General features: G+C 44.4%; 1 protein-coding gene across 1 annotated transcript; it reads right to left on the bottom strand.

Annotated features, from left to right (window-relative positions):
• Positions 1-50,812: 50,812 nt before the first annotated feature.
• On the bottom strand, positions 50,813-55,320 carry LOC109746696 (fatty acyl-CoA reductase 1). Its single transcript, XM_020305804.4, has 10 exons — positions 55,025-55,320; positions 54,803-54,906; positions 54,446-54,648; positions 53,405-53,505; positions 53,069-53,270; positions 52,148-52,309; positions 51,918-51,999; positions 51,537-51,803; positions 51,310-51,437; positions 50,813-51,153 (listed from the first exon to the last, which is right to left on the bottom strand). The coding sequence occupies exons 1-10, from the start codon at positions 55,101-55,103 to the stop codon at positions 50,985-50,987; spliced, it is 1,497 nt and encodes a 498-aa protein (XP_020161393.1). The 5' UTR covers positions 55,104-55,320; the 3' UTR covers positions 50,813-50,984.
• Positions 55,321-72,089: the final 16,769 nt, after the last annotated feature.

Here is a 72,089-nt window from a genome sequence, read left to right as displayed (position 1 = left end):
CGGGACTCCGAACAATCTTCGGTCACCAAAACACATAACTCATAATACAAATCATCATCGAACGTTAAGCGTGCGGACCTTACGGGTTCGAGAACTATGTATACATGACCGAGACACATCTCCGGTCAATAACAAACATCGGAACCTGGATGCTCATATTGGTTCCTACATATTCTACGAAGATCTTTATCGATCAAACCGCAATGACAGCATACGTTATTCCCTTTGTCATCGGTATGTTACTTGCCCGAGATTCGATCGTCGGTATCTTCATACCTAGTTCAATCTCGTTACCGGCAAGTCTCTTTACTCGTTCCGTAATGCATCATCTCGTAACTAACTCATTAGTCACATTGCTTGCAAGGCTTATCATGATGTGCATTACCGAGAGGGCCCAGAGATACCTCTCCGATACTCGGAGTGACAAATCCTAATCTCGATCTATGCCAACCCAACAAACACCTTCGGAGACACCTGTAGAGCATCTTTATAATCACCCAGTTACGTTGTGAAGTTTGATAGCACACAAGGTGTTCCTCCGGTATTCGGGAGTTGCATAATCTCATAGTCAAAGGAATATGTATAAGTCATGAAGAAAGCAATAGCAATAAAACTTAACGATCATTATGCTAAGCTAACGGATGGGTCTTGCTCATCACATCATTCTCCTAATGATGTGATCCCGTTCATCAAATGACAACACATGTCTATGGTCAGAAAACTTAGCCATCTTTGATTAACGAGCTAGTCAAGTAGAGGCATACTTGCTAGGGACACTTTGTTTTGTCTATGTATTCGCACATGTATCATGTTTCCGGTTAATACAATTCTAGCATGAATAATAAACATTTATCATGATATAAGGAAATATAAATAACAACTTTATTATTGCCTCTAGGGCATATTTCCTTCACTATTAATGTCAACCATGTTGGGGAACGTAGTAATTTAAAAAAAATTCCTACGCACACGGAAGATCATGGTGATGCATAACAATGAGAGGGGAGAGTGTTGTCCACGTACCCTCGTAGACCAAAAGCGGAAGCGTTATGACAACGCGGTTGCTGTAGTCGTACGTCTTCACAATTCGACCGATCCAAGTACCGAACACACGGCACCTCCGAGTTCAGCACACGTTCAGCTCGATGATGTTCCACGAACTCCGATCTAGCAGAGCTTTGCGGGAGAGTTCCGTCAGTACGACAGCATGATGACAGTGTTGATGATGCTACCGACGCAGGGCTTCGCCTAAGCACCGCTACGATATTACCGAGGTGGAATATGGTGGAGGGGGCACCGCACACGGCTAAGAGATCAATGATCAATTGTTGTGTCTAGAGGTGCCCCCTGCCCCCGTATATAAAGGATGGAGGAGAGGAGGCCGGTCAGCCCCTAGGGCGCGCCAGAAGTGTGGAGTCCTACTAGGACTCCCAAGTCCTAGTAGGATTCCTCCTCCCACATGGAATAGGAAAAAGGGAAGGGAAAAAGAGAAGGAAGGAAAGGGGCGCCCCCCTTCCCTAGTCCAATTCAGACCAGACCATGGGGAGGGGTGCGGCCACCTTTTGAGGCCTTTCTGTCCTTTCCCGTATGGCCCATTAAGGCCCAATACGAATTCCCGTAACTTTTCGGTACTCCGAAAAATACCCGAATCACTCGGAACCTTTCCGATGTCCGAATATAGTCGTCCAATATATCAATCTTTACGTCTCGACCATTTTGAGACTCCCCGTCATGTCCCCGATCTCATCCGGGACTCCGAACTAACTTCGGTACATCAAATCACATCACTCATAATACAAATCGTCACTGAACGTTAACCGTGCGGACCCTACTGGTTCGAGAACTATGTAGACCTGACCGAGACATGTCTCCGGTCAATAACCAATAGCGGAACCTGGATGCTCATATTGTCTCCCACATATTCTACGAAGATCTTTATTGGTCAAACCGCATAACAACATACGTTGTTCCCTTTGTCATCGGTATGTTACTTGCCCGAGATTCGATCCTCGGTATCTCAATACCTAGTTCTATCTCGTTACCGGCAAGTCTCTTTACTCGTTACGTAATGCATCATCCCGCAACTAAATCATTAGTCACATTGCTTGCAAGGCTTATAGTGATGTGCATTACTGAGAGGGCCCAGAGATACCTCTCTGGCAATTGGAGTGACAAATCCTAATCTCGAAATACGCAAACTCAACAAGTACCTTCGGAGACACCTGTAGAGCACCTTTATAATCACCCAGTTATGTTGTGACGTTTGGTAGCACACAAAGTGTTCCTCCGGTAAACGGGAGTTGCATAATCTCATAGTCATAGGAACATGTATAAGTCATGAAGAAAGCAATAGAAACATACTAAACGATCAAGTGCTAAGCTAACGGAATGGGTCAAGTCAATCACATCATTCTCCTAATGATGTGATCCCGTTAATCAAATTACAACTCATGTCCATGGCTAGGAAACTCAACCATCTTTGATCAACGAGCTAGTCAAGTAGAGGCATACTAGTGACACTATGTTTGTCTATGTATTCACACATGTATTATGTTTCCGGTTAATACAATTCTAGCATGAATAATAAACATTTATCATGATATAAGGAAATAAATAATAACTTTATTATTGCCTCTAGGGCATATTTCGTTCAGTCTCCCACTTACACTAGAGCCAATAATCTAGATCACATCGCCATGTGATTTAACATCAATAGTTCACATCACCATGTGATTAACACCCATAGTTCACATCGTCATGTGACCAACACTCAAAGGATTTACTAGAGTCAGTAATCTAGTTCACATCGCCATGTGATTAACACCCAAAGATTACTAAGGTGTGATCATGTTTTTCTTGTGAGAGAAGTTTAGTCAACGGGTCTGCAACATTCAGATCCGTATGTATTTTGCAAATTTCTATGTCAACAATGCCCTGCACGGAGCTACTCTAGATAATTGCTCCCACTTTCAATACGTATCCAGATTGAGACTTAGAGTCATCTGGATCAGTGTCAAAACTTGCATCGACGTAACCCTTTACGACGAACCTTTTGTCACCTCCATAATCGAGAAACATATCCTTATTCCACTAAGGATAGTTTTGACCGATGTCCAGTGATCTACTCCTAGATCACTTTTGTACTCCCTTGCCATATTCAGTGTAGGGTAAACAATAGATCTGGTACACAGCATGGCATACTTTATAGAACCTATGGCTGAGGCATAGGGAATGACTTTCATTCCCTCTCTATCTTCTGCCGTGGTCGGGCTTTGAGTCTTACTCAATTTCACACCTTGTAACACAGGTAAGAACTCTTTCTTTGACTGTTCCATTTTGAACTACTTCAAAATCTTGTCAAGGTATGTACTCATTGAAAAAACTTATCAAGCGTCTTGATCTATCTCTATAGATCTTGATGCTCAATATGTAAGCAGCTTCACCGAGGTCTTTCTTTGAAAAACTCCTTTCAAATACTCCTTTATGCTTTCCAGAAAATTCTACATTATTTCCGATCAACAATATGTCATTCACATATACTTATCAGAAATGATGTAGTGCTCCCACTCACTTTATTGTAAATACAGGCTTCACCGCAAGTCTGTATAAAACTATCTGCTTTGATCAACTCATCAAAGCGTATATTCCAACTCCGAGATGCTTGCACCAGTCCATAGATGGATCGCTGGAGCTTGCACATTTTGTTAGCACCTTTAGGATCGACAAAACCTTCTGGTTGCATCAGATACAACTCTTCTTTAAGAAATCCATTAAGGAATGTAGTTTTGACATCCATTTGCCAGATTTCATAAAATGTGGCAATTCGCTAACATGATTCGGACAGACTTTAAGCATCGCTACGAGTGAGAAAATCTCATCGTAGTCAACACCTTGAACTTTGTCAAAAACCGTTTTCGACAAGTCTAGCTTTGTAGATCGTAACACTACTATCAGCGTCCGTCATCCTCTTGAAAATCCGTTTATTTTCTATGGCTTGCCGATCATCGGGCAAGTCAACCAAAGTACACACTTTGTTCTCATACATGGATCCCATCTCAGATTTCATGGCCTCAAGCCATTTCGGAATCTGGGCTCATCATTGCTTCCTCATAGTTCGCAGGTTCGTCATGGTCTAGTAATATGACTTCCAGAACAGGATTACCGTACCACTCTGGTGCGGATCTTACTCTGGTTGACTTACGTGGTTTGGTAGAAATTTGATCTGAAGTTTCATGATCATCATCATTAACTTCCTCACTAATTCGTGTAGGCATCACTGGAACTGATTTCAGTGATGAGCTACTTTTCAATTCGAGAGAAGGTGCAATTACCTCATAAAGTTCTACTTTCCTCCCACTCACTTCTTTCGAGAGAAACTCCTTCTCTAGAAAGGATCCAAATTTAGCAACAAAAGTCTTGCCTTCGGATCTGTGATAGAAGGTGTACCCAACAGTCTCCTTTGGGTATCCTATGAAGACACATTTCTCCGATTTGGGTTTGAGCTTATCAGGTTGAAGCTTTTTCATATAAGCATCGCAGCCCCAAACTTTAAGAAACGACAACTTTGGTTTCCTGCGAAACCATAGTTCATAAGGCGTCGTCTCAACGGATTTAGATGGTGCCCTATTTAACGTGAATGCAGCCGTCTCTAATGCATAATCCCAAAACGATAACGGTTAATCAGTAAGAGACATCTGTGACAGCCTGGTTTTTGCCATCTCTCATTTGCTTGATTTTCATTTGGAGTCATTTGAAATTTGGAGTTTTTGAATCTTTTCATATGGACTTAAACACTTGGGTACCCTTGGCTTTCACCCAAGTGCTTCATTTCCCTCTGTAATCATCATTCCCCTTCTGATCCACCCCAAAATAATCTTTGGAATATTTTTCTCATTCTTCTCCCAAAAACACTAGCTAGATCAGTATGCTCCAAAGCAACCCCAATTTTTATGGCCCAAAAAAATCTGAGATAATTCACAAATATTCTTTGAACCCTAGGGCACCTTCCTGAGCAAAAATATTTCATCACTTTTTGGAATATTTTTGCTACAGAAAATATTTTCTGTTCTGGACAGAAATGGTGGTTTCTACAACAACTACCATTTTACTTGCTCCATTGTGCCTGGGTTTTCTTGTGCATTTTCACCTTAGTAGATCACGGCTAACCTCCAAAGCACAGCCTGCATCTCCCAGCCGTTTGACCTCAGTAACTGCTTAAAGTTACTGACCAGAAACTTACTTGGCATGTAAAAACTCCTCTACTGCACCTGGATCCAAACCAAAGCGTGGTAACTTCAAAACCACCACGAACAACATGCCAGACATGAATTTTGGACGTAGGCTGGCATGAGGGAAGAGTTCGCACGGTGACCACGCATTTCCACCATGTCATGCCTGCGTGTCGACGCGCCCTGAGTGCCGCCGAGCGCTCTGTTCGCGCGTGCTCGCTTCCCCCGTCTGCCCGAGCGTGCCAAACCTCGCCACCATCCTCGTCTCAACGCCATTAACTCCCCTCTGGCGCTCGCCGACGCCGGAGCTCGCCGCAGCGAGCACGGTCCGGCCAACCCAACAGTGCGGTGCGCACTGTGCTCATCGCCATCTCCTCGTTCCTGTGCTCATCCCCGTTCGCCAACAGTTGCCGCGTGAGCTGCGTCGCCTTCTCCCCCTCTCACTGACGCCGCTCGTCGCCGGGCACCGTGGACAGGTGTCCACCGGCGGAGCCCGAACCCCCTCTCCACTCGCCTATAAATGGAGCCGCCCTAGCCTCCTCGAGCACCATCCACCACTCCCACACACCCCACAAGCGAGTAGGAAACCGTAGCCCGGCCGGGCAGGCCGCGGGCCGCTGCCCTCGAGCTCGAGCTCGCCGGCGATCCCCTCTGGTCGCCGTGGTAGCTCCAGGCCCTCCCAGGCCAGGACGATCCTTCCAAGGCCTCCGCCTCTCTCCGGTGAAGCCATCCCGTCCCTCTGGAGCCCCTGGAGTTGCCTCTGCCCGCCGTCTACCTCATCTCCGGTGACCACCGCGTTCTGCCTCCGCTTGCAAGGTCGATTCCGACGCCGTCCGACCACCCCTAGCTTGGGTACGGGCAGGTGTGCCTCCGTCCCCTCTTGCCATCCCTCAGTCTCGTTTTGGCCAAGGAGCCCTCGTCCCCGGCAAGAGCTCCGGCGAAGCCGTGGCTCCCTCTGTTTCCTTCTCCCCTCCTCCTCACCTGACTAGCGGGGCCCGCTAGTCAGCCACTCTGTACGCGCGTGAAGCGGTACGAGTGGTGGCGCCCCTAGGCTTTACGCCTTCAACGTCACCCCCAGTCTGTTTATTTTTATTGAAATTCATTTGAATTTACAGAACACTTCAAACAGCCATAACTCTTCAACCATAAGTCCAAATGAATTGATTCTTTTTGCATTTTGTTCTTTGCAAAGAAATCTAGCAGCTCACCACAGATGAGATTTTTCTGAGCTGTTTAGAATTTCTGGTGATTTTTAGAAGTGTTCTTGATATTTTCTTTTTGTGCTTAAAATTATTTTCAGAGGGTGAGGCTTGTCTTGAGGATCACCAGAAGGCTTGTGAACCTCATCTGCACTAAGGCAAGCCACAACAACATTTTCATGGTGTCATTTCAATATTTATGATTTTCTTACTTGAATGAAATGATTAATCCATGCATTTAAATAACTATTATGTTATTTATATTCTGTTAAGTGCTTGTTAGTTATTATGTTTGATTTACAGAATGTTGAAACTAGCTTAGTTGGTAAAGCAAAGCTAAGATCTATTTGTGGCGATGATAAAAATAATTTTGTTATGCATGTTAGTAATTACTTAAAGTTATTTTCTTACATAAATAAAATGGTAAAAATTTGCTAGAAAATATTCTGTTAAGTACTTGTTTAGTCAGTTTATTTGACTTACAGAATGTTTGAACCTAACTTGGTTGGTAAAGAAATTAGGATTTGTTTGTGGTATAATCTTTGCTATGCATGTGAGAAATTAATCGGAGTTACGTTCTTGCATGAGAAAATAATAAAACTTGCTGCAAAATATTTTGGTTAAAATGTGAGTTACCTTGACCAGCAAAGTAATTTATGTTGTTGATGTTTATGCTTAGTGTGAATATGGATGACATCAGTCTTTTTCGTTAATAAGTGATGCATGTGTAGTTTTGCATTTCATGGCATGCTATGACACAGGTCATTTTCATTTTAAGTTGAACCTGAATATAACTCAACTTGAATATATCGTTGACTGGGTCATGGCGCCGCTGAATCGAGTTTTTCGCAGTGCTATCACATTTGCCTTTATGGGAAGGCCTTGATTCGGTCCATTGACATTGCCTCTGGTCGGTGCCTCCAACTAGGGAAGGTTATGGCATGATTACCCTGGCCCGGTAAGCAGGCATAACCTTGTGTGCCCATTGTTGAGATTATGGTACCGGGTCCCCGAGTGGGATCGTTTTGGCCACGACGGTGGTCGTTGTGTCTTTGGTAGACACGGGGCCACCCAGGACTAGCCCGTTGGGGATTGGGTCGGAGTGGCCGGGAGAGTGTCATGGCAATGGAAGGGTTTCGTCGGAATGTCGTTGGTCCACCCGAATGGGAGTGCGAGGCCATGGGTTCTATGGTGTGGGTACAGTGTGCTACCTCTGCAGAGTGTATAATCTATCGATAGCCGTGTCCACGGTCACGGACACCTCGTAGTAGGTCCCACCATGAGTCAACGTTTAATAAAATTTGCACACTAAGTTATGAACTTTGCACTGTTGATGATGGCGGAAAGGCCATCGAGATGTTCGGGACCAAATATTGGTCGTGGTTGTGATCGCCGTAAGGATCATGAGTTACCCTTGTCAAGACCATGATGGTGGTTTGTTTGTGATCCGAGAATGATCACAGTTGGTAAGTCCGTCCCGAGGGGCGTTCGAGCATGATCACAGCATGTTGGACATATAGTGTTGCATTATTATTAATTGGTTAATTATCATGATATTGTTTGCCATTATGATTATGCCTGTTGTGAGCTTGCAAGTACATTCAATGTACTGACCTGGCGTGTCATGCCAGATTTCAGGAAAGTCTCGTTGGAGAGGAGCGCTGCTCGAGTCTAGATCGTGTCCACATCGGTGTCCTTGCGATATGGAGTTTCCGCTACGATGTTGTTCCGCTGCCGCGTAGTTGTTATGACCGAGGCCCATTTATGTTCACTAAATAATGTACATATTGTTCAGCCGCACCGGGCGTGTCGCTTGGTCTCGACAAGTGTTGTAATATAAACTCTGATCCGCTAGCATCAATAAAGCGGTTGCTTTTTGTACCAAGATGTTGTGTGTTGCCAGAAGACATGGTCTCTGGGCTGGCAATGCATGGTAAACCGGTCGCTCTGAGCCGGGGCGCCACAATGCTTAGTATCAAAGCCGAGCTGACTGTAGGCCACGCTAGACTACGACGTGTTAACTAGACGTTAGATACGAGTTTAAGTTGAGTGCCGGTAGAATTTTAGCTGGTTGTTGCATTGCGTGCACTTGGTTTATATTTTTATGCTAACCTGCTAATGGTTGTGAGTGTAGATGGCTCCGGTGCCATATCCGTGCCAGTTGCAGCTAATGCCGTACACGTCACCGCACCTCCTTCGCAACGTGTGGCGTCGGCTGTACCCTCTCGGAGACGACCCAGTCTATCGTGTGTACCGGGAGCGTCTAGCTGATTCAGTGTATGAGTATCACGCAGTGGTCACTCTGCGCACTAGTTCCGATTCCAGCTCTTACACTCGTACTTCTCGGAGAGGTTACGCCTCCACCGCTTCTCAGGCTGTCCAGTTTGCTGCATTCGAGGTCCTTGTCGAGCTTTGATACAACGAGGTCCGAATGTAGAACCACCCAGGTTTCTATTACTACCCTTCTCTACATGACAATGGTCGTGTCCGTTTCCCTATCATTGATCCGGAGTGTGATAGTGTTGCTAGCCACCTTGCTCGTTATGTCAGTGCTAGCTATCTTATGATCCACGAGCTGGCTCGAGAGCTGACTCGTGCCCGTACTTCTTTAGCCGCTGCTTTAGTCACTACTAGATCTTCCACTACTCCATCTTCTCTGGGATTTACCCCTTATATTCCAGCCAGTTCTAGTTCCCCTATTTCACCGGTTACTCCTCCGAGTAGCACGGGCGTCTCGGCCGTGAATCCTCTCAGTACTCCTGCCGAGTGGGTTTCACTTCTCGCTACTCCTGTAGCCCCGATGCTTCATCCTACCCCTGCCCCTGAGGGAGAGCCCTCGAGGCAGCGCCGTCATGTTACCTTTAACCCGGAGGTTTCCGTTAACCTCGTCAGTTCAGAATCCAAGACCGCTTTAGGGGAGGACACCGCAGCACCAGCAGAGCAGTAGTATCTTTGAGTATTCGTAATTGTCCGGATGATGTACGGATGTAGTCGTACGAGTCATGATGTTTCGTTGCATGTATGAGAGTAGTTGAACCTGGCGTGTTGTTTATCTTTCATGTATGAGTCTATGTATAATTATGTTGGGACTTTATTCGCCGTATTTTCTTCGCTCTTTTGTTTTCTTCCGGGATTTGTCGCTGGCTTTTCCCTAAATTTATTCTTGGATGTTTCTCATCTCGATTCGTTGTCTTGGGAAAAATCCACAATAGGATGACGCGGGGAGGCAGCAGTAGCAACGTTCGTGAGGGAACTCTTGTTCGTCGTTCCGCGCGACAGGCAGGACATTCTCCTGAGCCGTACGTTCCGCCACCACCTCCACCACCAAATCCTCCCTCGACCGAGCAAATTCTGCGTATGTTTGAGGAAAGAAGGAACAATGATCTGATCGAAATATTAAGAAGTGTGCAAGCTATGGTTGGACAGAATGGAAATCAGAACGGTCATCACTCAAAGCTGTCAGATTTTCAAAGGACCAAGCCACCCAGTTTTAGTCAGATTGTTGACCCATGGGATGCAGACGATTGGCTGCGTACCATTGAGAAAAAGCTTGAGGTTGCTCGTACTGAAGAAAATGATAAAGTTCCATTTGCAACTCATTACCTTGAAGGCGCAACTGCCATATGGTGGGAAAATGCAAAAGCCATGTGGCCTGTTGATGAAGAAATCACCTGGGAAAAATTTAAGGATCAGTTCCAAAAATATCATATCCCTACTGGAGTTATGAAGACTAAGCAGCATGAATTTCTCGCACTCGTCCAAGGAAATCAGTCTGTGGGTGAATATTCGCAAAAATTCAATCATCTGGCCCATTACTCTCTTTATGACGTGGCCACCGAAGAAAGGAAGATTGACAGATTTCTTGGAGGCTTAAATCCGCAACTCCGGTGTACTCTCAGTATGCTTGATTTCCCAGATTTCCAAACTCTGGTGAACAAGGATTTCATTGCTGAACGGGAGCACAAGCTTATAACAGATAATAGGCGTGTTAACAACGACAACAAGCGTAAGTTTGAGCCAAAGAAGGATGGACAACCAGTGCAAAAGGCTCGTACCTGGCAGCAGACTCAGGTGGAATACAAGCCAAATTGGCAACAGAATGTTAACAAGACCACCAATCAAGTCAAGAATGTCGTGACCAACACAATGCATGAGGAGCGTCAGCGCAATAATTCTTGCTTTAGTTGTGGGCAGAACGGTCATTATGCCAGTCAGTGCCCCAAGAACAACAAGGCGAATGCCCTAATCAGGCCACAAGTCAACTTTATGGAGTCATGGCCGACCCAGCAAAACTTCACTGGGCACATGCATCATATCTCTGCCGATGAAGCCCAAAAGAAGCCGGAAGTCGTCATCGGTATGTTTTCTGTTAATGACATACCTGCCGTAATTTTATTTGACTCTGGGGCTTCCCATTCTTTTATTTCTCGGAGTTTTGCTGCCCAAAACAAATTTCCTTGCACGCTTTTGGGCAAAAATATGCTGGTACAAACCCCGGGATCCATAATCAAGAGCAATCTGGTCTGCCGTGATCTGGAAATCAATATCAACGGAGTCTACTTTCCAACCTCTCTGATAATCATTGAGTCTGAAAAGTTGGATGTTATATTGGGTATGATTTGGTTGACCAAATATCAAGTTTGCATAAACTGCGCAACACGAGAAGTCACTTTGACCAGTCTGAATGGGCAGACAACCAAATTCTATGCTCGCAAGAATATACCCAAGCAAGAATTGGTTTGCACCGCTGTGGCTGAGTTGGAATTAATTCCTGTGGTCAGCGAGTACCCTGATGTATTTCCAGAAGAACTGCCAGGCATGCCACCAGATCGGGAGCTGGAATTTGCAATAGATCTTGTGCCCGGGACTGCACCGTTATACAAGAAGTACTACTGAATGCCCTCATCAAAATTAGTGGAGCTAAAGAAACAGCTTGATGAACTACTCCAGAAAGGATATATTCGTCCCAGCTCCTCACCATGGGGACCACCTGCTATTTTCGTGGACAAAAAGGATGGAAGTCTCCACATGTGCGTAGATTACCGCCAGCTGAATGAGGTCACCATCAAAAATAAATATCCACTGCCAAGGATTGATGATCTGTTTGATCAGCTCAGTGGGGCTAAAGTATTCTCTAAGATCGATTTACGGACCGGGTATCATCAGCTCAAGATTAAAAAGGAGGATATTCCTAAGACCGCATTCTACTCGGTACGGTCTTTATGAATATACCGTGATGTCCTTTGGTCTCACCAATGCCCCTGCTTTCTTCATGCATATGATGAACAAAGTATTCATGGACTTCCTCGACAAATTCGTGGTAGTCTTCATCGATGACATCCTCATTTACTCCAAGGGTGAAGAAGAGCACAAGTATCACCTCCGAGCAGTGCTACAACGACTCCGCGACCATCAACTATACGCCAAATTCAGTAAATGTGAATTTTGGCTCAAGCAATTTGGGTTTCTCGGACATGTACTATCTGCCGAAGGTATAGCCGTGGACCCGAGCAAAGTAAAGGATGTACTCGATTGGGTGCCGCCCACGACCGTGACGCATATCCGGAGTTTTCTCGAATTAGCTGGATATTACTGTCGTTTCATTGAAGGGTTTTCCAAGATTACAAAACCCATGACGGAGCTGCTCAAAAAGGATAAGAAGTTTGAATGGACGGAGGACTGTGAGAAAAGTTTTAATGAGCTAAAGATACGGCCGACAACCGCACCTGTATTGACTCTTCCAGACATTTATCGCTGTGTATTGTGACGCCTCCAGGCAAGGCATTGGTTGCGTACTTATGCAAGACAACAAGGTAGTAGCATATGCATCACCACAGCTACGACCCCACGAGGGAAATTATCCTACTCATGATTTGGAATTGGCTGCGGTGGTTCATGCGCTAAAAATTTGGAGACACTACCTCATTGGAAAAAGGTGCCAAATTTTTACCGACCACAAAAGTCTCAAATACATCTTTACTCAGCCAGAGTTAAACCTCCGTCAACGAAGATGGCTAGAGTTGGTCAAGGATTATGACCTTGGAATAAATTACCACCCGGGTAAGGCCAACGTGGTTGCCGATGCACTCAGTCGAAAACGCGTCAGCTTAAATGTCATATTGAAATCCTTGCCTCCCGAACTCCAAGAGGAGATCGCTCAGCTCAACCTGGTCATAGTGGATGCTGGCCTCGCCAATATTTTGGAAGTTACCCCCACACTTGAGGTACATATCCGCAAGGCCCAGCCAGCTGACGCCGAGCTACAAAGATGTGCCAAGGGCCAAATGGCAGAACAGACCCCAGATTTCTCCAAGGACAAATTCGGTACCCTCCGATTCCGTGGACGGATTTGTGTACCCAATCAACCGGACTTAAGGAAGAAAATCATGTCAGAAGCACACGAATCCTCATATTCCATTCACTCGGGAGGTACGAAAATGTATGAGGACCTTAGACAAATATTCTGGTGGGATGGAATGAAGAAAGACATTGCCTATTTTGTGGTCTGTTGCGACATATGTAACAAGGTGAAGGCAGAATATCAGAAGCCAGCCGGACTCCTCCAACCGCTTCCGGTTTCACAATGGAAATGGGATGACGTTTGTATGGATTTCATTACGGGATTGCCTAAGACTCTGCGAGGCAATGATGCAATCTAGGTCATAGTGGACACCCTAACCAAGGTTGCTCACTTCATTCCGATCAGCACCAGATACAGAGCAGATCAACTTGCACAGCTGTATGTATCCAGGATAGTCAGTATGCATGGAGTACCCCGAACTATCACTTCCGACCGAGGTTCCCTGTTCACCTCCGCTTTTTGGTCACGCCTCCATCAAGCCTTGGGGACAGCACTGAAATATAGTACTGCTTATCATCCTCAGACGGATGGACAGACAGAACGGGTAAATCAAATACTTGAAGATATGTTGCGACCCTGTGCTTTAGCCCAAGGACCTAAATGGGAAGACTGCTTGCCATATGCCGAGTTTTCCTACAACAACAGCTTCCAGACCAGTCTAAAAATGTCACCATATGAAGCTCTGTATGGCCGTAAGTGCCGCACTCCTTTAAATTGGTCTCAAACTGGAGATAGCCGTATCTTTGGAACAAATCTCATGATGGAAGCTGAGAAACAAGTTAAGGAAATCATAGACCGATTGCAATTGGCCAAATCTCGACAGAAAAGTTATTATGATGCAAAGCACCGACAGATCAATTTTGAACCCGGAGAACACGTATACCTCCAAGTCACTCCTATGAAAGGAGTCAAGAGATTTCAGACTCGTGGAAAGTTGGCACCCGAATTTATCGGTCCATTCCCGATTATGTCTCGAGTGGGTACCATTGCATATCAATTGGAACTACCCGCTGAATTGTCAAACGTGCACAACGTGTTTCATGTTTCACAATTGAGACGATGCATATCCCCGCCTGAGAAAAGGACTGCTGTGGCTGAGGTAGAGTTGGCAAATGATTTAACTTATGAAGAGAGACCGTTTAGAATTTTGGATCAGATGGAAAGGGTCACTCGCAGTAAAGTAAGGAAATTTTACAAAGTTCAGTGGGAGCATCACACAGAGTCAGAATCAACTTGGGAGCGGGAAGAATTTCTACAGTCACATTATCCAGAGTGGTTTTCCCAAGCAACCGAATCTCGAGGACGAGATTCATTCTAAGTGGGGGAGGTTTGTGATAGCCTGGTTTTTGCCCTCTCTCATTTGCTTGATTTTCATTTGGAGTCATTTGAAATTTGGAGTTTTTGAATCTTTTCATATGGACTTAAACACTTGGGTACCCTTGGCTTTCACCCAAGTGCTTCATTTCCCTCCCTAATCATCATCCCCTTTCTGATCCACCCCAAAATAATCTTTAGAATATTTTTCTTAAATGAAAAAATATTCATTCTTCTCCCAAAAACCCTAGCTAGATCAGTATGCTCCAAAGCAACCCCAATTTTTATGGCCCAGAAAAATCTGAGATAATTCACAAATATTCTTTGAACCCTAGGGCACCTTCCTGAGCAAAAATATTTCATCATTTTTTGGAATATTTTTGCTACAGAAAATATTTTCTGTTCTGGACAGAAATGGTGGTTTCTACAGCAACTACCATTTTACTTGCTCCATTGTGCCTGGGTTTTCTTGTGCATTTTCACCTTAGTAGATCATGGCTAACCTCCAAAGCACAGCCTCCAACTCCCAGCCGTTTGACCTCAGTAACTTCTCAAAGTTACTGACCAGAAACTTACTTGGCATGAAAAAACTTCTCTACTGCACCTGGATCCAAACCAAAGCGTGGTAAACTTCAAAACCACCACGAACAACATGCCAAACATGAATTTTGGACGTAGGCTGGCCTAAGGGAAGAGTTTGCGCGGTGACCACGCGTGTCCACCATGTCATGCCTGCATGTCGACGTGCCCTGAGTGCCGCCGAGCGCTCTGTTCGCGCGTGCTCGCTTCCCCCGTCTGCCCGAGTGTGCCAAACCTCGCCACCATCCTCGTCTCAACGCCATTAACTCCCCTCTGGCGCCCGCCGACGCTGGAGCTCGCCGCAGTGAGCACGGGCACGATCCGGCCAACCCAACAGTGCGGTGCGCACTGTGCTCATCGCCATCTCCTAGTTCCTGTGCTCGTCCCCGTTCGCCAACAGTCGCCGCGTGAGCTGCGTCGCCTTCTTCCCCTCTCACTGACGCTACTCGTCGCCGGGCATCGTGGACAGGTGTCCACCGGCGGAGCCCGAACCCCCTCTCCGCTCGCCTATAAATGGAGCCGCCCCCAGCCTCTTCGAGCACCATCCACCACTCCCACACACCCCATGAGTAGGAAACCGTAGCCCGGCCGGGCAGGCCGCGGGCCGCCGCCCTCGAGCTCGAGCTCGCCGGCGATCCCCTCTGGTCGCCGTGGTAGCTCCAACCCCTCCCAGGCCAGGGCGATCCTTCCAGGGCCTCCGCCTCTCTCCGGTGAAGCCATCCCGTCCCTCTGGAGCCCCTGGAGTTGCCTCTGCCCGCCATCTTCCTCATCTCCGGCGACCATCGCGTTCTGCCTCCGCTTGCAAGGTCGATTCCGACGCCGTCCGACCACCCCTAGCTAAGCTACGGGTATGGGCAGGTGCGCCTCCGTCCCCTCTTGCCATCCCTCCCTCCCGTTTTGGCCAAGGAACCCTCGTCGCCGGCAAGAGCTCCGGCGAAGCCGCGGCTCCCTCTGTTTCCTTCTCCCCTCCTCCTCACCTAACTAGCGGGGCCCGCTAGTCAGCCACTCTGTACGCGCGCGAAGCGGTACGAGTGGTGGCGCCCCTGAGCTTTACGCCTTCGACGTCACCCCCAGTATGTTTATTTTTATTCAAATTCATTTGAATTTACAGAACACTTCAAACAGCCATAACTCTTCAACCATAAGTCCAAATGAATTGGTCCTTTTTGCATTTTGTTCTTTGCAAAGAAATCTAGCAGCTCAACAAAGATGAGATTTTTCTGAGCTGTTTAGAATTTCTGGTGATTTTCAGAAGTGTTCTAGATATTTTCTTTTTGTGCTTAAAATTATTTTCAGAGGGTGAGGCTTGTCTTGAGGATCACCAGAAGGCTTGTGAACCTCATCTGCACTAAGGCAAGCCACGGCAACATTTTCATGGTGTCATTTCAATATTTATGATTTTCTTACTTGAATGAAATGATTAATCCATGCATTTAAATAACTATTATGTTATTTATATTCTGTTAAGTGCTTGTTAGTTATTATGTTTGATTTACAGAATGTTGAAACTAGCTTAGTTGGTAAAGCAAAGCTAAGATCTATTTGTGGTGATGATAAAAATAATTTTGTTATGCATGTTAGTAATTACTTAAAGTTATTTTCTTACATAAATAAAATGGTAAAAGTTTGCTAGAAAATATTCTGTTAAGTACTTGTTTAGTCAGTTTATTTGACTTACAGAATGTTTGAACCTAACTTGGTTGGTAAAGAAATTAGGATTTGTTTGTGGTATAATCTTTGCTATGCATGTGAGAAATTAATCGGAGTTACGTTCTTGCATGAGAAAATAATAAAACTTGCTGCAAAATATTTTGGTTAAAATGTGAGTTACCTTGACCAGCAAAGTAATTTATGTTTTTGATGTTTATGCTTAGCGTGAATATGGATGACATCAGTCATTTTCGTTAATAAGTGATGCATGTGTAGTTTTGCATTTCATGGCATGCCATGACACCGGCCATTTTCATTTTAAGTTGAACCTGAATATAACTCAACTTGAATATATCGTTGACTGGGTCATGGTGCCGCTGAATCGAGTTTTTCCCAGTGCAACCACATTTGCCTTTGTGGGAAGGCCTTGATTCGGTCCATTGACATTGCCTCTGGTCGGTGCCTCCAACTAGGGAAGGTTATGGCATGATTACCCTGGCCCGGTAAGCAGGCATAAAATTGTGTGCCCGTTGTTGAGATTATGGTACCGGGTCCCCGAGTGGGATAGTTTTGGCCACGACGGTGGTCGTTGTGTCTTTGGTAGACACGGGGCCACCCAGGACTAGCCCGTTGGGGATTGGGTCGGAGTGGCCGGGAGAGTGTCATGGCAATGGAAGGGTTTCGTCGGAATGCCGTTGGTCCACCCGAATGGGAGTGCGAGGCCATGGGTTCCGTGGTGTGGGTACAGTGTGCTACCTCTGCAGAGTGTATAATTTATCGATAGCCGAGTCCATGGTCATGGACACCTCGTAGTAGCTCCCACCATGAGTCAACGTTTTATAAAATTTGCACACTAAGTTATGAACTTTGCACTATTGATGATGGCAGAAAGGCCATCGAGATGTTCGGGACCAAATATTGGTCGTGGTTGTGATCGCCATAAGGATCACGAGTTACCCTTGTCAAGACCACGATGGTGGTTTGTTTGTGATCCGAGAATGATCACAGTTGGTAAGTCCGTCCCAAGGGACGTTCGAGCATGATCACAGCATGTTGGACATATAGTGTTGCATTATTATTAATTGGTTAATTATCATGATATTGTTTGCCATTATGATTATGCCTGTTGTGAGCTTGCAAGTACATTCAATGTACTGACCTGGCGTGTCATGCCAGATTTCAGGAAAGTCTCGTTGGAGAGGAGCGCTGCTCGAGTCTAGATCGTGTCCACATCGATGTCCCTGTGATATGGAGTTTCCGCTACGACGTTGTTCCGCTGCCGCGTAGTTGTTATGACCGAGGCCCCTTTATGTTCACTAAATAATGTACATATTGTTCAGCCGCACCGGGCGTGCCGCTTGTCCTCGACAACTGTTGTAATATAAACTCTGATCCATTAGCATCAATAAAGCGGTTGCTTTCTGTACCTAGATGTTGTGTGTTGCCAGAAGACATGGTCTCTGGGCTGGCAATGCATGGTAAACCGGTCGCTCTGAGCCGGGGTGCGACAACATCATAGATCGCACCATATCTAATAAAGTGTGGTTATGACGTTCGGACCCACCATTACACTATGGTGTTCCAGGTGGCGTGAGTAGTGAAACTATTTCACATTGCTTTAACTGAAGGCCAAACTCGTAACTCAAATATTTTACCTCTGCGATCATATCGTAGAAACTTTTATTTTCTTGTTACGATGATTCTTCACTTCACTCTGAAATTCTTTGAACTTTTCAAATGTTTTAGACTTATGTTTCATCAAGTAGATATACCCATATCCGCTCAAATCATCTGTTTAGGTCAGAAAATAACAATACTTGCCGTGAGCCTCAACACTCATCGGATCGCATACATCAGTATGTATTATTTCCAGTAAGTCAGTTGCTCGCTCCATTGTTCCGGAGAACGGAGTCTTAGTCATCTTGCCCATGAGGCATGGTTCACAAGCATCAAATGATTCATAATCAAGTGATTCCAAAAGCCCATCAGCATGGAGTTTCTTCATGCACTTTACACCAATATGACCTAAACGGCAGTGCCACAAATAAGTTGCACTATCATTATTAACTTTGCATCTTTTGGCTTTAATATTATGAATATGTGTATCATTATGATCGAGATCCAACAAACTATTTTCATTGGGTGTATGACCATCGAAGGTTTTATTCATGTAAATAGAACAACAATTATTCTCTAACTTAAATGAATAACCGTATTGCAATAAACATGATCAAATCATATTCATGCTCAACGCAAACACCAAATAACACTTATTTAGGTTCAACACTAATCCCGAATGTATAGGGAGTGTGCGATGATGATCATATCAATCTTGGAACCACTTCCAACACACATCGTCACTTCACCCTTAACTAGTCTATGTTCATTCTACAACTCCCGTTTCGAGTTACTACTCTTAGCAACTGAACTAGTATCAAATACTGAGGGGTTACTATAAACACTAGTAAAGTACACATCAATAATCTGTATATCAAATATACCTTTGTTTACTTTGCCATCCTTCTTACCCGCCAAATGTTTGGGGTAGTTCTGCTTCCAGTGACCATTCCCTTTGCAATAGAAGCACTCAGTTCCAGGCTTGGGTCTAGCTTTGGGCTTCTTCATTGGAGCAGCAACTTGCTTGCTATTCTTCTTGAAGTTCCCCTTCTTCCCTTTGCCCTTTTCTTGAAACTAGTGATCTTGTCAACCATCAACACTTGATGCTTTTCTTGATTTCTACCTTCGTTGATTTCAGCATCACGAAGAGCTTGGGAATCATTTCTGTTATCCATTGCATATTATAGTTCATCACGAAGTTCTAGTAACTTGGTGATAGTGACTAGAGAACTCTGTCAATAACTATCTTATCTGGAAGATTAACTCCCACTTGATTCAAGTGATTGTAGCACTCAGACATTCTGAGCACATGCTCACTAGGTGAGCTATTCTCCACCATCTTGTAGGCAAAGTACTTGTCAAAGGTCTCATACCTTTCAACACGGGAATGAGTATAAAATACCAATTTCAACTCTTGGAACATCTTATATGCTCCGTGGCGTTTGAAAACATTTTTGAAGTCCCGGTTCTAAGCCGTAAAGCATGGTGCACTAAACTATCAAGTAGTCATCATACCGAGCTTTGTCAAACGTTCATAACGTCTGCATCTGCCCCTGCAATAGGTCTGTCACCTAGCGGTGCATCAAGTACATAATTCTTCTGTGCAGCAATGAGGATAATCCTTAGATCACGGATCCAATCCGCATCATTGCTACTAACATCTTTCAACACCGTTTTTCTCTAGGAACATATCAGAATAAACATAGGGAAGCAACAACGCGAGCTATTGATCTACAACATTATTTGCAAAATACTATCAGGACTAAGTTCATGATAAATTAAAGTTCAATTAATCATATTACTCCCCCTGTAAACTAATATAAGAACGTTTAAATCACTATTTTAGTATTCTAAACGCTCTTATATTAGTTTACGGAGGGAGTACTTAAGAACTCCCACTTAGATAGACATCCCTCTAATCATCTAAGTGATCACGTGATCCAAATCAACTAAACCATGTCCAATCATCACGTGAGATGGAGTAGTTTTCAATGGTGAACATCACTATGTTGATCATATCTTCTATATGATTCACGCTTGACCTTTCGTTCTCAGTGTTCCGAGGCCATATCTGCATATGCTAGGCTCGTCAAGTTTAACCTGAGTATTCCGCATGTGCAAAACTGTCTTGCACCCGTTGTATTTGAACGTAGAGCTTATCACACCCGATCATCACGTGGTGTCTCAGCACGAAGAACTTTCGCAACGGTGCATACTCAGGGAGAACACTTATACCTTGAAATTTAGTGAGAGATCATCTTATAATGCTACGATCGATCTAAGTAAAATAAGATGCATAAAAGATAAACATCACATGTAATCAAAATATGTGACATGATATGGCCATCATCATCTGGTGCCTTTGATATCCATCTCCAAAGCATCGTCATGATCTCCATCGTCACCGGCATGACACCATGATCTCCATCATCTTGATCTATATCAATGTGTCATCACATGGTCGTCTCGCCAACTATTGCTCTTGCAACTATTGCTATCGCATAGCGATAAAGTAAAGCAATTATTTGGCGCTTGCATCTTATGCAATAAAGAGACAACCATAAGACTTCTGCCAGTTGCCGATAACTTCAAGAATGATCATCTCATACAACAACTTATATCTCATCACGTCTTGACCATATCACATCACAACATGCCCTGCAAAAACAAGTTAGACGTCCTCTACTTTGTTGTTGCAAGTTTTACGTGGCTGCTATGGGCTGAGCAAGAACCGTTCTTACCTACGCATCAAAACCACAACGATAGTTCATCAAGTTAGTGCTGTTTTAACCTTCACAAGGACCGGGCGTAGCCACACTCGGTTCAACTAAACTTGGAGAAACTGACACCCGCCAGCCACCTGTGTGCAAAGCACGTCGGTAGAACCAATCTCGCGTAAGCGTACGCGTAATGTCAGTCTGAGCCGCTTCATCCAACAATACCGCCGAACCAAAGTATGACATGCTGGTAAGCAGTATGACTTGTATCGCCCACAACTCACTTGTGTTCTACTCGTGCATATAACATCTACGCACAAACCTGGCTCTGATGCTACTGTTGGGGAACGTAGTAATTTCAAAAAAATTCCTAAGCATAGGCAAGATCATGGTGATGCATAGCAACGAGAGGGGAGAGTGTTGTCCACGTACCCTCATAGACCGAAAGCGGAAGCGTTATGACAACGCGGTTGATGTAGTCGTACGTCTTCACGATCCGACCGATCCAAGTATCGAACGCACGGCACCTCCGAGTTCAGCACACGTTCAGCTCGATGACGTCCCACGAACTCCGATCCAGCAGAGCTTTGCGGGAGAGTTCCGTTAGCACGACGGCGTGATGACAGTGTTGATGATGCTACCGACGCAGGGCTTCGCCTAAGCACCGCTACGATATTACCGAGGTGGAATATGGTGGAGGGGGGCACCGCACACGGCTAATAGATCAATGATCAATTATTGTGTCTAGAGGTGCCCCTGCCCCCGTATATAACGGATGGGGGAGGGGAGGCCGGCCAGCCCCTAGGGCGCGCCAGAAGTGTGGAGTCCTACTAGGACTCCCTAGTCCTAGTAGGATTCCTCCTCCCACATGGAATAGGAAAAAGGTAAGGGAAAAAGAGAAGGAAGGAAGGGGGCGCACCCTTCCCTAGTCCAATTCGGACCAGACCATGGGGATGGGTGCGGCCACCTTTTGAGGCCTTTCTCTCCTTTCCTGTATGGCCCATTAAGGCCCAATACGAATTCCCGTAACTTTCCGGTACTCCAAAAAATACCCGAATCACTCGGAACTTTTCCGATGTCCGAATATAGTCGTCCAATATATCGATCTTTACGTCTCGACCATTTCGAGACTCCTCGTCGTGTCCCCGATCTCATCCGGGACTCCGAACTACCTTCGGTACATCAAATCACATAACTCATAATACAAATCGTCACCGAACGTTAAGCGTGCGGCCCCTACGGGTTCGAGAACTATGTAGACATGACCGAGACATGTCTCCGGTCAATAACCAATAGCGGAACCTGGATGCTCATATTGGCTCCCACATATTCTACGGAGATCTTTATCGGTCAAACCGCATAACAACATACGTTGTTCCCTTTGTCATCGGTATGTTACTTGCCCGAGATTCGATCGTCCGTATCTCAATACCTAGTTCTATCTCGTTACCGGCAAGTCTCTTTACTCGTTACGTAATGCATTATCCCGCAACTAACTCATTAGTCACATTGCTTGCAAGGCTTATAGTGATGTGCATTACCGAGAGGGCCCAGAGATACCTCTCCAACAATCGGAGTGACAAATCCTAATCTCGAAATACGCCAACTCAACAAGTACCTTCGGAGACACCTGTAGAGCATCTTTATAATCACCCAGTTACATTGTGAAGTTTGGTAGCACACAAAGTGTTCCTCCGGTAAACGGGAGTTGCATAATCTCATAGTCATAGGAACATGTATAAGTCATGAAGAAAGCAATAGCAACATACTAAACGATCAAGTGCTAAGCTAACGGAATGGGTCAAGTCAATCAAATCATTCTCCTAATGATGTGATCCTGTTAATCAAATGACAACTCATGTCCATGGCTAGGAAACTCAACCATCTTTGATCAACGAGCTAGTCATGTAGAGGCATACTAGTGACACTATGTTTGTCTATCTATTCACACATGTATTATGTTTTCAGTTAATACAATTCTAGCATGAATAATAAACATTTATCATGATATAAGGAAATAAATAATAACTTTATTATTGCCTCTAGGGCATACTTCCTTCAAACCGCCGGACTATCAGATGCTGCACGCCATCCAAAAATTCCAATCTTTTGTGGGATGTTGGCCTTCCAAATAATATCCCACAACCTCCTTTCTCCGTTAATAGCAGTACTGGATTCCCAACATTCTCTTTCCGATCCTTAAGCTTTAACGCCAGATTGTACGCACTCTTCACAGAGAATAGTCCATTCTTTTCAAAATGCCAAGCAATGAAATCACCATCCCCGAGGATTGGATCCTCAACTTCAAGATCTCTTCCGCGTCATGAGGATAAAAAAGACGTCTAATGATATTTTTGTCTCAATCCCTAGACTCGTTCTTGTATAAATCCGAAACCCATTTTAGTCTTGACCTATTCATCTTGCCAGAAATTTTGAGGCCAGAAATCCTTGGAAGCCAATTGTCCCTCCAAATATTGATATTCCCTCCATCAACCACCCTCCAAATGACACCATTTCTAAGGAGTTCCAGACCATGCGGAATACCTTGCCACGTCACTGAGGTTGACTGAGGAAAAACCGTGTCAAGAAGATGCCTCCGAGGATAATATTTTGCCTTCATTACCTTAGCACATAACGAGTATGGGTTAACCAGTAAACGTAAGCTTGTTTTGGCCCCACCCAAAACAATTTAGTCCTAGATCTCTTTCTTCCAAATGTGGATTCAATAGCACAGGTGAAGAAAGGAAATGATAATCCAAAGTTCCTTTAATTTTTCAAACTTAACTTGATTGACTCAAACAAACGGCAAGGAATTCTAAAGTTACACTTATAGGTCGTACACAACTGCTTCTCTTCCGGCGATCTCGTCTCTATCAAGCCATTAATTCTCCTTGAAAACTATCTATTTAGGATCTAGTCCTTCTCACGTTAAACCATTCGTTTGCCGGTGGTCAACACATACAATAGAATATATTCATTTTTATAGGATCGAGACAAAAGTCCCATTTGGCTTGTAGTCAGAGATAGAGTGTGAAAACATAGGTTTTATTTTTGAGAGAGAAATTAGTTTATGCGTGGCCACATTTTTCTTTCCATTTACCTCTCATAGCCACTCCAAAATGTTAATTTGTTCATTTGCAAATAAAATATAATATTTGGAAAATGCATTTTCACTTTACAATGTAGTTTTCACGGAACTCACTTTTTTTTGCATGAACACGGAACTCACTTTCAATGAGATTTCACCAAAATTCACCAGGTATCGGTGATTTAGTATACACTGAAATAACAATGTTTTGGTACAAAAATCAGACATTAAAACACTACACGAAGTCCAATAAAATTTAAACTATTTGGTTGAGTTTCAAGTGAAATTTTTGGCCCTTTGGCCAAACGGCAAGCCAAAATCACTGAAAGTTAGCGATTTTGGTTGTGGCCAAAATATTTCGGAAACCATTCAAACACCAAAAATCAAATAAATTGATAGGAAATTTTCAGTGCACTCTTCTGTGAAACATAAACTTAATGTTCCGCAAATGCAACCGAAAACCCGTATATATTGATCACTAATGATACCCTCGGTTGTGGGCAAAATATTTCGGAAACCATTCAAAACCACGAAAGATCGATGAAATTAATAGATTTTTTTTTTTGACAGTCCGTGGTTCTAAAAAAAATAATTTAATGTTTCAAAAACAAAACAGAAAAACCCACCGACGTATGTGTGTTCCTATTAGACCGATAATAAGTTAGCACCTAGCACAAGGCAAGCACGAGAATCTCATTTGGTGCATAGCTAGTGGTAGATAGCCCGGAATACGACAATTTTGATATTTTTTTAGTTACTACTCTGATTTGGCAAAGACAAAATAGAGGCATATTAAAGCTTTTTTGCCGACTCAACTCTACTGTTGTTTGGTTATATGCATAGGGAGGCAGGTGAACCATGCACTCATGGTTGGCCCTGTTGTTTGCAGGTTCTTGGGAAAATTGGGAAAAGGCTAATAAAAAACCTTAAATTCACTGTTGAATGAAGGCAAAAATTATTGAAATAATGATTGTCTGAACTGTCCGGCGAAAGGTGTATAATACTCCTACAGTGCAATATTGGTGCACCCTAGGTTATTTTTGTTGTTTTATCAGAGCAAGAAAACGAATCTCATACATCCTAAAGTGCTAGATTTACAATTAAAAGATGGTGATGTATTACTTAAGCAACACAGAAGATATGAGTAGCCCATTTGTTAAAAAAGCACCACAATCATATATATACACTAAATATATCATGCTTTTGAATTTCAGTTTCAGAAATATTTAAGCCATAGCCGAATCACCGAGTTCCAATTACTTAGGTTTTCATTTTGTACGAAGTACCAAAATTCCCACTAGAATTAGACCCACAAAATATTTTGTTAATTCAAACAAAATAAAAAATGATTTGAATTTTTATTGTTAATTTGACCTAAAGACACATAGTTCAATTCCTACTAAACCGACTGCAATTTCCAAAATTTTGAAATTCTATTTAAAGTGGAAACTAATGCCTATCAATGGACCATCCATCACCAGCATGGCTAACGATGGTCAACCACTGATAATGCAACCTCCACCGACAGGCCACATAACACAAATCGCTGGTGGGCGGCGGCGGTTTCAGATTTGGTTGTTTGTAGTGACTCCAATAGACTTATTTATCATATTCCTTTATGTGGTGTTCTTTGCCCAAAGTTTATTGGGCATCTGTCATGTCCCGGTCTTTATTGTAGTTTGCGCATGTATGTGTGCAGTTGCACTTTGTTTTATTAATTAATATAATGTGTGCAGTAAAAAAACACAAACCATCCAGCAGTGGAGCACCCGTCGAGGGGCCTTTGGGCAACATGCAAATGACGAGTCGTTTGTATGCCCGTTAATGAAAATTGCTACCGCCGTCCTCGACTTCAACCCCACTCATGTGCGTGATTATCAAACAAGTGTTTTGACATAGTGCTTGTAACTGTCCAACCACAACTTGTTTCTTGCTTGCTGGAGTAAATAGCATAAAATGACCGGTATTATGGTTAGGTCTCTCCAAAACTACCAACTTTAATTTTTTCCGCAAAACCCTACCACCTTTGGCATATCATTTCAGAAATCCAAAATGGTATTGAGTTTTATGCCGCGTCAGACCTGACGAGTGGACTCGACCTGTCATAATCGCGCTTAAACTCAACCATCACAGTCATTTGGTTTTTCTGAAACAATATGCGAAAAAGGCGGTAGGTTAAAAATTTGAAGTACGTGGGTTTTTAAAATTCTAACGGCAATACCAGTAGTTTTATGCTATTCACTCAGCTGGCAGAGATGACCTTTGCTTGAGACCAATAAATTACAGTAAGAAGCCTGAAAGTCGCATTTTCTTTCTTTTGTCATGTGTGGGAAGGCTTGGATGGTTTTTTGTGTGCATATCAATTATCAAACCGCGGCTGTGTGCCTATGAATATGATTGGAAGCGCATGAGCAACTTGGTAGGCAGGATGACACAGGATGCAGAAACGAATTTGTGGGTTTGGTACGGAGGGAGGGGAAGCGTGGACGGCGCGATCACCACCCCGCATTCCGGTGGCGTCGGCTAACAGCCGTCCCGACGCGCGCTGTCAGCGCTCCCGCTTCCTTGCGTCCCGCGCCATGACGTGCCGCCGCGCCCCCCCTCTTTATAGGCCGGTCGACGGTCGTTTCGTTGCACCACGCCCTTTCCATGACCCCCTCTCGATCCCTCTAGCAAGATCGACCGCCGCACTGCTTTACCGGGCACGCACGCGTCCACCATGCGCTGGCCGACGTCGCCCTCCTTGCCTGCGGTGGTGGCGAAGCGGGCGGCGGTGGTTCTGGCGCTGGTGCTGGCGATAGCTGTCTGCCGTGCGCGCGGCGTGGAAGGCGCCCGCGTGCCGCGACTGCCGATGGACATGAGCTCCGGCGGCGGCAATAACGCGGGCGTGGAGATGCGGTGGCAGGCCGGAGGCGGGGCCTCCCCGGAGGACGAGGACTACGGGTACGTGGACCCTCCGCCGGACACGAACCGCCGAGGGGCCGGCGCGCCCATCCCGCACAAGCACAACTGAGCGATCAATCGAGCCACCTGCTGTCACTAGCTACCACGCGTCGCGCGCCGGCCGCTGGCCCAAGCTTGATCGATCTTGATCCCTTTGGTTCCAGATATTGTTACTACCTGCTGCACTAATTAAGAGAGAACAACACGTTTGATCGATGTTTGTACCACGTTTGTTCATCAAGATATGTATTTAGTTTACAGCTCGATTAGCTTAACTGATTAAGCTCGATCGGACTACAACATACAGTATCGATGTAGGTCTGTACGTACGTACAGCTGCTCCACCTCCATGCATGCATGATGGATTGGTAGCTGAGCTAGCTGTTGTCCGCACTTGTAGATTTCCATAGAGAATCTATGCTATGTATCCATTGCATTGCATTCATATAGCACCGCCAAGAAAAATGTTTGCATGCATGCGTAGACATACCATTGCTATTTATTGAAAAATGAAATTTGGTTCAGAGTGTGTGTGTGTGTGTGTGTTGTGAGAGAGTGAGAGAGAGAGAGAGAGAGAGAGAGAGAGAGCGCTACTTATTGAAAAATGAAATTCGTATCAGGGAGGAGAGGAAGGGAGAGAAAGGAGAGAGGAGATGAAAGTGGCGCTGGGTCCCACATGTGCCATTTAGCAAAAAGAGCCTAAACGGCGTTCGTGGAAATCCAGTAAAAAAAAAGTGGCGCAAGTGGGCAACCCAACAAAGCCCACAAACGCCGGCGGCCGGCCATATTGCAAATGTGTTCGTCTCCTTTCACGTCGCAGCCGACGACGCCACAGCGCAGAGCGCGTGCCGCAAATTGGACGGCCACCCGCTGCGCGGCCGCGGGCTGCTGGTCGACCTCGCAGAGAGGGCAGCCGGGGCGACCACGAGCCCGTCGGGAGGACGTTGTCACGCCATCCCCGCCGGACGCAGCCTACCTCGTCGACCACACCTGGCGCGCGCCCCGCCGTCGTGTCCTCCGTCATGCCGCAACTGGCGGGCGCGTCTAGCCACCCGCCGCGGCCACGTTCGAGAGCTAGGCCCCGAGAGCCTGCTCAAGCAGCAGGTCCCAGAACTCTACTGTAAATCTGTAATCAACTCGAACTGTGTTGTTGAAAACCTTGCTAGTAGTTCCTGTTGAGTATATTAGACAATACCTCGCGCGTTGCTGCGGAATCGATTGCAGTATATTTTAATGATTTGATTGTATGAAGCTTTCATAGTTGAATTAATAATGAGTGAACTAAAGCTAAAAATACATATTATATATTATATTTGATTATCGTATAGTAAGAAAATATTTTGAATATAAGTGGCATAACATAATGGAAAACTTTTTTTCGTGCGTGTGGAGTGGACCTTTGATGAGGTGGCATGTGTGGTGAGGTGAAAGGTGTGCATGAGATTAAGTAATAATGAAAAACTTTTCTCATGCATGTAGTGGTGGGTCTTTGATGAGGTGGCATGTGTACATGTTGAGATAAATAGGATAGTGGGGATCAACTTCTTATGTATATAGGATGTGTTGTACATATCTGTGTATTGGGCCCACCTCCTAGTTTCTTGTATAGTTGAGGTCGTGACCCATCTTTGTACATTATATATACGTGCCTTTGCACATGAGCAATACATCATGGAATTCACATATTCTACATGGTATCGGATTTTTAAGTTCTAAACCCTAGCCTTCCGCTGCTACCGCCGCCGCCGCGCGCCTCCTCCCGCGCCGCCGTCGCCGCCACCACGCCCGACCCGCCGCCAACCGCACGACCCGCGCCCGCTAGCCGCCCGACCCGCCGCCAGCCGCCCGACCCACGCCGTTCGCGCCGTCAACCACCACCCGCCCGAGTCGCCACCCGCGCCACTAGCTGCCACTGCACCTCTCACAGCCATGCCACTCCTAAGCCGTCCCACTAGCGCCATGTCATCCGTCACCTCCTCCGCGTCCACCAATTCCAACCCATGGACCGGTGTTGTTCATGCATACACCATGCCGGTTCCACGGGCACCTGCACCGACGCTCCTCGTGCCGCGTCCGCCGACGCATCAGGCGTACTATGCGGCTCCACAACCCTATGGAGGGTACCCACCATGGCGCCACGGCGCCCCCATGGCGCCACCGCCGCGCTCGCCGGCCCTGCCACCGGCGCCGTGGGATCCTGCGCCCCTCGCTGCGCTACACACTGCGCCTACGCCGAACAACTACACTGAAGGCGGTGATTGGTACAAGGACACCGGTGCTAAGGCTCACATGTTTGCTCATCCTGGAAACCTTGCCTCCTTCACTCCTGTCTCTACCGACTGCCGCATCATTGTCGGCGACGGTTCCACACTTCATATCACACACATTGGCACACTTCTTTTCCTTCTAGTTCCACTCCATTGTCTTTGTCTAACATACTTTTGTCACCTCATCTTATTAAGAATCTCATTTCCGTTCGTTGTTTCACTCGTGAAAATCCTGTTACTATTGAATTTGACGAGCTTGGTTTTTGTGTCAAAGACGCTCGAACCAGGATGGTACTTCACCGATGTGACAGATCCGACGAGCTCTATCCGGTGCACTCGCCTTCATCCACCACCACCGCACAGGTTGCTCTCTCCTCTGGAGTCGATCTCTGGCACGCTCGCTTGGGTCATCCCAACCCCGTCACACTTCATCATATTCTTAGGAGTTTCAGTTTCAGTTGCAATAAGATCGAGGATCACACTTGTCATGCCTGTCGAGTCGGCAAACATGTTTGCCTGCCGTTTAATAATTCCACCACCATTGCTTCTTTTCCTTTTCAGTTCATTCATAGTGATGTGTGGACCTCTCCAGTTCCCAATAACTCGGGCTATTTATATTATCTGGTCATTCTTGATAATTATTCTCATTATGTGTGGACTTTTCCTTTGCGCAGAAAGTCGGATGCACTCTCTACCTTGACAGCTTTTTACTCCTATGTCCGCACGTAGTTTGGGCGTCCCATCCTTCCGCTTCAAACGGACAATGGAAAAGAGTTCGACAACCTCGCTTTCCGCACTTTTTTGTCGCATCACGGCACAGTTTTCCGCCTCACATGCCCGTACCCTTCACATCAGAATGGTCGAGCCGAACGCGTCCTTCACACTCTGAATGACTGTGTTCGCACGCTCCTGTTTCATGCCAACGTGTCGCCTCGTTTCTGGCCGGACGCACTTGCCACTGCATCCCTTCTTCTTAACCTTAGACCCTGCCGCCCACGGTGGAACTATGCACCTCACCATCTTCTCTTTGGTACTCCCCCGTCTTATGACACTACAAAAAAATACACTTCTGTGATGATACGTGTTTGTCACAGTAGGTCGCGTTTTTTGTCATGCATGTACATCCATCACAAATTTATGACAGAATCAAGATACTCATACATGTGCTGTCGTAGAAGTGTTCCATGACATTACCAAAATTATAATCACGGAAGTGTCCACTTCCATGACGATAAATCGCGCGTCACAGAAGTGCTTTCGTCAAGGGTGACCGACACGTGGCATCCACCGTAACGGAACGCCGTTAAGCTATTGGGTCGGGTTTTGGATCCGATAACCCGTTAACAGCCCCGACCAATGGGGATTTTCCACGTGTAAAATCATCATTGGCTGGAGGAGACACGTGTCAGGTCCGCGTTGGCACAGGTGTCACTCATCCAATGGGCGAGACGCGCCTATGATATGTTGACACGTGGAATGGCCCATCAAGTTTAAATGGGCTGGCCCAACTGAAGGCCCACAAGATTTTGCGGACCATAATGGGCCGGCCCAGCTAAAGGCCCATGAAATTTTGCGGACAAGAATGGGCTGGCCTAGCTAAAGGCCCACAAGATTTTGTGGGCCATAATGGGCCGGCCCAGGTAAAGGCCCACAAGATTTTTGTGTGCCATAATGGGCCGGCCCAGGTGAAGGCCCACAAGATTCTTGCGGATCATAATGGGCCGGCCCAGCTAAAGGCCCACGAGATTTCACCGACATTAATGGGCCGGCCCAGCTGTAGGCCCACAAGATTTTGAGGACCCTAGTAGGCCGGCCCATTAACTGGCTGCCATGTTTTGGGCCAAATGTCGGTCCATATTTGATCCGGTCCATTAATGGCCTGCCACGCTCCGAGCCTAATAGTGGCCCATATGAGATCCGACCCGTTAAAAGCCCACCACGTTCTGGGCCAAATTACGGCCCAGATCAGGTCTGGCCCTTTAAGAGGCTTTCGGCTCAATTATGGCCCATATCAGATTCGGCCCGTCAACTAGACACTATGCTTTTGGGCCCACTTGCTAAAGGCCCACTTAGGAATTCGGCATGATATTAGTTTTGGCCTGTTAAAGGCCCGTTTAACATTTCGGCCTTATATTAATTTCGGCCTGTTAAAAGCCCGTTATATAGTTGGGCCTAACTACGGCCCGGTTTGCATCCAACCTGCTCGCAGCCGATATCTGATTGGGCCAAACAAGGACCGAGACAATTTTGGCCTGTTAAAAGCCCGTGATTTGATTCGCACAATCATGGGTCGGGGTTCATTTCGGGCTGCTGCCGGCCCATGAGCTGTTCGTCACGTTTCAGGCCCAACCTACATCGTGATTGCATGACGGCCCGATTATGTACCGTAATTTTACGGTTTGACCGGTTTACTGCGAAGACAGGGTATATATACAGTAAAATAACTGCAGCATCGTGAATAAGAAAAAACCTAGACTATACAATAAAGAAATTACGGCATATTACATCCACTGGGCATCAAAGTTCGCCACTATGATAATAAAGCACAAGCGGACAGCAGATTCCATACACTGGGCATCAAAGATCGTGACCAGTGCAAATAAACACGCCGACAAAATAATATACAAAACCGACAACACTTCAATAGAGTTCAAGAAAGGTTAGCCCTGCTGGGGAGCTGCAGCACAAGCAGCTGAGCAAGATGATGAGACTGCGCTTGTTCAACACTTATATCTTCCTCACTCTGAAAGATAAACAAGCAGACAGATGACAGGTTTTGCACAAAAAAGTATCAGTGCTGACAATTCATCACATTTCTTACTGACGAATAAAGTGACACAGTTTAAAATTGCATTAACACAATATGGTATTGTTCAGGTCAAGACATAGCAGGAAATGACATTGTGAAGGAGTTGGCAGCTTCACGACACCACTGGATTACAGATCAAGAACTCATAAGTATCAATGGTTAGTGTGCTATCAATTTATACCATTTCAGATTGGCAAATAAAGAGACGGTTTAAATAATAGTAGAATGATATGACATTGTTTATAGTTAAGACATTGCAGAATATGACATTGTGCTGTAGTGGGTAGGTTCACCACACCACTGGATTACGGATGAAGAACAGAAGCATACATGCAGTGCAAAAGAAGATCACTTGCTCTGTATAGTTTAGTTTACATGGTATGAAGAAGGAACTTGGTTGTACAACCGAAAACTTAAATTAAGAAAGGACAAACTTTTGTTTATGAACTACATAATAAACTTTAAACAAGCAATTTGATGCAAACACCAAAAATAAACAGATGTTGCAGTCATGCCTAACCAAATATAAACAACAAAGTTTGAAGGCTTGAGATGGACAAACTTACATTATTGGTGAAGACATGCTCTATAAAGGCCTTGTCCATGCTGATGGGGGGGGGGGCAATTCAAGAAGTTTACCACAGAATCTTCTTCAAAAGCATTGCCTTTATTCTACATTTTGTTAAGAGTAAATATAGATGTGATAATATATGAAAAAATGGAGAATATTTAAGATAAGATGAAGAGTGATGCTACATAACCAAGTAGCTATAAATGTAAGTGCAGCGATACAGGCAAAAGGTACAGCCAAGAGCAATGCACAACTAAACTTCTTCAGTACCAACCTTATGGTAAGAGTAAATATAGATCTGATGTGTAGAAAATGGAGGGCAAAGGAAAATAAGCTGCAGAGTGATGGTACATGAACAACTACCTGTCATTATAATTATACTGATAAAGGACAGCATGTACTTACAAGAACAATGCAGAGCTAAAAAAACATTGGCATTGGATATATTCTACACTAATGTAACCATTCATACAGATCAGATAATTTGGAGCGAACAATTGATAAGCAAGCTATCATGCATACTGCTGTCACATAATGAACCAGGTATGTATGCAAGTACAGTGATACAGGACAACAGGTACTAACAAGAGCAAAGCAGCGGGCAACATATTTGCGATATCCTGTCGTTCTTGTCAAACCGGAATTCTTCTTCGAGCAGATTTCCTGCAAAAAAGATCCGTAAGGCACATGCGGAAAAGTAGAAGTTCAAATTGTCATGTGATTTCATAGACAGTACCTCATCCTGGGAACGAGACCAGTGCATAACAAGGTTTTTCCATTCAATGTCTTCTAAATTTAGCACAGGAGACTTCACCAGAAATTCGTTTATAGACTTGCCATCAAAGTGTGATTTCCTCAGGTAACACCGATACTGCTGCAATGCTTCCTTGAAAAGCACAAGCAAGCTTTGCTCGTCATGACTATCCAGATTGACCCTCGCCTAGTTACAACAATGTAATGTAAATCATTGATGTGTTCAATTCCTTGGTGTCTCTCGAACAAACACGTTCTCTCGATGTCGACTCCTCTCACGCGCACACACCTTCTCTTCCCTCTCTACGGGCATTTTCTCTCTCGCACCCCATCGTTGGTGGCCTCTGCCATACACATCACCTCTCTATGATGAAGCCATGCACACTTAAATTACATCCTCCATAGAGGACCCCGCGACACACACACACACGCACACACACACGCACGCACGCACCCCCCACACACACGCACACTAAGACTCCATCTCTCTCTCTCTCACACACACACACGCACGCACGCACACCCCCCCCCACACACACACTAAGACTCCATCTCTCCCCCTCTCTCTCTCTCTCACACACACACACAAACTAAGACTCCATCTCTCTCTCTCCTCTCTCTCTCTCTCTCTCTCACACACACACACACCCCACACACACACTAAGACTCCATCTCACACACACATGCTCTAGGCGGAGCATTTGTTCCTACCACCCTTCATCCAACCTTACCCGTATGATAAACAATCACCTTTATATACTTGCATAACATGGACAAATTCCACTTTACTTTAGTAGTCAGCAAACTTATCATCTGTACCCTTATAAAAAAACGAGTTGGCGGTGATGGTGTGCCTGCCATCTTGTAATACAGACCGTATGATCTATATCTGAGGATAGAAAGCAAACTATGATAATTTTATAAAAGATACCCGCACCTCTCTCCACATCATTATCTCCCGCAACCTCATTGCTCAGCAATTAAAAAAGGAATAAGTCTCTGGAACAATCTAGCATGCATGGTGGCCGCTGCCGCCTGCCGGCGCCGTCCATCCCCATGCCTCCGCCCATTCCGACCACCAGTCACCACCACGCTCCACTCCTCCTCGCCTTATCTCTCATCTTTCATTTTTTCGATGACATTCTCGAGATACCAGTTTTCCGATAAAATTCTCGAGATATCATTAGTTTTTACGCATGGGATTACTCCTGCATGGGTCAATCACAACAGGTGTTCTGTAAAAAAATGCATATTGATGTTCCGTGCAATGCACGAGAATCTTGCTTGTAATTATATAACGCAAATCACGAGCAGGAAGTGACATTTTTTGACACAACCATGTTAACATGGCCACGTAAATCACTAGCTAAAGTAAATACCATTATACTTATATCCCGATGCAAAAGGTTGATTACATGTCCGAAGAGTAGAGTCGCACACACGCACTCTGTCTCTCAGAATCTCTCTCACACACACACCAGTTACGTGACGCCCACTTAAGCAGACACGTATGTTACAATTTGTGCACCCGCGGGTACACATGATGCTGCGCATTTATTTAAGCCGGAAGGCGAACCCAAACAGTAGCTGCATTCATTCCCCTCCTGCCGCCTCTTCTCTGGTCGCCGTCGCCCGGTAGCCATGGGCCGGCCGAAGGTAACAACATACGCCATACTCCCACCGGAGCGGCGCTTTAATATGGAAATTTTAGTGGTCATGCATGCATCTTTTTGTGCTAGCACTCCTATATAAGGATTGATCGGTCGCTTCCCGCGGACGTCCGCGGGCGGTGGAAGAGGAAGGAGAAGGGAAGCGGGCTGTGGAGTAACGTTTTTTACCACAATTTCTTAGGAAACTAAGTGCAATAATTGAGTAGTTTTGCAAACTACCAGTACTACACCTGAAACGGTTCAAAACCTATACTCCCTTGCCAGCGCGCGCTTCCCGCGTGAAACGGTCAACGTCGCCGTGGAGCGTCAGTGCCGCATCAATGCCCGGCCAGAGCGGAGGCGACCTCTCACTGGCGCCGGCTTTGAAGTGGCGCGACGGCCGAGAGAGCGCCGCTTCCCGGTGCACGCGACTGCTCCGCGTCGAGACTGGCCATAGGCCCTGTTTGGATCCATGGGTTAGAGTTAGTTTGAGCTAGTTGGGGCTCAAATAGCCCTAAAGTATCCAAGCATGAGGGTTTAAATTGGAGCAAGTTGCACCGAACCCACCAAAAAAACTATCCCACCCAAGAGGTGCTAACTGGAGATAGTTCTCATTAGGACCACTGAAAAATCACTTTTATCTCTCCATGAAGTGCATTTATTGTCAATCTAACCCTGTCACCCAAACACCTCTTTGGCTACAGTTAGTTCAGGGTTAGTCATGAGTTAGTCTAACCTCTAGCTAAGTTAGAGTATCAAACAGGAGCAGTATAGGACATGCAAGTTGCTCAAAGCATACAGGCAAATTCGTACGTGAAAGGATTTTTTCTTTTTGAAAATGGAATGTGAAGGAATTTTTTTAGAATGCTCTTGGCATGTCGCTAACATGTGATAGTTAACCGACCTCAATAGACGGCAGAAACGCCAACCCACCGCACTTTGATAGAGACGAGGAGGGAGAAGCGATACAGGCTGCTGGATTACTAGAGATAGGTGTCGCACGGAAGCCAAGAAATATGGTGATAGCGTGGGTTAGCCATGTACTAGTATGATGTAACTACACTGGGCTGTCGTGTTTCATACTCTTCCAGTCCACTGTGGAGATGATTGGTTAATTTTATATCGCTGAATAATATGAAATATTATGAGTGCAGACGCTCCACCACGAGGTTCCTTGCTCCTTCTCGGTCGTCCGGAATCTATGTTCTTCCACTCTATTTTTTTACGTGAGCTTTGTTCATCCTTTTGCCAACATGCGATACATCTAGCATCAAGGTGCACGTGTTATGCAAGGATCGTTCCATCTATATGAAGAACACGTGGGACTGGAACTACGAGACGGACATGTACCCAGGAGTGGACGTACGAACCTGAGTAATGTAGCGCAGTAAGTGAAGTAGAAAGGCACAAATGGTATGAACATGCGTGGCATATAGGGTGTGTTTGGTTGTGTTCTCGTCTCAGCATAGTTGTTCCCTCTTCATGCATGCTCAACTCAACACCCCTCTTCATGCATGCTCTCTTCATGCATGCTTCTAGTGTATTTGTGCTAAACTAGTGTGGACTCATGCACCCTCAATACACTCTACCAAACACCCAAAAGTAGGTCGAGAAGGGAACTCTTGGGCAGCATTTGTCTCTTACTACGTACTACCACTAAATGTTGTACGTGCAATGCACGGTGATGTTATGGAGTACGTGTTGGAAATATGCCCTAGAGGCAATAATAAATGGTTATTATTATATTTCTTTGTTCATGGTAATTGTCTATTGTTCATGCTATAATTGTATTGTCCGGAAATCGTAATACATGTGTGAATACATAGACCACAACGTGTCCCTAGTAAGCCTCTAGTTGACTAGCTCGTTGATCAACAGATAGTCATGTTTTCCTGACTATGGACATTGGATGTCATTGATAACGGGATCACATCATTAGGAGAATGATGTGATGGACAAGACCCAATCCTAAGCATAGCATAAAAGATCGTGTAGTTTCGTTTGCTAGAGCTTTTTCCAATGTCAAGTATCTTTTCCTTAGACCATGAGATCGTGCAACTCCCGGATACCGTAGGAGTGCTTTGGGTGTGCCAAACGTCACAACGTAACTGGGTGACTATAAAGGTGCACTACGGGTATCTCCGAAAGTGTCTGTTGGGTTGGCACGGATCGAGACTGGGATTTGTCACTCCGTGTGACGGAGAGGTATCTCTGGGCCCACTCGGTAATGCATCATCATAATGTGCTCAATGTGACTAAGGCGTTAGTCACGGGATCATGCATTGCGGTACGAGTAAAGAGACTTGTCGGTAACGAGATTGAACAAGGTATTGGGATACCGACGATCGAATCTCGGGCAAGTAACATACCGATTAACAAAGGGAATTGCATACGGGATTGATTGAATCCTCGACACCATGGTTCATCCGATGAGATCATCGTGGAACATTTGGGAGCCAACATGGGTATCCAGATCCCGCTGTTGGTTATTGACCGGAGAGGCGTCTCGGTCATGTCTGCATGTCTCCCGAACCCGTAGGGTCTACACACTTAAGGTTCGGTGACGCTAGGGTTGTAGAGATATTAGTATGTGGAAACCCGAAAGTTGTTCAGAGTCCCGGATGAGATCCCGGACGTCACGAGGAGTTCCGGAATGGTCCGGAGGTGAAGAATTATATATAGGAAGTCCAGTTTCGGCCACCGGGAAAGTTTCGGGGGTTATCGGTATTGTACCGGGACCACCGGAAGGGTCCCGGGGGTCCACCGGGTGGGGCCACCTATCCCGGAGGGCCCCATGGGCTGAAGTGGGAAGGGAACCAGCCCTTAGTGTGCTGGGGCGCCCCCTCTTGGGCCTCCCCCTGCGCCTAGGGTTGGAAACCCTAGGGGTGGGGGGCGCCCCACTTGCCTTGGGGGGCAAGCCACCCCCTTGGCCGCCGCCCCCCCTCAGATGGGATCTCCAGGGTGGCCGGCGCCCCCCCAGGACCCCTATAAATAGTGGGGGGGAGGGAGGGCAGCAAACACACCAGCCCTTGGCGCCTCCCTCTCCCCCTGCAACACCTCTCCCTCCCGCTTGTGCTTGGCGAAGCCCTGCCGGGATCCCCGGTACTTCCACCACCACGCCGTCGTGCTGCTGGATCTCCATCAACCTCTCCTTCCCCCTTGCTGGATCAAGAAGGAGGAGACGTCGCTGCCCCGTACGTGTGTTGAACGCGGAGGTGCCGTCCGTTCGGCGCTCGGTCATCGGTGATTTGGATCACGACGAGTACGACTCCATCAACCCCGTTCACTAGAACGCTTCCGCTCGCGATCTACAAGGGTATGTAGATGCACTCCTTTCCCCTCGTTGCTAGTAAACTCCATAGATGGATCTTGGTGATGCGTAGGAAATTTTAAAATTCTGCTACGATCCCCAACATATGTGTCCTTTCCCCTCTCGGTTGCTGCATCAAAGCGGACACCGCTGTTTTGGTTGGTGCTCTTTTGATCTTGGGCGATCGTGTAAAATGTATTCCCATTTATCTCGTATCCTTTGTAAGTCAATACAGTCGAAGATGGTCCCCTGGACAACGAGTACAACTCATCACAAACAGTGGTGTCACCTCTGAGACGTGTTTCCAACCAACTGCTGAAAGTCATGATGTGTTCACATGTAATCCAGTCGTCACACTGCTCCGGGTGTTTGGAGCGCAGACTGTTCTTGTGTTCATCGACATACGGGGTCACCAAGGTAGAGTTCTGTAGAACTGTGTAGTGTGCTTGAGACCAAGAATATCCGTCCCTGCATATTATTGAGTCCCCCCTCCAAGCGTGCCTTTTCCAGTCAGTCTCCCCTCATACCGCGATTTAGGGAGACCTATCTTCTTAAGGCCAGGAATGAAGTCAACACAAAACCCAATGACATCCTCTATTTGATGGCCCATGGAGATGCTTCCTTCTGGCCTAGCGCGGTTACGGACATATTTCTTTAGGACTCCCATGAACCTCTCAAAGGGGAACATATTGTGTAGAAATACGGGCCCCAGAATGACAATCTCGTCGACTAGATGAACTAGGACGTGCGTCATGATATTGAAGAAGGATGGTGGGAACACCAGCTCGAAACTGACAAGACATTGCGCCACATCACTCCTTAGCCTTGTATGATTTCTGGATCGATCACCTTCTGAGAGATTGCATTGAGGAATGCACATAGCTTCACAATGGCTAATCGGACGTTTTCTGGTAGAAGCCCCCTCAATGCAACCGGAAGCAGTTGCGTCATAATCACGTGGCAGTCATGAGACTTTAGGTTCTGGAACTTTTTCTCTGGCATATTTATTATTCCCTTTATATTCGACGAGAAGCCAGTCGGGACCTTCATACTGAGCAGGCATTCAAAGAAGATTTCTTTCTCTTCTTTCGTAAGAGCGTAGCTGGCAGGACCTTCATACTGCTTCGGAGGCATGCCGTCTTTTTCGTGCAAACGTTGCAGGTCCTCCCGTGCCTCAGGTGTATCTTTTGTCTTCCCATACACGCCCAAGAAGCCTAGCAGGTTCACGCAAAGGTTCTTCGTCACGTGCATCACGTCGATTGAAGAGCGGACCTCTAGCTCTTTCCAGTAGGGTAGGTCCCAAAATATAGATTTCTTCTTCCACATGGGTGCGTGTCCCTCAGCGTCATTCGGAACAGCTAGTCCGCCGGGACCCTTTCCAAAGATTACGTGTAAATCATTGACCATAGCAAGTACGTGATCACCGGTACGCATGGCGGGCTTCTTCCGGTGATCTGCCTCGCCTTTGAAATGCTTGCCTTTCTTTCGACATTGATGGTTGGTCGGAAGAAATCGACGATGGCCCAGGTACACATTCTTCCTGCTTTTGTCCAGGTATATACTTTCAGTGTCATCTAAACAGTGCGTGCATGCGTGGTATCCCTTGTTTGTCTGTCCTGAAAGGTTACTGAGAGCGGGCCAATCATTGATGGTTACAAACAGCAACGCGTGCAGGTTAAATTCCTCCTGTTTGTGCTCATCCCACGTACGTACACCGTTTCCATTCCACAGCTGTAAAAGTTCTTCAACTAATGGCCTTAGGTACACATCAATGTCGTTGCCGGGTTGCTTAGGGCCTTGGATGGGAACTGGCATCATAATGAACTTCCGCTTCATGCACATCCAAGGAGGAAGGTTATACATACATAGAGTCACGGGCCAGGTGTTGTGATTGCTGCTCTGCTCCCCGAAAGGATTAATGCCATCCGCGCTTAAACCAAACCATACGTTCCTTGGGTCAGCTGCAAACTCAGCCCAGTACTTTCTCTCGATTTTTCTCCACTGCGACCCGTCAGCGGGTGCTCTCAACTTCCCGTCTTTCTTACGGTCCTCACTGTGCCATCGCATCAACTTGGCATGCTCTTCGTTTCTGAACAGACGTTTCAACCGTGGTATTATAGGAGCATACCACATCACCTTCGCAGGAACCCTCTTCCTGGGGGGCTCGCCGTCAACATCACCAGGGTCATCTCGTCTGATCTTATACCGCAATGCACTGCATACCGGGCATGCGTTTTCAGATCCTTGTACGCACCGCGGTAGAGGATGCAGTCATTAGGGCATGCATGTATCTTCTGCACCTCCAATCCTAGAGGGCATACGACCTTCTTTGTTGCGTATGTACTGTCAGGCAATTCGTTATCCTTTGGAAGCTTCTTCCTCAATATTTTCAATAGCTTCTCAAATCCTTTGTCAGGCACAGCATTCTCTGCCTTCCACTGCAGCAATTCCAGTACGGTACCGAGCTTTGTGTTGCCATCTTCGCAATTGGGGTACAACCCTTTTTTGTGATCCTCTAACATGCGATCGAACTTCAGCTTCTCCTTTTGACTTTCGCATTGCGTCCTTGCATCGACTATGACCCGGCGGAGATCATCATCATCGGGCACTGGTTCCTCTTGATCTTCAGCAGCTTCCCCCCTTGCAGCATCATTGGACACATCGTCTGGTTCCTCTTGATCTTCAGCAGCTTCCCCCGTTGCAGCATCACCGTATTCAGGGGGCACATAGTTGTCATCGTCCTCTTCTTCTTCGCCGTCTTCCATCATAACCCCTATTTCTCCGTGCCTCGTCCAAACATTATAGTGTGGCATGAAACCCTTGTAAAGCAGGTGGGTGTGAAGGATTTTCCGGTCAGAGTAAGACTTCGTATTCCCACATATAGGGCATGGACAACACATAAAACCATTCTGCTTGTTTGCCTCAGCCACTTCGAGAAAATCATGCACGCCCTTAATGTACTCGGAGGTGTGTCTGTCACCGTACATCCAATGCCGGTTCATCTACGTGCATTATATATAATTAAGTGTGTCAAAAACCATTACATAACATCATGAATAGATAATTAAGTGACCAAATTAATAGAAGTTCATCATCACATTAGAACCAAAGTACATACATAGTTCTCATCTAACAACATATATATAGCTCTCCAGAGCATCTAATTAATTAAACCATACATTGAAACTATGTAAAACATTTCAATGCGAAAACAAATGCGATCATAATCGCAACCAAGGTAATAATTGATCCAATGGCATAATGATACCAAGCCTCGGTATGAATAGCATATTTTCTAATCTTTCTAATCTTCAAGCGCATTGCATCCATCTTGATCTTGTGATCATCGACGACATCTGAACATGCAACTCCAATATCATCTTCTCCTCCTCAATTTTTTTTATTTTTTCCTTCAAGTAATTGTTTTCTTCTTCAACTAAATTTAACCTCTCGACAATAGGGTCGGTTAGAATTTCCGGTTCAACCACCTCCTAGATAAATAAAATCTATGTCACGTTGGTCGGTATATTTTTCATAAACAATAAATCAACAAATAGTTATAAAAAGATAATATATACCACATCTGAATCATAGACAGGACGAGGGCCGACGGGGGCGGATACCAAAACCATCGCACTATGTAATAAGAAGGAATAATAAAAGTAACTAAATTAGACAAGTAACTATCTAAAGTAAGAATTTTTTCCTTTCAGAAAGAAGATAAGAACAAGAGGCTCACCACGGTGGTGCTGGCGACGAGATCGGCGCGGGCGATCGACGGCGGTGAAGACGGGGACGGGACGTGACGGACCGCTAAACCTAGACAAATCTCGGGGAAAATGGAGCTCGGAGGTCGAGTTTCGAGAGGGCAAAGATTAAATAGTGTGGCTCAGACATTTCATCGAACACCTTATGTGCATAGGAGGTGAGCTAGAGCACCCAAATGCCCTCCCCTCGCCGGCCAGAAAAAACAGAGCACTCTGGAGTGCTCTGCTGTGGCGATGGGGTATATATAGGGAACTCATTGGTCCCGGTTGGTGGCACCAACCGGGACTAAAGGCCTTTGGTCCCGGTTGGTGCCACGAACCGGGACCAATGACCCCTTTAGTCCCGGTTGGTGGCACCAACCGGGACCAAAGGCCTTGTGCTGCCCCACGTCAAAAGTTTAGTCCCACCTCGCTAGTTGAGAGAGCTCGAGAGTGGTTTATAAGCGCTGCTGCGCCCACCCACTCGAACTCCTCTCAACTGCAGGCTTTCGGGCCTAACTGTTCTCTTTGCCTGTGGGGCCTACTGGGCCTTCTACGGGCCTAAATCCTAGCCCATGGATGGGTTTCTAGTCGTATTCAGGCCGTGGTGGCCCAGTAGGTGGCATAATTTTTTTCCTCTGTTTTTTTCTCTTTTGCTTTATTTGTTTTGTTTTGTTTCTACTTACAACAAAAAACTTATTTATTTTATTTCTAATTACTTATGTATTTTACTTTAATTATTTTATTTTTATTTATTTTACTGCTGCTATTTTTACTTAATTTATTAAGGTTTATTTATTGTAGTTACTATAGTTTATTTTATTTTATTTTATTAAGGTTTACGAGCTGTGGGAAGGACGAGGGGTGGCGACGTGCTGTGGGACACGATGCAGGGGCCGAGGAGGGAATTTAGGGTTAAGTTTTTATACGGGAACGGTTAGACGGGCTTTAGCGGGCTTTCACCGGGCTTGTGGAGTTTTACCAGGTCATCGATGAGAGTTTCCAAAAATGTCATTAGAAATCCGTCATGGATTAACAGGTTTCTTGTAGTGATATGTCGAGCACAATGAGTGGTGATCCTCCGGCCTCCCACTCGCACGCAGCCGCCGCCACCCTCTCGCTCGCTCGCCGCCGCTGTCGTCACCAGTCCCGGCCATGGCGCCGCCGCTGCCGTCGTGCCCCTGAAGACCTATTCATCTTGCCTGAAGGTGATCATGTGTCAGATCCTGCACGATACCTCATCACTACAACACGTCGGCGGCGGTGTATGAGGCGTCCATGGCCCTGGTGGCGCCTTCAAGGGAGGACGCATGATCTTCAAGGGAGGACAGGCCATCAGATTCATCCACTTGGTAGCGTCTTTGTTCATCCAGGTTTGACGATTCATCTTTTCATTATCTAGTCTCTCAGGGATGTCAAACGTACCCTCAACAACTAACGTCAGCATTTATTTTGTTCTGTAGTGAACCCCCTCGATGAATGCATGTCTGTTGCCGTGGCTAGAGAAAATTCTACATATCCACATCTTGATAACCAACAAGATAAGTAGCAGCTTTGATATGGAGGTATTTTCCTTCACTGCGTGCTTTTTCTTTGTGCCCTTTACTGTACTGTAATAGCATTTGCTAAATTGCATTGAGAGAATAGGACGGCACAACAAGCTAGGGCTTCAAGAAAACCAACCAAATTCCTTTTTTTTTGGGATCAACCAACCAAATTGCTGTCATAGCACGATCCGCAAGACCTAGAAGGGATCTACACATGACATCGGTGGCTTCTCCTCCGCCTGCTATTTGCCGCTTTGACACTGTTGACAGATCCGAGTTCCACCTGCTAGGCTCGAATGGTAGATGTTACGGGCAACTGTATGTGAATCCCACTCCAAGGGATCGCCCTTCTCTATCCCAGATATGGCGGTTATGGAGTTGATGGCTCGTGTTTTTTTTCTCTTTTGCTTTATTTGTTTTGTTTTGTTTCTACTTACAACAAAAAACTTATTTATTTTATTTCTAATTACTTGTGTATTTTACTTTAATTATTTTATTTTTATTTATTTTATTAAGGTTTATTTATTTTATAAATATAAAAAAATGAACATAGATGCGCTTATAGAGAAAATTAAACCTAAATTCACAGTAAATTTCAATTTACTGTGAATTTAGGTGACATTCCCTGTATAAGGGCATCTATTTTCACTTTAAGAGAAGCTCAACAAGGCATAGAGGGACGGGCTTATAAACTGGTGTGAGCGCCCTTCGGTTGGCAAGGTGGGACTAAACACTGGCCGCAACTAGGACCAGCCCTTTAGTCCCGGTTTGTGATATGAACCGGGACTAGAGGGTGGTGGGCCAGGGGCGTGGCCCATTGGTCCCGGTTTGTCCCACCAACCGGGACCAAAGGGTCCGGACGAACCGGGACCAATGCCCCCACGAGGCCCGGCAGGCCCCTGGCCACACGAACCGGGACCAATGCTCACATTAGTCCCGGTTCGTGACTGAACCGGGACTAATGTGAATATTGCTCTGTGACCAAAGCCCAGTTTTCTACTAGTGTGTGGTTGCTTGTTGATATTGTGGGCAGATCAGCATGTGTCTGTCACTCACTTCAAGCATTCTGTACCTATCTATCTTTGTCACTTGCTCCTCCACCTATACAAAACCATAACTTGCCAATTTCTCATGTCCCCGATCTCCATTTTTCACACCTTCATGCTTACCTACCTCCTTTGATGCCCCATGCTCCTTCAAGCAAAAACAAAAATAAATAAGGATCCAGTAAGCTTGTTCGATTATGTGGATCAAGGGTTGCTGCCGTCTGTTCAAAAGGAAGCAACATCACTATGTGCACTACTGATTTGCAATTTCTTCCAACAGTTATTGGTGAGACAGTCATTGTACTCGTTTGGTATTTATCGCATATAGCTGATGGTATTTCAGTGTAACTCAAATATTTCCGCACAGTTAGAATAAATTAGCGAAAGAAATTAGCTGACAAAATGATTTCTGGCAAGATTATATCACTTGGTACATCATTACAAAAGGGTTAATTCATTGTCAATATATATAGTGATGCCAAGCAGCTTTGATCTACAGTGGTAGCATCACATATTCAGCCTATGTCACCTTGGCCTGTCCAAGGTTTCTTGGATTTGCTATTTGAAGAGCTGTGTGGAAATTTCTGGATTCAATCTCACCTTGCTATGTACACTAGTGGGCCTTTGGGCCACACACACACATACACACACAGCCCAACACTCCCCCTCAAGATGGGTGATAGATATCTATCATTCCCATCTTGTTACATGCTAAATTACATTCTTTGACACCTAAACCCTTAGTTAGACTATATGCTACTTGGTTCCCTGAGCTTACATAATTTAATTCTATTATACCCTCATCTAACTTCTCTTTAATAAAGAAGCGATCAATCTCCACATGTTTTGTTCTATCATGCTGGACTGGGTTGTTGCCTATGTTGATAGCTGATTTATTATCGCACCACACCTTCACAGGGCCCCTTCTCATCACTTTCAGTTCTGTTAGAAGATTTCTTACCCACAACATTTCACTAAGGCCTAATGACATAGCCATGTATTCCGCTTCAGTCGTCGATCTTGATACAACTGATTGCTTCTTGCTTCTCCATGACACAAGGTTCCCTCCAACAAACACACAATATCCGGAAGTAGATCTTCTATCATCAAGACAACTCGCCCAATCAGCATCACTATAACCATCTAAATTTAAATGTCCATTCTTCTTAAACCATAGCCCCTTCCCTGGACTACCTTTTAGATATCGCAAGATATGGTGTACTGCATCTAGATGGCCACTCCTAGGATCATGCATGTATCTGCTTACCACACTCACAGCGTAGGAAATGTAAGGTCTTGTGTGGCATAAGTATAAGAGTCGCCCAACAAGCCTTTGATAATTCTCCCTATCCACGGGTTCTCCTGACTGCGCAGAAAGCTTCTGGTTTTGATCAATAGGTGTTGATGCAGCCCAACATCCAAGCATACCTATGTCACTAAGTAAGTCCAGAACATACTTTCTTTCAGAGAGAACTATCCCTTTTGGAGACCTTGCAATTTCAATGCCTAGGAAGTATCTAAGGTGGCCAAGATCTTTCACCTCAAATTCCTTGCTTAGGTTCTTCTTCAATCGCAATATCTCATGTCATCATCTCCTGTGATTATGATATCATTCACATATACCGCAAGGATTGTAATCCTACGCTCTGAGTGTCGATAGAACACTGTGTGATCACCATTGCATTGCTTATACCCCATATGACATACCGCATGCCTAAACCTGTCAAACCACGCTCGTGGTGACTGCTTGAGCCCATATAGTGACTTTCTCAATCTGCACACCTTTCCGGCGGTCCTAGGAGTGGAGAAACCAGGCGGAATCTCCATGTACACCTCTTCATGTAGGTCGCCATGCAAGAAAGCATTTTTAACATCTAACTGATGTAAAGGCCACCCAAACTTAGTCGCGTAAGAGATTAGGATCCTCACTGTGCTCATCTTTGCCACCGGTGCAAAAGTCTCATCATAGTCAATCCCATATGTTTGACTATATCCTCTGGCAACTAGTCTTGCCTTGTACCTTTCGATTTTCCCTTCTGGATTCTGCTTCACTGTGTATATCCATTTACAACTAACAGCCTTCTTCCCTCACGAAGATGTAAAAATTCCCAAGTTCTATTTTTTTCAAGGGCATTCAATTCCTCAATCATGGCATCATGCCACTTTGGATCTTGCTTTGCGGTTTTCCAGTCTTTTGGAATTCCCGCTGATTGTAGTGATGAAACAAAAGCTCTATATGCAGGGGACAAAGATTCATAAGAAACATAATTGCTTATGTCATGCTCAAAGCCATAACTTGATGGAGGCTTTCCGGCCTTGATGCGAGTTTGCTTCCGCAAAGCAATTGGCAACTCAAGAGAGCTATCTTTCCCAGATGGAGTGGGTGTGTTGCATGGTGTATAAAAATCAGTTGTTGATGGAGTGGAATTGACAATATCACCTATTTTAGGTCCTTCTTGTTCTACCAATTGTACCTGCTGCTCCAAGTGTTGCAACTCAACATGCTCTACAGGTTGTTGCTGTTCTACGAGCACCTTCCTTTGGTTTCTCCTCGTATACATCTGTAGGTTTTTTTCTTCATTTACTCGTCTCCATGTTTGCTCACTTGTTGGTTCATTCACCGGACATGGAATGGAACCAATTACTACCTTTGACCTCCTTGCTTCTTCACCCTCCTCGCTACTTGATTCATGTCCCCCCTCTCGACCATCACCATCAACATTAGGGGGTTCAAGATCAAACAACGAGCTAAGGTCAGTCCTTTCACCATAATATGGCTTAGATTCTCTGAACGTCACATCCATGCTCACAAATGTGCGTCGCTCACTCGGGCTCCAACACTTATAGCCTTTCTGTCCCGATGGGTATCCAATAAAGATGCACTTCACTGCACGTGGATCTAGCTTCCCCACTGAGGGTCCATGATCCCTAACAAACCAAGTGCATCCAAAAACCTTGGGTGGAACCACAAATTTGTTCTCACCTAGCAGCATTTCGCATGGAGACTTCATTCCAATCACTCTTGATGGCATACGATTAATGTGATATGTAGCTGTCATCACAGCCTCACTCCATAAGAATTTTGGCACGTTCATCGTGTACATCAATGACCGAGCCACCTCTAAGATGTGGCGATTTTTCCTTTCTGCCACTCCATTCTGAGGAGGTGTATCTAGACAAGAGGTTTGATGCAATATACCTTGTGCTGACAGAAAAGCACCAAATTCCTTATTCACATACTCTGTCCCATTATCTGTCCGGATCATTTTAACTTGTGTGTTGAACTGATTCTTCACATAGGCATAAAAATCCAAAAAACATTTGAACACCTCATCCTTGTGCCGGTATACCCATGTCATGCGAGAGTAACAATCAATAAATGTAACAAAGTACTTCATTCCACTAACAGAGATAACAGGACATGTCCACACATCTGAATGAACAAGCACAAAGGGAGATATACTCCTAATCCCCCTAATTACATAAGACTTTCTTGTGTGTTTGCCAAACTCACAAGCGTCACACAAAAGCTTACTCTTATCCACCCCACTCATTACATCAGGATATACTTTGCTCATTTTATCAAAAGACATATGTCCCATTCTACAATGTAGAAGTATCACAGTAGCTTCTTTCTCTCCCATCATCACTGCTAACACGGTAGACGTTGCGGTGTTTGTATCCTCACGATCCATGTACCATAGCCCATCATGCCTGCTTGCAGTCCCAAGCTTCCTCCCTGTTCGCCTCTCCTGAATTATACATATTTTTCGGTCAACTATTATTCGACAATCCAAATCGTCTATCAAAGCACTCATTGACACAAGATTGACCGGAAAAGCAGGAACATGCAAAACCGATGAAAGTTTAATAAGTGCTGTACATTGTATTGTGCCAACGCCTTTAATGGGCTGTGAGGTGCCATCGGCTGTTTGGATAGTTTCCTTACGGGTGGGTGGATGTTGAGTATATGACTCAAACTCATTCGATGTGCCCGCAACATGTTTAGATGCACCTGAATCAAGGATCCAATCTGGTTGTGATACTAGTGAGGAAGTAGATGTGTGGGCACAATTACCTTCATTGGCATAAGCAAAGTGAGCAAAATCACCAAATGTGATGTCTCCTTGGCCTTTATTCCCCGCATTCTCCATCTTCCTTTTCAACTTCCTCAACTCTTCTAACTCTTTTACAGAGAACTCAACTTTGTCAGAGGATTCATCTTCATGGACCGCCACATTTGCTTTGTGATCAATCCTATATCCTCGACCTCTACCTCCTCTTGTTCCACCTCGGCCATTTCCTCTCCCTCTTCCACGGGTAGGCCCGCGCGGGGCATGACAATCACGACTCAAGTGCCCTGTCTCACCACAGTTGAAACACTCCCTGGTCTCACTGTTCCTTACTATGAAGGCAGGACGAGATGGAGTTGTTATATTGTTCTTCATCACCTTCAGTCTGACCTCCTCTTGTGCAATTGCTGCTATAGCTTCCTCCAAAGTGGGGAGAGTGGGTTGGTGGAACATAGTAGCGCGTCTTCCCTCAAATTCTGAGTTCAAATCCTTGAGGAATTGGATCACTCGCCTACGTTCAATCCACTTCTTAACAGTAGATATGCAATCTGCATGTGGCAACTCGAGAGGGTCGAAGTGATCTAGATCAGCCCATAATCGCTGCAGCTCAGCAACATACTCCATTACAGTGTGCTCCCCCTGTCTCAGATCACTAACTCTCTCTTGTGTCTCCACCATCAACATCACATTCCCCTTCCCAGAGTATAGCTTCGACAGAGTTTTCCATACCTCAGCGGCATTTGAGATTGTCTCAACAGTTGCAGCAATGCTCAGAGACAGGGAATTTAACATCCATGCCACCAACAATGAATTGGTGGTATTCCAATTCCTCCATTCTGCACTCGCCTTGCCCACTGGCTTAGTCGATTCTCCTTCAACAAAGCTCTCTAACCCCTTTGTCTTTAGGATCAGCAAAGCCCTTCGTGACCAACTTAAGTAATTTCTTACCCCCTCTAACTTAATATCATTCGGCATCAATTCTATCTTATGCACAGTTTCAGCATAAGGTATCATCTCTCTACCAGAGGGCGATCCGCCTCCGGTCTTCTCTGTGAGAAGTTGTGCCAACTTCTCAAGCACTTGCTGGAGTCCTTGATTTTCCCCCATTGCTGCAACAGCACTCAAATACACAGGCAAACCGCAGTACAAGCCTCAAAACAAGACTCACCTCACTCACCTTGTAGTACTGGAGCAACAAGCATAGCAAGGTACCAGACGAAGCCTCCCAGTCTTGCAGTACACCTCTCTTCTGTACACAGCAAGCAGTCTCTGCTTTTTCACTGTCACAGGCGACCAAATCTACCCCAAGCAGCTCCCTCTGGGATCCCCTTCTCTACCTTCTTCCACGAGCTGCCTTCTTCTGTCTCAACCAGCGGCTTGCCTCTCCCGCTCCAGTACAGGCCGCCAGCAGCAGGGGCGACACTCTCCTCCAGCAGCTGCTCCTCTCATGCTCCGCTCCAGACCACCACCAGCACGGGGGCTACTCTCCTCCAGCAGTTGCTCCTCTCAGATCCCAGACCACCCCAGGACGCTGCTCTTCTCTCCCCTCCTAACCTCCACAGTCCCTCTCGCCGGCGGCGGCGACGGGGGCTACAGCAGCCGCACCTGCTCTGACACCATGAAGAGCTGTGTGGAAATTTCTGGATTCAATCTCACCTTTCTAGGTACAGAGCAGGGTACATATATGTACACTAGTGGGCCTTTGGGCCACACACACACACATACACACACAGCCCAACACTATTTCTTTATTAAATTCAGTGTGTGAGACCTCATCTTTCTGATTTTGGAATCTTATGAAGGGGGTGTCAAATGTGAGTAATGGATTGTATGGTTAGGGTGACGAAGGATTGGAGATGAATAAGAAGGAAACGAAGAGAAATGAGTGAAGATGATGCGGGCTGGCATAGTAAAAAAGAGTGAGTCTGCTGAACATAGGAGGATAAGCTGATCACCTCACGGGGTCGCTCTATTGCATTGAGGCACATCTCAGCTGGAACAGTAGATTCATAGGAGAGAAAAAAATCCATGGTGGACACAACTATGTAGGAAAGAACAACACTTTGTATCAGACTACTTGCTCTAACAGGTTAGTACCCTTCAACCAAATGGCTATTCTTAGACGGAATGATTATGTACAATGCACAATATTATTCACCACCCCAAATTGAATGACAGGCTTTGATATCCTTACTCCCGGTGACATATAGGGTGCCAAATACGACCATCTGTTCTCCCTTCATGTGGGAATAAATGATGCCTCTCCTTCTTCCTTATGTACGTTGTACATGACACGTTCCGCAGCATCGGTTTGATTGACACATGTTATCACATCCAAAAAGCACTGGGACCTATGAGTATTTTTTATTCGATTCAATAATATAAATACATACAGATAGATCACATGGTTGTATGCCTTAACTTCATACAAATGTAATGTTTAGCAGTATGATATACATTTTTCTTGGAGAACAATGCTTATCCTTCATCTCAAGAATAGGAAGATTCCACTCTTTTCTATACGCTTCCCTTATTTTTGCGGCCATACATTAGCACAGCTGGGACGTGGACGTTCAAGAGATATGAGTGCCAGTCTATAGATTTGGGGTCGAAGTTGAAGAGGCTACCATCTTTGCCGTCCATCTTTACTTCCTTCCTCAATCTTGTTAAGTTTGTGTCATCAAAGCTTCAGGCACAGAAGAACATCGAAGAGAAATTGGGTCAACATACATACAGACAAAGTAGTGGTCAAACAAGGTTATTGCAGACTGTTTTGGTATCCAAAATGGCTAGTTAAAAAGTTTACAGTAACTAATGTAACACGGGCAGAAAATGGCCTCACCATCCTTTGAAGAAGGCATATGGTGCATACAGCTTGACCAAGAGCATTAAGAAAGTGTATCTTCGGTTGTGCTTGTTGTAATATTGGGAAAACAACCCACAGAGTAATAGGCTCACTGCATGCAACATCTGTTCATTTGAAGTTAAAATATGACCAAAATGTGAGTCTTCATCATATGAACACCATTTTAGGATGTACGTACGAATTATAGAACTATGATTTTGTACCTCAAGTGGTAGCTTATACATCAGGATGAGATATGCGCGGAAGTAAGCGAATCGCTTGAACAGGTATGGCCTTCTGTTTTCGAGGGGTTTCCCATTTTCTAGTACACGGGGATGGATGGAGAAGTAATCCCAGCATGCGTCCTCAAAAACTTGACCGGTCAATGGATTTCGGATTGCCGAGCTCACATGGTAAATGACTTGCCCTTTCTCATTCCAGTGAACAGCCATGGCTGCCAGTGTTGCATTTACCACCATATCTGCAGGAACCTATATATACGGACTATTAGTATCTCTCAAGTCTAAGCATACAATTCAATTAGTCAGGTTGCTCCATTAATCTGTCTACATCCGTAATAGCTAATATGATCGTGTATTACTCACAGCATCCATTGTGTCTTTGAGATCACCTACGAAACATGGGAATGCCTGCTCATTGTAGGCGACAATCAGAGCATCAATTGTCCTGGAGATAAAATGGTAAAAGAACTTATATTCTATATATTATGGTGATGTCCAGCTTGGATATATATGCAGTGTGATACTTCTACAACAGTAATTAGTTGCGCAAAATTGAACTGTAAATTGCCAGTAGATTTATATGTTGTGCTTACCTCGCCCCTTCTATCCACCCAGGAAATGGATCGTGATAAGTGCTGGTTACCATGGTGGGTCGAATAATAACGACAGGAAGGTCTCCCCTCTGCTGCTCAAGTAACATCTCCCCCATAGCCTTGGTAAATGTGTATACATTTGGCCATCCAAAATGACAAGCCCTTCAACAATTTACGAACAATTTAGTTAGTGTCAAGCTGATTTTTGATTCATCACATACTCTCCACTTGCAAGTGAACAGTGTTTTCTGAACGTACATATAAAAGATAAAGCTAAGACATAACTATATCGACTTCTGATAATATTAGATTCCTAATTTCCTATACCTTTTCATCAGTATTTTCTAAAAGAGCGACGCTATCCAGAGTAGTTGATGGGTTTGCTATAATTCACAAATCATATACATATAGCATACTTACGCCATAAATCTAAAGGATCCTGTAAGTCCTCTACAACCTTAGGCCAACCATTTTAATCTTGTAAGTGTGGCATAATAAATCAACCACCTCTTTTTAAGTTGGTATGGGTCATGATAAAAAAATGGTCCAAACCAGAGGTCTAAAGGTGGCAGCATTTGATATGACAACTACCTTAGTAATGACATAACTATCACAGTGATTTGATTTTTTATTTATTAGCTGATCTCCCTATATATATTCACCCATCAGAAATATAAGGTGTTTTAAAAAGCGTGTTGTTAGATGACTCTTAACTTGGAGTACTAACACATAGAAGGTTATTTGCATTGGTCATGTGAAAATGGTCTGTAAGATTTTTCATTGGAAGTGTTTTCAAATACAGCAATTTTTTTTGTTTTTACAACATTTCTCTCAAGGATGCATGTTGAATAACATGCCGATGTCCAAAACGTCAAACATAGTCTTGAAATAAATTGTGTGACACATTTAGATTGGTCAGACCTCTTTAAGCCAAGTTCTTTCATGGCTGTCTTCTCCGATGATTGGTCTGAACCACCACTCTTCGCCTCTGCGAGTTCAGCCTTGACCTTCTCAACCAGCTGCAACTCAGCTTCAATGTCCAAGTGGCAACCGGGCCGTAGTGCTTCACCCATCGTGAGTGCTTTCTCCAGTAAAAGTCCTTCTTGAGTACCAGCTACAAAAGCTAATGCATAAAAGAAGACATGGTTATTTTGTAGTTGGCCGATCGTATATATAGTTATATACTCATCGTATTTTAAAATTCTCCTCCATTTCTGCTTGTGTGTACAACTGGGTATATATGACTAAAACACGTACCAGTGGAAACATGAAGCAACAATTTCAGGTTAGGACACTTCTTTGCAAATTCGCATCCATATTGGGCTCCTAATGCATTCGATGCCAAAGCAACATCGTACCTGTACATGCAATGAAATTCAACAAACAATCAAACATGCAAAATAATTCATACTAAAAGCTGGAATAGTAAATTGTTTTGGCTTTTGTGTGTTCTCTCCTCCCAACACCACAGCCTGCTATGTCTTTTGCAGGGAAAGCATGTATGTAGGCAACACGTATCGATTTATCATGTACATATGGATACACGGTGAGTTTATTTGAAGATTTGCAACAGTGTTCACCAGGTTCTTCCAGAGACAGGTTCAACGATGTACTCCCCCAAAAATCAGATCTGAGCCAAGTATCTCTGCTCTTGATATTATCTCCACGCTTTCTGTACTTCCACCTCCATTCTAAACTTCTGTGGTAATTCAGCAATATTTACATCTTTCTTTGATTCAACTTTATTTTATATTATGCCTTTTACTATAGTTCAACAACTGCTTTTGTGTGTCTAGGTTCTGTTTATCTGTGCACAACTGGCCCCTCTAACATACAGGTTAAAAAGTTCACAAGTTGTAATAACTAAAATTTGAAACCCATGACTTGTGGTTTGGTCAGTAAGACTATTACTCCCTCCGTTCCAAAATAGATGACCCAACTTTCTACTAACTTTGCAAAGTTAGTAGAAAGTTGGGTCATCTATTTTGGAACGGAGGGAGTAGATATGAGGAGATTCAAATTGGATGGTGCAAAGTGCTATTCATTTCTAGGGGAAAAAATTCAGTTACATGTTACTTAGGTAGCAGGATTTGCTCAAATTTTCCACTGATACTGGGCTATTACATGCTCCCCAACTCAAATTATTAGAACAAGTATAAAGCCAATAAAGGTATTAAAAGTGCCCATGATGAAAAATCTGCAATTGTCTGTCATTAATTAGTTCTTGTAAAAACATATCTAGGATGCTTTTTACAGTTTTACGTGTATTTGCCACGATTAATTTAGCAATTGTTGTACCTTTCATAAAAGCTAGTCGTTGCAGCCCCATGGACGATGACATCAATCTCCTGACACAGGTCATCAGATCTGGAGCTGTCAAGCCCGAAGTTGCGAGTCCCGACGTCTCCGGCGAGAGGAACTATCTTCTCTTTGATCAGCTTCTGGAAGCCAGCAAGCCCGTGCTTTTCCCGAAGGGTGTTGAACAGGTCCTTCCCTAGCACCTGCACTCGCGATACCAAGACGAACCAAGTGAGTTTCCAGTGCCACGAGTTTCTAAAGAGGGCCTCGAACGTACTATGCATCTAAGGTCAGACCCTGCCCATAGCACTGCATGTAGCTCCGGTGATCAAAAGGAGTGACGTGTTTCGACTTTACCTGGGTCAGGATACGCTGCTCGGCGGAGGCGGCATCCGGCGCGCGCACCAGCAGGTAGACCTTCTTCACGTCCGGCTGTACTCTCAGTATCTTCTCCACCATCACTGCATGCATAGATACATTACATATATGCATATGTGTATTAGGTAACGGCTCGCGATGTATATATGGTACTCCCTCTGTAAACTAATATAAAAACGTTTAGATCAAGTATTTGCGTACATTTTCCGAGGAAGCCAGTTGAGCCGGTGACAAGGACGGTCTTGTCCCGGAGGCATCCAGCCACCGCGCCAGCGTCCATGGCGAGCTCTGCCACGCTACTGTGCTAACAAGGATTGAGAATCGACAAACCTGAAAATGTGGAAGATAGTGTGGCCGGTTTCTCTTGGAAGCTAGAGGAGTGGAGTCAAGTTGGCCAGGCCAGGACGTGGCTGTGCTTGCGTTGTGGGTAGTGTTTAGGTCATGTGGGTGCATGGTTGCTACTCTTATAGTCTATCGAGTAGCCACCTGTATGAGCATATTTGGTTGGGCTTGAGCTGTAACCAGACTAGGGACAAGTTTATGTCACTATTGAAATGAGTGACAGAATGAATGCCTCCTCTAGGCAGATGGCTGTCTTAGTCCTAGGCTAGCTTTATGGCATATTTAGCTTGGCCGCTCCACCAGAGGGGCCTAAAGTAATTAAACTCCTGGTTTTGGCCGAGTATGGGTGCTTGATCATAAGCTTATAGCATGGGTGCTTTACTAACGGCAACTCTTTTTTTTTATGTCACTAACGGCAACTCTAGTCGATACTTTTTTATTTATCAAAGGGGGCACTCCCAACGCATTGCATCTTAAACTTGTATCTGTGGCATTAGATATGTACTCCCTCTAAAGAAATATAAAAGTATTTAGATCACTGTAGTAGTGATCTAAATGCCCTTATATATTTCTATATGGAGGGAGTATTTAGATATAACTTTCTTAGTGGTTTGTATCTTAGTGTGTATCTAAATGACTTAGCATTTGATATGTTTTGTCAGATTGAAGTATGAATTGAACCGCTTTTTGCAATAATACTCATTCTAGACCAGTCTAGCTAGAACACATCTCTCTTTCCTCGAGGACTATGCCCCAGCACCAGAATGTCTTGCTTAGTTGGCGAGTTGTTTTATACAACTGACATCATTGCATTGGGACCACCCTGATCGAGTACCTTCAGAAAGAAGTTTGCGTTTCAATGGATGGAGATTAAATGAGTGCCTAATGAGTTAATGGATTCGGTCCATCCTTAGCCAGCTATTTCGACTGGCTCAGCAGCTCCTTCGCCGCCGCACCCTCCACTTTGTTCCAAAGGGATCCAGCTAGGTAGTTCATCACAAGTCGAGATCAGCATTCGACGAGGCGGGTCCCAAATGCACAATACATATGAAGCCCTGCTACCACATACCAGGCCATGATGGATATTGGATATAAATATAGACGGGGGTGCTGGGAGAGGTGCCTATGGTATGCTCCTGGTTTTTGAAGTATGTGTGCTTACTATGTTTATATGGCGGGGAGTGTTCCGTAGACTCTTATGGTACTAACATATATTGATATCTAAGGGCACTCGCAAGTCGCAACACATTTTATCTTAAACTTGCCTCTTGTGCGGTAAAATAGGTCTTTATATCATCTATTATGTTTTGTCAGAGAAGTAATTAAGCCCTTGATATTTGGTAATTTTATGGTCCTGGTGTTTGGTTAGGCATTGGGTGCTTTATTAACAGTCTAACACTAATTGGTAGATACATATTTTTATCTAGTGGCACTCCTAATATATTGTATCTTAAACTTGTAATTTGTTCACTAGATATGTATTTAATTAGATATAGCCCTCCTGATGGTTTTGTATATAAATGAACTACTCCCTCCATCTCATAATATAAGACGTTATTACATCCAATATACTCCAGCTCATAATATAAGACATTATTACCATTATGAGTAACGTCTTATATTATGAGACGGAGGGGGTACCATTTTAAAACGTTTGTGGGAGAAAAGTATAACTTATCTTAGGTTCCACAATAAGAGTCGTATATATGATATCTATCTCTTTCTTTGTTGACTAGGCCTCCACCGGCAATGCCATTGCATTGGGACCTGCCGCCCTAAGAGCAGTTTGCATTTAAATGGATGGATCCGCTCCTTGATCGCCACACCATCCAATTTGTTCTGAAGGGATTCAATGAGGTATATAGTTCATTTCATCGCAGGTGGTTGAGATCAAAATTTGCAGGGAGGGAAGGTGGCCATTTCCTTTTGCCTTGGTACGGCACACCAGACCACGGAAGTAAGGGCCTGTTCGGCAACCCTCTAGCTCCCTCAGATCCTCAACTCCTCAGCTCAACTCCTCCGCCCAACTCCTCGTTGAAAAAACCCAGAGTTCAAAAACGTTTGGCAGCACAGCTTCTCGATCGGGAGCATTGGCGTGGGCTGGCAGCTGATTCGGTTTTGATGTGGCCCAGCTCGAGCGATAAGCTGCAGCGAACCGGTACGCTAGCTCACTTGGCGGTGGCACGCAGCCGTAATTCCAGTCAACTCTCGCTCCTTTGATTTTTCAGAGCAGTAGATGTCTAGCTCCTCAGCTCCTCGTAAAATACAGTACGCTCCGCTCCCAGCTTCTTTTTCTTAACTCCGGGAGTTAACCCGTTCGGCACAGCTCCAAAGCTGGAGTTAGTGGAGTTGGGAGCTGGAGAGCAACCGAACAGGCTCTAAGTATATATCACAATGGTAATGAATATAGACGACAGTGGACGTAAAACACGGATAACTCCAACAGAGATGCCTCCTTCGTGCTGATACACGTCGTCGTCGATCCGTGTCGGAAAAGATGGCAAACTCTCCTAGAATGCCAACCATATTTGCAGTGTTATTAGCTGTGACCTTTTGACACTTGCGCGCTAGCTACAGTTAATCCCACAGGACAGCTGCCCGCAACCAAAAAACTAAATATTTTAATTCCAATAGCGCGATTTGCGCTAGTAATACTGCCCAACTGCTGATTAATCACAAGGATTTCGGGCATATTTTTATGCCAGTTTGATGGAAGTGACTGTCACGCCATCATTGGGACGTGTGGCCGTCCTGCTGCCTCCATGTAACCATGTACATTCTCTTCTCTTGTAGACCACAAGTTCGGCTGGTTGGTTGGGTTGACCTGCTGTCGTGACCATCTGGAGGAGGTTACCCCGTGCCATCAATAATTTTCAGAATTTGCTACTCACTTTATTCCCTTAGACTAGTTATAATGGGAGTAACTTAACTAGTAACATCACACATTTCAATACAAGATTGCTTATGTGGCAGCTAATTAATGAGGAGAGAGGGGTTTGTGGTAACTTAGCTACTCCCTCCGTCCTTTAAAGAGTGTACTTCCAACTTTCTTGGAAAGTCAAACTTTTTTATGTTTGACCATGTTTATATAATAATACATCAAAATTTATGCCATCAAATTAGTAGCATTAGATTCGTGATAAAATATACTTTCATCATATACCTATTTGATTTCACAAACATTGATATATTTTTGCACAAACTCGGTCAAACTTTGAGATAGTTTGACCCTCCAACAAAGTTGGAAGTACATTCTTTAAAGGACGGAGGGAGTAGTTACTGTAACATCACACATTTCAAAGCATAATGAGTCTATAGCCTAATAAATGAACTCTTTCATGATACTACTCATATGTTACCTACTATGGAGGTAGTAACATAGACTAGTAACATCGGCAAGTTACTACTCTACTCCCTCCGTCCTTGAAAGAGTGTACTTTCAGCTTTGTTGGAGGGTCAAACTATCTCAAAGTTTGATCGAGTTTGTGCAAAAATATATCAGTACTTGTGAAACCAAATAGGTATATGAAGAAAATATATTTTATCATGAATCTAATGCTACTAATTTGATGGCATAAATGTTTGTCTATTATTGTATAAATACGGTCAAACGTAAAAAAGTTTGACTTTCCAACAAAGTTGGAAGTACACTCTTTCAAGGACGGAGGGAGTATGTTACTCCCCACTGTGAGCAGTCTTATACAAGGCCATAAACTCAAATTACAGGTACCAAGGTAAAATTTAATAACTGTTTTGGAAGCCAACTTTTTTCTTTTCGTTAAACGGAATCATTAATACGCTTGCATGCATGCAAAGAAGGAAGTAGCACAGTGCCGTTATGACTACATGCATGCAAGTATTAAAAAAGTTGGTAGTACGAGAAACATCATTAATTTTTGCATGCATGCAAGAAATGAATGTGAAGGAAGTAGCACAGTGTCATTATGACTACATGCATGCAAGTATTAAAAATGTTGGTAGTACGAGAAAACATCATTAATTTTTGCCTTGATTATTGTTAGTGGCCTTGTATAGATGCAAAATGTATTTTTCATAGTGGCCTTGTATAAGAGAATGGAGGGAGTACATTGCCATTGCAGACTGTACGATGGACCATCTACCCTGTCCTGTGACTGAATCCCGTGTCTCGGAGGCGGCGTATTTCTTTCTTCCTCGTACCGGTCAATAATGAGACGCCTGTGGTGGTCATCTAATGAACCTATGTTTTGCCCTGAAAAGAATGTAGAGGAGTGCTTGGAGAGGTGCCTAAGTTAGGCTCCTGGTTTTTTTGCTAAGTATGGGTGCCTACTACGTTTATTTGGCACAGGGTGTTCTGTAGACTCTTGTGATCTACTAACATAGATTGATAATTTGATATGTAAGGGCAGTGCCAACACATTTTATCATTAACTTGCACCTTGTGCAGCAGTAAATAGGTGTTGATACATAATTCCTTGGGGATTTGCATATTATTTTTGACAGAAGTAATTAAGCCCTTGATATTTGCTAAGTTTAGGGTCCTGGTGTTTGATTAGCCATTGGGTGCTTTACTAACAGTATATATAATTGGTAGATACATTCTTTTATCTAGTGGCACTCCTAATGTGTTGCATCTTTCATTCTCTTAGTGGTTTGTATATAAGCAAACTATCAATCATTTTGACAGGTTTTGTATTCCAGAATAAAATCGTTATATATGTAGATTAAGATATGGCATTTGTCTTTTTCCTCGTTAATTAGGGCTCCACACCGAACGTCGTTGCGTTGGGATCACCCTAAGAGCAGTTTGCATTTCAATAGACGAAGATTAAATGAGTGCTTCATGAGTCTCTCCATCACTTCTCTCTAGCCAGCTATTTCGACTGGCGCATTACCCCTTCCCTGCCGCACCCTCCACTTTGCTCCAAAGTGCTCCAGTCTGGTACCCATCCCATCGCCGGTCGAGATCAATGTTTGAGGGAAGGGGAGGCAGGTCACAAACTCACACAATGTATATGAAATACTATCCATCTCCTTTTGCCTTGCTATACAACATACGAGGCCACGATGGATACGGATACTAATATAAACCACAGAGGTCGATAAAAATGGATCACGACATCAATCAATATAGACCGCGACGGACATTAAAACGGCGATAACTCTGACAGAGCCGCTCCACATGGTGTCGATGCCCGTCGTCGTCAATCCGTGTCGGAAAACACGGGCAACCCCTCCTAGAAACCCAACCATATTTCCACCATCAGCAACAGCAATGGCACTGGCGGTTAGCTGGCACCTTTCGACAGTTACACACACACACACGCTTACACGCTGCATCTAATTTCACCCACTTTTCTCTTGTTTCGATTTCATGCTATAGCAACACTGGCCAACTGCTAATTGATTACGGGGATTTTGGGCGTCTTTTATGCCGGGTTTGATTGATGCACGTGGCTGTCACAGCTTCATGACGATGTTGGACGTGCGTCTGTCCCCATGGTGCTATAACTCATGTCCTTTTCGGGGAGTGACCACATAGTAGTAGTAGCAGCAGCAGTGCATTCTCCATTGTAGGCCACAGGTTCGGCTGGCTTGTTGGTTGTGTTGACCTGCTGTCGTGACCATCTGGAGGAGGTTACGCCTTGCCATCACTCGTTTTCTATTCCACCCTGCCCTGTGACCATCTGGCGTGACGCTGTAGAGAGGCTCTAGGTCTAGTAGCACGTACGTAAGTACGTTCGTACCTCGACATGAGCCTGCTGGACGATCCATCTATTTCTACCCTGTCCTGTGACCAGATCTCATGCCTGGAAAAAACATGTTATACATTGGATCATCTCTAGTGATTAATGTTTGCATGCTTCCAAGATTATAGTGATTAGAACCAGAGTTCTTTCCCGGTACCCCGAGTTTAATATGAGCCTTCCATTTGTTCAGATCCAACGGGCATGCTTAAATGGTACTCCATCGTAAGCATCAAGGAGTAATGCAACCAAATACCAGGGAGTACCTTAACTATGAGGGTATATTCATCATCTACAAGAGCGAGGGATAGAAGAGTGGGCATGTGGGCTTCTATACCCTATACTTGTAGGGTAGAGGGGGGATAGAAGAGTGGGCAGTGGGCTTCTTTCCTCGCTATACCCTATACATGTAGGGTAGAGGGGGGAGACTCAAATCCATAATTTGACGACTAGTATGATGATATTCCTGCGCGCGAGCAGTTCTATGTTGCACGTATGCGCCGATAGTAAGTAGTGTCGCGAATTAAACCAAAAGAAAAGGTCGAAGTCGCCATCAATAGCCAGCTAACTACTTCTCCTGATCCACACACCAACTGCCAAGATCCGAAATGAACCAACATATCTGGCAGAACCTACCTAACCAACCCTTTGTTGGCGCCGGATCGGACATCACTGTGGTAGGGAGAGGCCGGAGAGACCTTATTCCAATGCACCATCGTCACCACCACCACGTCGACGTTGCCAAGGACCTGGAACTTAGAGGAAACTAGGACCTACTAGAAGGGGGAGAGGAAGGGTTCCAAGCCAGTGTTGTAGAAGAGAGCTTGGCCCTGGTGGCTAGGGTTGGACTTTCACGGAGGTATGTCTCGCTTCTTTCTTTTCCAATTCAGCAATCATCTTAAGCGGTATTGCTAGTACCACTATACCTGCCCTCACTCAACCGGAAGATTACTTGTATACCCCTTAACATTGTTGCTAGATAGCTTGTCATTTTACTTAAGAAAACTCATCTCATTTGCTTCAAGTGGACGAAAATGTCAAGCGTCAATAGGAAAGTTGTCATAGAATTACGTTTCTATTAGTTTGGTACATTCAAGTCTTCATCCCCAATCACCTTCACATATAAGGCACAATTTTCTTTTAATGGAAACGATATGCAACTAGATTTTTTTTATCAAGGACCACCCTAATGTATTATATCTTAAACTTGTATCTTGTTCACTAGGTATTTGCTTCTTCCATTCGGATTGCAAGTCCCTCTTGAATTTTATGCCTATATTTGACTAACAAACTCTGAGTCATATGCCAATGCAACTAATAAAACTTCTTTCGAATATGAGTCCAATGATATAATTTTTGTGGCATATAATTTACAATCATGTTAGTCAATTTTTTGGTCAAATTTAGGCTCAAAGAGGGAGGCTAATAAATCTGGACGGGCAAAGTAGATGTAACTCATGTAGAGGTTTGTATCCAATGACCCACCATTTTAAAATGATTTGCGAGAGAAAAAAGGTATAACTTATGTTGGGTTCTGCAGTAACACCCATATAGATTATGATATGACATCTCTCTTTCCTTGCCAACTAGGCCTCCAAAGCCAACGTCGGTACAGCCCTTAGTACCTACAATAAGAGAAGGTTGCACTTGAATAGATGGAGATTACATGAGTGCCGAACGACCTGATGAATCCGCTCCACCACTCCCTCTGCAGCCAGCTATTTCGACTGGCGCATCTCCTTCACCGCCGCACCCTCCACTTTGTTTCAAAGGAATCCGGTTAGGAAGTTCACTTCATCGAGGGTCGGGATCGACACTCAAGGCAAGTCACAAACACACAATGGATATGAAATATTAGCCATCTCCTCCAGGACATGGATACAAATCTAAATCACAGTAGATAGACAAAATTAGATTGCAACAGAAATAAATACAGACCATGACGGATGTAAAACGTCCATAAATCCAACAAGGACGCCTCCACTTTGTCGATACCTGTCGTCGTCGATCCGTGCCGGAAAACACGGGCAAAGCTCTCCTAGAAAACCAACCATATATATTTGCGTTATTATGACATAATTTGTCCGCTGAGGTTGCTTTTACAACGTTTGCCGCATTGTAACCATACTTACTAGCTGCCACCTTTTTTATGGTCATGCACACTTATGCGCTACAGTTCATTCCGCGAGACAGCTACCCGCCACCAAAAAAAAGTAAATTTTGATAATTCTAAGAGCACGATTTGCCGACCAACTGCTAATTAATTATGAAGATTTTGGAAGTGTTTTTGTGCGGGTTTGATGCACGTGACTGTCGTGCCTTCAGTGTGATGTTGGACGTGTGTCTGTCCCGCTGCCCCATGCAACCGAAATCCTTGATGGCACCACGCACATTCCTCTTACAGTGTGAGCAGCAGGTTGGGCGACTGGTCTGGAGGTTGTGCCTTAGCATCAATCGTTCTCTGCATTTGCTACCCTGCCGCTCATGCAAGAGATCGTAGTACGATATGACAAGCTGAATACGAGCCTGGGTGATCATCTAACCATGTCCTCCTATGTATGACCAAACCTCACATGCATGGTCGGCTCACCGTCACCGTTCGCTAATGGTTTTTCATAACTCTACATGCGTGTGGTGTCTCGTATAAAATGTTCACCCCAAGCGAGCACTGCTAGGGCAACAAATTCGTCCTCTCCAAACTTCTTCGGTGAGAGCTTATGGATCTGCCTAGCTCCCACTGCAGCGGCCGGTGCTGGGAGCGGGGATCCCAGCAGCTGGTGGTTTAGGTTAGAAATTTTTTTTGCTCGCAGGAGCGGCTCTAAGGTGAATGTCGGCGCTTCATTTGTGAGTTGTCTTTTGGGCTCTGATTCTCTTTGAGTTCGTCCGTCGGCACAAAGTTAACGAAGTTCCTGCATGGATTCTCTGGGGCGGCGAGGTTAGAGTTTCTCGTCATGGTTGTGCGACGACGAGATTTGATGTCAAGTGCTTCAGATCGATTAAATGGCTCAATGGCGAAGACTGTTGCTCTAGGACGTTGGTCTAGAGCCGGTCCTGAGATTACTGGGGCCCGGGACAAAACTAGGACTTGGGCCCACTTCATATTGACCATCATGATTTTTTTTATCAAACTTCGTGTCAAAATCGCATAAGGATATGACATAGGGCTTCTATAGATAGAGTTAGAGACATGCATAGCGATGAGGTGTCTCCGGCTTGGGTGCACTTGAGATCAAACAACAGTGGCACCATCTCAGGTAGGGCATGTAGGAGATCAATCATAAGGGTGCACCGTCGGAGGAAAGGCAATGTTGCTGCACGGTGATGATGCAAGACAAAGAATTAAAACATGGCCGGTTGTTTTACAATATGAACAGAGGTATGTCACATACATAAAATCTGTTTACGAAATATAATGTCAAAGTAACAATTCAGATTTAGTACTCCGGCAAAATAAGATTAGTGCTCAAGGTTTAGGCAATAAAGACCTTCAACAGTTGCATCGTTTCCTTTTCTTTTTTCTTTTTTTTTTTGCGGGGGGATTTCCTTTTCTTTTTGTAGTATGACTGAACTTGAACCACTCTCACCTAAACTTTTACTCCCTCCATCCACCAATAAGTGTACTTTTAGTTTTTGGCCTAAGTCAAAATTTTAAAATTTTGACCAACTTTATAAGAAACGAGTAGTAACATATATGACATCAAATTGGTTATTATGAAATTACATTTTAAAACGGATCTTCTGATACCAAATTAGTGCCATAAATGATGACAATTTTCCCTATAAAGTTGGTCAAAATTTTAAAACTTTGACTTAGGACAAAAGCTAGAAGTACACTTATTCACCGATGGAGTGAGTAGAAGAAAACGTTGATCAACTGAAAGAACAGACCAACATATCATCTCAGTTTTTGTCTAGGCGTCTAATAAAATCCAAGATTGTCAATGGGCACACAACACGCGGTTTTTCATTGGGAAATAATCTGTGAATTCATATGGTGCTTTTTTCGTTTTTAAAAGTGTTTAGATCACACTCTTATATTTCTTTCTGGAGGGAGTACATGGCAACAAAGTTTTTCTGCTAAAACAATTAGATGGAAACGAAGTTTTTTTTCGATAAAGAACAACGGTTGATATTTAACAAACCCAGATCGTTTTCATTTTGAATCCATGGAGCAGAACTTGGGGAACAGGACTAGCTTGGTATGACATTTGATCCATTGAGTGTCGTTTTAGCCGGCTGGGGCGTATTGGAGCAGAATTAGAAGACCTAGACAGATTTCGGGAGCTGGAGAAAACAGAATCGAGTACTCCCTTCGTCCGAAAAAGTTTGTCCCTCAAATGGATGTATCTTGGTGCTAGATACATCCATTTGAGGGACAAACTTTTTCGGAGGAGGGAGTACTTGCTTCGTGTGCGAGAAACCTCGGCTACCGATGGCTCTCCACCAGGGCATTAGATCGTTAACCTAGAGAAAATTTCGCCCGAGTGAATCAAGACCGTAGGCCTGCATTGTATGGAACCGCTTGGACCAGGCTCAGTAGGTTGTATGCTTCATAGGCTGCGGGGCACATTCTACGGGGGCCTCATGATTTCAGGGCCCGAGGCGCTCGCCCCCTGCCCCGACTTAGGGTCGGGCCTGATTGGTTCTTAGAGGCATATGCACAAAGAATTCCTAGCTGCCATTAATGTAAAGACAGTTGACAGCTCCTATTGAGTGCTTCACGCGCCAGGGAGCTTCCCTGGCGCGCACACGCCAACCATGGTACGCCGGCCCATTAGAGTGAGATCCATTGCATTAGAAAAACAAAACAAGATCCTCAAAAAAAAAGCGAAAAAAATCATGAATTCAAAAATATTCATGGATTTTGAAAAAAAAAAGTTCACTACTTCGAAATAAAGTTCATCAATTTGAATAAGTTCATCGAATTTGAAAAAAGTTCATCAAAAATGGAAGAAAGTTCATGGATTTTGAAAAATTGTTCACTGAACTTGAAAAAAAGTACATCAAATTTGAAAAAATATCATCGTATTTGAGAAAAGTTCATCGAAACTGAAAAAAAATCATCAAATTTGAAAAGGTCCGTTGAATTAAAAAAACATCAATTTGAAGAAAAAGTTCAGGTATTTGTAAAAAAAGCATTGAACCAGGAAGAAGAAAAAGTAAAAATAAAATAAAAAACATAAAACGAAAAAGGAATAACGGAAAAAGGAAAACGAAAAAAAGGAAAAGGAAGAACAATAGATGGGAAAGGTTGTAACTTACTAGATCCTGCTGGGTGGTGGGGTCGTTGCGCCAACGTACCTTGATGAGGGGGGGGGGGGGGGGGGGCGGGGGGTTGTAGGTTTGATTCACAATCAACACACATTTTTTGTCGGATTAAAACACAAAAAAATAGCAACATAGGCCGGCCTAGCGTGGCTCGTTTCAGCCGCCCGTTTGCAAAATACACAGTAATAAGTGCCTGAAGCCCCAAGCAGGAATTGCCATGGCAGTTCAATAGGGGAGCGACGACAAGGACACATCGACGAGCTCATTCTAGTATAATAGTGGTTATTCGGTAATTTTTGTTATGTTTGAAATAATTTATACTTTTGGTCAATAGTTTCGTAAAAGAAGAAAGCGTGCTGTGATTCGCTGTGTTGTGCAATATATATAGTATTTCTTTTAAGCTAATCAATGCCGCCTATAGTTTTTCTTTTGAGCTCCTAAGAGCATCTCTAGCAGACCCGTAAAACACCGACCCGCAAATCGTGTTTGCAGTTCGCGGAAAAACGGCTTTGCGGGCCGGTGCGGGTGGCCGCAGAGTCAGGCTCCGTAAATGGACCCGTATAAAAGGATATTCGCAGAAGATGCTTTTTTACAGGTCGGCTACCCCGGGTTTGCTCGGGCACCGCCGCGTCGACCCGCAAACCGAAAACCCCCAATAAGCGAATTTGACAGTGATTCCGACAAATGAGTTCAAATTCAAACGCTAAAACATAGTTCGCGCGCAAATAAAAGCATAGTTTTGTAGGACAAAACGCAAAAGGACTTGCAAAAGCGACGACCACGTCCTTGATCATCTTGGTCGCTCTTCACTCCGCACCACCTCCATCGAGGTCATGGCCGCCCTCAAATCCATCGCCTGCACTTGTTCCCACTTCAGCACTGAGATCACCAGCGGGCTTTCATAAATGCATTGGCAATATTGGTTCCGAATCCCAATGAGAAAACATCGCCGGCACTGTAACACGCATCGGCCGACGCAACCATCCTCCTCTTCAAGATGTCGCTCCTTGCCATATCATGCCACTCTTTGGTGATGTCGTCCATGTCATTGTGGCTCAATGTCATGAGCCTATTCTCTTCGGCAAGAAGCTTGGACATGGCTTTGTTCTCGGCGTCACGTTCTCTTCTCTCAATGGCCGCCTTGCGCAACTCCTCGTCCTTGAGCAATTGCCACTTCTATTGCTTCTCCCGTGCCTTCTCCTCGCCAACTCTTTCTTTGTCTCCAATGTCTTCGCTAACATCAACTCATTTGTTTCATCATGGCATCTATCTTGTCCCACATGCTCGATGCTTCGTGTTCCCTCTTGATCTTCTTCTTTGTATTCTTGTCACCATTGGGCTTGTTCAAGTTTCTTGGGCCATCATCATCTTCATCTTCATCCATGTTGGTAAGTGAACCTCTCTTCGATGGGGATTTCTTGTCAATCAACTTCCACTTCTCGCAATCTTTGAGCATATCCCAACAATGCTCTAGCTTAAAAAATTTGCCTTCGGAAGCTTCCATGTCTTTGTATCTTTGTTGGGCATTTTTTTCCTACACAATTAAAACAAAGTCAAATGATGCAATCACTTCATATGATGCAAAATGATGTGCACAACTTGGGACGTGAAAAAGAACTCACATGGTCGGATTCCACGGTTCCACTTGGAGGTGCATTGCGTACTTGTTCCAAGCAAGCTGCCCAACGGCTGCAAATCGGCTTGATCACGTCCCAATGCCCTTGGAGTGACCGAAAGGTCCGTGGTGTCCTATTGGGATGCTTGGCCATCATGCGAAAGTATTGATCTTCGATTCTTTGCCAATATCTCTTGGAGATTTGAGATGTACCTGTGCAAGCATCAAGAGACACCACACTCCAAGCCTTGATCAAGATTTGATCTTCCAAGATTGTGTAGTTCTTCGGTCTCACGTTTTTTTGCTTGCGCTTCCTCATACGCCCCCTCATCTACCTCCTCCACTTCATCTTCACCACCGTGATCATCCATGCCACCCTGCATTTCATTCTAAGCAAAATAAGCGAACGGGGCCCTATCGATGTCAACGGCGTTGGTGTCCAACAAGTTCACGAACTCGGTAGTGGCATTGTTCGAACCACCGCTACATTGAGTGACATCAAGTCAAGAACAACCACTATGCCGAAAAGCGAAGCAAGAACAAGAGATCCAAGATGCATACCTTGCGGCCATTTCGTCGAACACCTCGCTTGCGGTGGAAGCAGCGCCGTTGAACGGCATTGTCGGGGAACAGCTCGCCGAGGCGAAGGGAGTGGACGAAGGCGCCGGCCTTTTCCTAGGGACCTTCTTCCGCTTCACGCCCCAAACCTTTCTCACCTTCTCCGCCAGCGGCCGGGCAGATAGCGTACCGGCGGTGGCGCCTGGCGCGCGTGCCTCTCCGGCGGGGCCAGCCGGATTGACGCCCTGCACGACAACGTTGCCCTGCCGCTTCCGGGCAGGCGCGTTGGGGCCTTGGGCGACTGCGGGGGCGACATGACCGGCGACGAGATTCGTCGGAGGGGATTGCGTGTGCGCGACCTCCACGGTGACGGGGGACGGCTGGGAGGCTTCCATGGCGGCGAAGAATGGCGAGGAAGATGGACCGGAGCGCGCGGTGGTGAGGCAATGGCGGCCGAGGAGGGGGGTGGAGCGGGAACGGCCGCGCGGAAATTTCCCTCGCGCCAAATGTCGCTGTGGATAAGGGGCGAGCTCGGGTCGGCCTCCCATCCCTTGAATTCAAAGGTTGAGGGCGAACTTTTGCCGCGCCCCGCAAAAACTTTTACGGGCCGTACGCGTTTGCGAGGTCTGTTCGGGTAGGATTTTCCGCGCTGACCCGTATTTTGACGGTTATTTTATGGGTCGAGACTTTGTACAAGGTCTGCTAGAGATGCTCTAACAACTTTTTTGTGAAAATGATGGACCTTACGGTGTCGGTGCCATGTAAATCCATGAGAACAACTACCACAACCTCCCAGTCTGCGTCTGTTGCGCCAGGTAAGCAACCTGGCGCTCCCAGCAAACCGCGCTTGCACGCTAGTGGGCGAGCCAGTGTTGCTTGACTGGTTGACATTGCGATATAAATAAAAAAGACTGGTCCATCTCGCCATTACTTTCTGACTGGCAACTATCTAGTGGATCAATTAACCACCGACTCGAAAAAAAGTTCATAAATTTGAATAGAGCTTGCAAATGATTTCTTATGGATTTAAAAAAAGTTCACGAAAATGGAAAAAGTCAGGAGTTTGAAAAAAGTTCACTATAATAAAACATTTTGAATTATAAAAATGTTCGTGAATTTGGAACAATTCCATGAATTTTTAAAAATAACAAATTTGGCTTTTTGTGATTTTATTAAAAGTTTAATGAAAATGCAAAAAAATCATTAATTGTCGATTAATATTTAAAAACAAACAAAAAATGCAAAAACGAACAAAAGACCATAAAACAACCAGCCTAGAAAATTGGTGGGAACCTTTTCTGTTCATGGATTTTCTTTTCTTTCGTTCTTTCTTTCTCGGTTTTTCACTGGTTTTTTTTTGCTTTTCTTTCTTTTCATGTCAAATTTTTCACATACACATTCATCATTTTATGTATACATCAGGAATATTTTTTGTATACACATTAACATTTTTGAAATACGTGATTAACATTGTTTAACATTACACATATTAACATTGTATATATTTTTATACATCAGGAACATTTTTTATATAGACGTTTAAGATTTTCAAATACATGATTAACATATTTTTTAAAACTTACATTTTTTTATGTCCACTTCTTCTGTAAAGATCATACATTTGTTTGTATACATCAGGAACATTTATATATACATGTTTAACATTTTTTCTAATGCATGCATAACAGTTTTTACAACATATAGCTTTTTATGTCCACTTTTTCCATACACATTGTACATTCTTTGTATATATCAGGAACATTTTCATATACATGTTTAGCATTTTCCAAACCTACAATTAACATTTTTTTAGTCTTAAATTTCTTGATGTCTACTTTATTCCATAAACAGTGTTGATTTATTGCATACACCAGAAATATTTTTTATACACATTATACAATTTTGTACATCTTTAACATTTTCAAATACTGTACATATAGTGATTTATATAATAAATATATTCAGCATATTTCGAAATACAAGAAAAAGAGAAAAAAAAGAATGCAAAAATGAGAAAAAGGAAGAAAAAAGGGCTGAAGGCTACTATCTCGCGTCAAGCGAGACATAATAAGCATGTGCAGCAGTAAATAGGGGTGGCTTCATCCATAGTGCCTGCTCGTGGGACTGACAGTTTCGTGGGAAATCATGCTGCGGGTTGTTCAGTGCTTCGTTTTTTTTTTTTTGAAGTTTTCTTTTCTTTTTTCTTTTCTAGTTCACCAAAAGTCATGTTTTTCGTTTCTTTTCTTGTGCATTTTTTGTTTTGCTTTCGTTTTATCTTTCATATTGCTCCCTTCGTTCCTAAATGTAAGTCCTTTTACAGATTTCAATATAGACTACATAAGGAGCAAAATGAGTGAATCTACACTCTAAAATAAAGTCTATATACTTCCGTATGTAGTACATACTAAAATATCTAAAAAGACAAATATTTAGGAATGGATGGAGTATATGTTTTTCTTGATTTGGTTTTTTCTATCTTTTCAGTTATTTTGCATGTTTTTTGTAGTTTTTTAAATATACGGTGAACTTTTTCTAATACACATTGAATTCTCTTTATTATATGGTCAACATGTTTCAAATACGAACTGAACATATTTTAGTACATGGTGAATATTTTCTACTAAACATAGAACATTTTTTTAATATATGATGACCCTTTTTTTAGTTATATTATGAAACTTTCCAATACATTGTGAAAGTTTTTTAATATGTGTTGTACCTTTTTTTAAAACACATACTGAACAGTTTTCTAAATATATTTTTTAAGCTAGCACTTAAAAAACAACAACTGGTTTTTCTAGGTGAAAACTGACTAAAAACCAAAGAGTAAAAAATAAATAGCCGCGTGGGGCATAATAGGTTAGCCCATTTGCGTTGGCTTAAGGCGGAGCCTCGCATATTTGACGGGAACCACCTATTCGGCGTCTTCAGCGCCGTGGAACGCATGGGTGCTCTTATTCCACACGTTCGGCACCGCGGAAGTCAACCAGCGCCGACTGCAACACGAAGTGGGCTGGCATCCTAGTATGAGGACTCGAACTCGCGTCGCTGCTTTGAACGATGTTTCAACTAACCACTACAGCCTCTAGACGATAGTTATTGGAAGCAATGCGAATCCTTCAAAAAGTTCATTCACGAACTGGAAAAGACCATCCTTTCCGAAAAAAGTTCATCCAATTTGAAAAGAAAAGTTCATCTATTTGAAAAATAAGTTCATCATTTTTTAAAAAGATTATCGAACTCGCAAAAATTCATCGATTTTGAAAAAAGTTCACTCAATTTTAAAAGAGTTCATTGATTTGAAAAAAAAGTTCACAAATGTTGAAAAAAGTTCATCGAATTGGAAAAAAGTTCATCAATTTTGAAAAACAATCATTGATTTTAAAAACATTCACCAAATTTTGTAAAAAGTTCATCAAATTTGTAAAAGTTCACCAGTTTTGAAAAAACTAGGCAGTTTAGAAAAATACAAAATACAAAATAAAAATAAAAAATAAGAACAAAAAGATAAAGTTCTGCGAATTAAGAGAACTTGTAAACATGTCCGTGCGTTGCATCAAGAGAGTAAATATGTTTTGTCTGTACCACTATTTTCATTTCGATTTAATTTTGGTTCTGACTCGTAATATTGATGGCGTGCACCTATGGCCAGACCCAGATAGCAACAGGTCGGTGCCATTTGACACTAAGGAGGTCACATATATAATTTAAATCTATTTGAGAAAGTCTCTATGTGTTACCATCACATGCAGTGGAT

This window comes from Aegilops tauschii, chromosome 5, assembly GCF_002575655.3.
Source record: "Aegilops tauschii subsp. strangulata cultivar AL8/78 chromosome 5, Aet v6.0, whole genome shotgun sequence".
NCBI classification, from domain to species: domain Eukaryota; kingdom Viridiplantae; phylum Streptophyta; class Magnoliopsida; order Poales; family Poaceae; genus Aegilops; species Aegilops tauschii.
This window is presented reverse-complemented; position numbering and strand designations above follow the sequence as displayed.

Coding starts and splice junctions, on each gene's coding strand:
- LOC109746696 (XM_020305804.4), bottom strand. CDS start 55,103: ATGGACGCTGGCGCGGTGGCTGGATGCCTCCGGGACAAGACCGTCCTT. Junction 52,000..52,147: donor GGGTGGATAGAAGGGGCGAG/GTAAGCACAACA, acceptor TTTTATCTCCAG/GACAATTGATGCTCTGATTG. Junction 51,154..51,309: donor TATGCCTTCTTCAAAGGATG/GTGAGGCCATTT, acceptor CTGTGCCTGAAG/CTTTGATGACACAAACTTAA.